General features: G+C 37.2%; 4 protein-coding genes across 6 annotated transcripts; 2 read left to right on the forward strand and 2 right to left on the reverse strand.

Moving 5' to 3' along the window:
- The first annotated feature begins 25,735 nt into the window (after positions 1 to 25,735).
- LOC145053785 (subtilisin-like protease SBT6.1) lies at positions 25,736 to 30,111 on the forward strand. Of its 2 annotated transcripts, XM_079001884.1 has the most exons (9): positions 25,736 to 26,488; positions 26,599 to 26,727; positions 26,818 to 26,970; positions 27,107 to 27,223; positions 27,323 to 27,507; positions 27,594 to 27,857; positions 28,094 to 29,648; positions 29,730 to 29,790; positions 29,880 to 30,111. In XM_079001884.1, exons 1-9 carry the CDS (start codon positions 25,889 to 25,891, stop codon positions 29,978 to 29,980), a joined length of 3,165 nt encoding a protein of 1,054 aa, XP_078858010.1. In that variant the 5' UTR covers positions 25,736 to 25,888; the 3' UTR covers positions 29,981 to 30,111. The 2 variants fall into 2 exon arrangements, with proteins under 2 accessions (XP_078858010.1, XP_078858011.1); XM_079001885.1 differs by lacking the exon at positions 25,736 to 26,488 and having other exon boundaries at positions 27,097 to 27,223.
- A 243-nt stretch (positions 30,112 to 30,354) lies between these two features.
- LOC145053786 (proteinaceous RNase P 1, chloroplastic/mitochondrial-like) lies at positions 30,355 to 33,731 on the reverse strand. Its single transcript, XM_079001886.1, has 6 exons — positions 32,197 to 33,731; positions 31,838 to 31,927; positions 31,568 to 31,749; positions 31,384 to 31,504; positions 31,141 to 31,209; positions 30,355 to 30,802 (listed from the first exon to the last, which is right to left on the reverse strand). The coding sequence occupies exons 1-6, from the start codon at positions 33,691 to 33,693 to the stop codon at positions 30,515 to 30,517; spliced, it is 2,247 nt and encodes a 748-aa protein (XP_078858012.1). The 5' UTR covers positions 33,694 to 33,731; the 3' UTR covers positions 30,355 to 30,514.
- A 4,186-nt stretch (positions 33,732 to 37,917) lies between these two features.
- Positions 37,918 to 39,040, reverse strand: LOC145051506 (uncharacterized). The gene is made up of 3 exons (XM_078999454.1): positions 38,810 to 39,040; positions 38,536 to 38,654; positions 37,918 to 38,111 (listed from the first exon to the last, which is right to left on the reverse strand). Exons 1-3 carry the CDS (start codon positions 38,974 to 38,976, stop codon positions 38,092 to 38,094), a joined length of 306 nt encoding a protein of 101 aa, XP_078855580.1. The 5' UTR covers positions 38,977 to 39,040; the 3' UTR covers positions 37,918 to 38,091.
- A 6,906-nt stretch (positions 39,041 to 45,946) lies between these two features.
- Positions 45,947 to 48,642, forward strand: LOC145053787 (uncharacterized). 2 transcript variants are annotated; one of them, XM_079001887.1, is made up of 2 exons: positions 45,947 to 46,176; positions 47,151 to 48,642. In XM_079001887.1, exon 2 carries the CDS (start codon positions 47,191 to 47,193, stop codon positions 48,364 to 48,366), a length of 1,176 nt encoding a protein of 391 aa, XP_078858013.1. In that variant the 5' UTR covers positions 45,947 to 46,176; positions 47,151 to 47,190; the 3' UTR covers positions 48,367 to 48,642. The 2 variants fall into 2 exon arrangements, with proteins under 2 accessions (XP_078858013.1, XP_078858014.1); XM_079001888.1 differs by having other exon boundaries at positions 45,947 to 46,113.
- The last annotated feature ends 23,447 nt before the right edge of the window (positions 48,643 to 72,089 follow it).

The following is a 72,089-nucleotide window of genomic DNA, read 5'->3' on the forward strand; positions in this document are numbered from 1 at the left end:
CTGACCCACTCAGTTTTATGTATTACAGGTAGTGGCGCATGAGCATAGGTGTGATGTTTTGGACGAGGGATTACGGATATAGGCCTGTAGATATGAAATAATGTAGTAAGGCTTATATTGTACTGTTTATGCTTTTGATCTGTACAAACATGACATCCCAAGTCTTTTAATGAAATACATTTCTATGGAAATGCTTTTGATAAATCTTTATCATATTTTGTTTTGGGACAAATTCCGCAACACTTTCATTTAAAATGTAACTTTGATTTTTAAACAAAGCATAAACAAACCGGTCTTTTCTGGCCGTGATTTTGGGGGTGTCACAGTTGGTATCAGAGCATTAGTTTAAGCGAACTAGGAATTTGTAGGATTTCTAGACTTAAACTTAGAATGCTAAGCGATGATTGTGAGGTTTGAGCACTAGCTTATTTTAGGAATTGTGCCTAAAATGCTTTTATGTGCTAAATGCTTTGTGCATAATATGTTGTTAATTGTTCGGATCTATGGTCTGTTGCCGACCGGATCTGGAAACCTTATGTGTTTAGGATTCTAAACGTACGACTACGATATTAGAACTAGCATGTAAACGTTTCGGAGTGATAAGGACGATTTAAACGTCTATCCTAAATAAAGATCTAAATTCACCTTATTCGGTGTATAGATTAAGATGGCAAGGACTCGTACCGGAAATGTGAACGCGAATGGAGATAGGAACCAACCCCCAGTGGTTCAACAAATACCTGTTGCACCTGAGCCAGTCACGATGGCCGGAGTGCAAGCGATGATCCAGGCTATGTTGGATCGTCAAATGGAGGAAACTAGACGTTTGCTCCAGCAAAATCGAGAGGAAGGCACTATTCGGATCGAACAGCCCGAGTTGAACGAAGGGCAGACTGAGGAAGGAGACTACAGTGGAACTGTTGGTCAAGTCAACCAACCAATAGTTCAAGAAAATGACGGATTCGAGAGAAATGGATGCAAGTACAAGGATTTTCAGACTTGCAAGCCATCGACTTTCACGGGAAAGGAAGATCCAATCGGAGTCATGGATTGGATCTCGGAGATGGAGTTAGCTTTCATGACATGCGGTTGCAGAGGGAAGCTACAGACCACGTTTGCAGTGCGTCAGTTTCGAGGAGGCGCTGTACGTTGGTGGAATACTTTGGGGAAGACTTTAAGCCCCAACAAACCCCTGGAACTGACATGGGCAGAATTTCTGGTACAATTCAAACGAAAGTACTGCTCAGCTCAAAACCTGCTCGAGCTAGAGAACCGGTTTCTAACCCTAAAGACGGGGAGCATGTCAATCGATGAATACACGAACAACTTCACAGAAAAGATGGAATTTGCCTTGCGTCTTGTTCCGGACGAGCTGACGAAAATTGATAAGTACGCAAAAGGATTACCATGGGAGTACGCGGTGCCAGTGCGTCAGGCACCTACTTTGGAGGCAGCTATCTGGGCTGCCAAGTCTGTGGAGGATATGATTAAGGGAAGAGCTGCCAGCAAAGTCGAGGTTGGCGAGAAAAGGAAATTTGACGGATCCTCAAGGTCCGGTAAGAAGGGTAGATTCTCGAAGTTTGGTTCGAGAGGAGGAGGATCAGAAGCGAAGTGGTGTGACAAGTGCAAGAAAAAGCACTCTGGGAAGTGTGACGGAGGGGTCACTTGTTACAAATGCGGAAAGCCTGGGCACTATGCCAATGAATGCACGTTCACTAAGAAGGTCTGTTATGAGTGCAACGAGGAGGGGCACATTTCAAGGGATTGCCCGAAGAAGAAGGAGACGGGAAGACCCAACATACCACCGAAGCCGAAGGCAAGAGCCTTCCAGATGACGCTCGAGGCTGCAAAGGAGGCAGCAGACGTCGCTTCAGGTACCTTTCTTGTAAATGGTTTGCCTGCAAATATACTATTTGATTCCGGAGCCAACTACTCCTTTGTGTCGCATAAATTTGGTGGGAAATTAGCATTGCCTGTAGAAAAACTAGATAATACCCTGATTGTAGAAGTTGCCAGTGGCAAATTCGTACCTGTTAGTAATCATATTAGGAACATCGTCATTGACCTAAACGGAAACGAATTCCACGAAGAGCTATTACCCATAGAGTTAAACGGTTTCGACATCGTTTTGGGTATGGATTGGCTTAGCGCTAACGATGCTGAGATTCAATGCCGAAAGAAGATAGTAAAGGTAAACCCACCCGGAAAAGAATCATTTATGGTGTACGGGGACAAATGCAGAGTGAATTCTGGAATCATCTCCCTGATGAAAGCCAGGAAATGTTTGTCAAAGGGATGTGCATCATACTTGGCATTAGTAATCGATGCCAAGAAGGAGAAGAAAGAGGTGCAGAATATACCGGTTGTGTGTGATTATCCGGAAGTCTTTCCCGAAGATCTTCCCGGATTACCACCTGATAGACAAGTGGAGTTTCGTATAGACTTGTTACCAGGAACAACACCAATAGCAAAGGCACCTTACCGATTAGCACCGACGGAGATGAAGGAGCTCATGACGCAACTTCAGGAGCTGTTGGACAACGGTTTTATTCGACCTAGTTCATCACCCTGGGGAGTTCCGGTGTTATTCGTAAAGAAGAAGGACGGAAGCATGAGGATGTGCATAGACTACCGAGAGCTGAATAAGGCAACGGTAAAGAACAAGTATCCATTGCCGAGGATTGATGACCTATTCGATCAGCTGCAAGGTTCGAGCTACTTCTCAAAGATCGATCTTAGGTCAGGATATCATCAGCTAAAGGTGAGAAAGCAGGATATTGAGAAGACTGCATTCAGAACGAGATATGGACACTACGAATTCTTGGTTATGTCATTCGGACTAACCAATGCTCCCGCAGCATTCATGGATTTGATGAATAGGGTTTGTAAACCATTCCTCGATAAATCTGTGATAGTGTTCATCGACGACATTCTCATCTACTCGAAAAGCCAAGAGGAGCATGGCAAGCATCTACGGGAAGTATTAGAAGTGTTGAAGAAGGAGAAGCTTTTTGCAAAGTTCTCCAAATGCGACTTTTGGATACGGGAAGTCCAATTCTTGGGTCATGTTGTTAACCAGGAGGGAATAATGGTTGACCCCGCAAAGATCGAGGCTGTAATGAAGTGGGAACGTCCAAAGAGTCCCACGGAGATTCGAAGCTTTCTAGGATTAGCAGGATATTATCGACGATTTATCCAAGGCTTTTCTTCGATAGCTGCTCCATTAACAGCTTTGACTCATAAAGGAGCTACGTATACGTGGAGTGAGAAACACGATGAGGCATTCGAGAAGCTAAAGAAGAAGTTATGTGAAGCACCGATACTTTCTCTACCCGATGGAGTCGAAGATTTCGCGGTTTATAGTGACGCTTCTGGAGTCGGGTTGGATTGTGTTCTGACCCAAAGAGAAAAGGTGATAGCATACGCATCTCGACAATTGAAAGAGCACGAAAAGAACTACCCTACTCATGATCTGGAGTTGGCAGCGGTAGTTTTTGCCTTAAAGATATGGAGGCATTACCTCTACGGCACGAAGTGCAAGCTCTTCACTGATCATAAGAGTCTCCAGTATCTCTTTAATCAGAAGGAGTTGAACATGAGGCAACGACGCTGGCTAGAACTTCTCAAGGACTACGACTGTGAGATACTTTACCACCCAGGTACAGCAAATATTGTTGCTGATGCTCTCAGTCGGAAAGTCAATCTGGAAAGGAAAAGGCCAAGAGCGTTAAGAATTGAAGTCGTTTCGACGATTGTCGAAAGTATCAGGAAAGCTCAAGAAGAAGCTTTAGAGAAAAATGACCGAAAGGAAGAACGTTTGGGAAGAACGTTAGTGTTCGGAACAAACAGTCGAGGACTGAAGGTATTCCAAGATCGAATTTGGGTACCTAAGACGGGAGGAATAAGAGATCTTCTGATGGAAGAAGCACACAAGACCATGTACTCGATTCATCCCGGTAGCACTAAAATGTATAGGGACCTAAAACCCTACTACTGGTGGCCGACGATGAAGCTCGATGTTGCGAGGTATGTGGCCGAGTGCGTAACATGTGCGAGGGTTAAGGCACAACATCAGAAACCGTATGGGAGTTTAGAAACTTTACCTGTACCCATGGGTAAATGGGAAGACATCACCATGGATTTTGTGACTAAACTGCCCAGGACGAAGAACGGTCACGACATGATTTGGGTAGTCGTGGATCGTTTCACCAAGAGTGCACACTTCATTGCAGTCAACGAGAAGTGGTCTATGGATAAGCTCGCAAATGCTTACGTGAAGGAAATTGTAAGACTTCACGGTGTCCCTCTTACGATTGTATCAGATCGTGATAGTCGTTTCACGTCAAGGTTTTGGAGGAGTCTACAAGAGGAGTTAGGTACAAAGTTGTGTTTGAGTACTGCTTATCATCCGCAAACTGATGGTCAGAGCGAAAGAACGATTCAGACGCTGGAAGATATGCTGAGAGCATGTACCCTCGAATTCCAAGGGAATTGGGACGAGCACTTACCTCTGGTAGAATTCTCCTACAACAATAGTTTTCACTCGAGCATCAAGATGGCACCTTACCAAGCCTTGTATGGACAAAAGTGTCGTACGCCGTCTTGTTGGCTTGAAGCCGGAGAGAAGCAGTTTATGGGCCCCGAGATAGTCCATGAGACTGCCGAGAAGTTGAAGGTGATTAGGGAAAGAATGTTAGCAGCTCAAGATCGTCAGAAGAGCTATGCTGACAAGAAAAGACGACCGATAACCTTCGAGGTTGGGGATTCCGTTCTGCTTAAAGTCTCACCACGGAAGGGACTTATACGATTTGGGAAACGAGGAAAGTTGAGTCCAAGGTTTATTGGACCGTTCAAAGTTCTTCAGAAGATTGGGAACCAAGCTTACAAGTTGGAATTGCCCGAAGAACTCAATGGTATTCATAACACTTTCCATGTGTGTTATTTGAGGAAATTCACGGGAGATGTTCCCGACATAATTCCAATCTCAGAGTTAAGGATGGATGAGAATAAAAGGCTGATCGAAGAGCCTGAGGCAATTGTTGACCGTAAGACTAAGAAGTTACGACGCAAGATGGTCGACTTGGTGCTGGTCCGATGGAAACATTCGAATGGGCCGAATCTCACTTGGGAAACAGAGGATGACATGATGAGTCGCTATCCACATCTGTTTGCTGATGCATGATTCCGGGACGGAATCATCCTAAGGGGGAGAGAATTGTAACGCCCGGGTTTCAGGGCTAAGCATTTTTGTCAATGTAATAGTCTAGGTCAACTCTTGTAACTCTTTTTGAAGTAATAAAGATGAAATATTTGAGTATTATGTGAATTATGTGTATTTATGTGCTTATAATTTAATTATAAATGTATAATTAATAAATAATAAAAATAAGCGTCAAAATTAAAGTATAAGATAATCCCGATATCTCTACATAAAGTTGTAGAATATGTCTCAAGGTTTCCGTACATATAAAGAATGCCGAAATCCGAGTTATAACGAAGAAGTTATGACCCGTCGAAGTTTTACGGTAAAACCGGCACGGCACCGGGAAGCGTAAATAGTGAATTTACGATAGAGCAAGATTTAGCCTTAGCAATCTAAACGAAAGTCGTAGAATATGTTAAAATAAGAACATCGATAAAAAGAACGCCCAAATCTGACTTCGTATGAAGAAGTTATGATTTTTCGAAGTTTCGGAATAGCAGTGTACAGCCCGAAATTCGAATATTAGATCGAGCGGTTTTTAGCCGACACGACCTGAACGAGAATCGAAGATCTCGTTAAGGGTAGCGTAACGAGAAAAAGATGGGTGAAAACGGATGTCGGATGAAGAAGTTATGAGGATTTAACGGACCAATCATGTCCCGGCCCGTTAATAATATAAAATTTAAAATCAAACCAAAATTAGCCGACGAAGTCTAAACGAAAGTTGTAGAGTACGTTCTCACCTTCGCGTGGATATAAAGAACGTCGAAAACAGAGGTCGTACGCGAAAGTTACGAATTTTTAAAGTTTGTACTCGTTTTTGCGAGGTCTGATACGAATTCGCTGACGTGGCGCTTTCCCAGCCGTCCGATGATGATCGCTGAAGTCGCCTCGGATGAGTGACGCGTCGCCCCTCGCTACGCCCAGCGTTCGGTCTCGTACGCGCCGCATTCGCTTAGCCGTTCTCGGTCCAGAAGAAGCCACGTCGCACCACCGAGCCTTCGCCACCTGGAGGTCTGATCCGAAGCTACGCCCCGCGTCCGAGGACCTGTACGCCCAGCGTACGTCCGAGGACCAGGCTATAAAAGGGGACCGAGGCTGCCCACATTTTCACACCAAAAATAACTTCTCTCTCTAGTTTCTTTCTCTCTCTAGAGTTCCAAACCCCCCCCCCCCCTAAGCCCTAGGTAAAACCCTTAGCACCCTAGGAAAGCCCCGAGGCTCCCGGAATCCCGAGAAAAAGGAGTTTTTCGGTTTCGAAACGTTGCTCCAATCAAGTCCCGGTTCTCGATAAAATTCGCTGTAAGTGTGCTACGCTTACGCAATTTTTAATATAGCTTTCAAATAATTATAGGAATGTTATTAGGTCCTTAAAATAATTATTTGGGCTATTATTATGAGTTATATCGAGTATTATTAACGCTTAATAATACTCGGACTAATTAATTTGTCGCGGTTATCGTTAAACTAAACCCTAGTGGTATCGATACTAGGTTTTATCGAAGGAATATCGTTTTGAGAGTATCGAAGCGCTGTCCGAGTGCTGAGTCACCACCTAATCAGGTGAATGCATAGTTACTTTCAGCTTACACATAGATATGAAGTATTTTATATAAATTATGTGCTATGTGTGCATATTATCTGAATACTTGCTATCTATGCTGGATGAACATTGTTATACATGTTTTCAATAATTTAAACTGTATATGTATTTTATATCTACGAAAATGTTGGGGTAAAACATGGGTAGATGTAATAGGTGATGTGTGATAAAATGATGAGAGGCCTCGATGTTGATGTTGTTGTTTCTGTCATCTAGCGGAGTATGGATGACGACCACGGACTCTTCTAGACAGTCCAGTGGAACGCTAGCAGGCTCGCAACCTGTAGGTGTTTGTGAACGACGTGTTCACCGGTGTACTCCATCCCCCACATGGTTGCCTTTAGTACATTTATTGCTGAGGAATCCCCTTAGTAGTAGTGTCCGTCCCGATGATGATCCTTAGGCTAGGTCCCTTATGATAGGTGTTTAGGGACGTAAAGTGAGGATAACGGGAACGGGTAATCGGGTTATTGTTGATTGATGAAATTAATAAACTTATTTATTGTGGGTTGAAAACCCTATGTGCTCACCAGGCTCCCAAGCCTGACCCACTCAGTTTTATGTATTACAGGTAGTGGCGCATGAGCATAGGTGTGATGTTTTGGACGAGGGATTACGGATATAGGCCTGTAGATATGAAATAATGTAGTAAGGCTTATATTGTACTGTTTATGCTTTTGATCTGTACAAACATGACATCCCAAGTCTTTTAATGAAATACATTTCTATGGAAATGCTTTTGATAAATCTTTATCATATTTTGTTTTGGGACAAATTCCGCAACACTTTCATTTAAAATGTAACTCTGATTTTTAAACAAAGCATAAACAAACCGGTCTTTTCTGGCCGTGATTTTGGGGGTGTCACAGTTGGTATCAGAGCATTAGTTTAAGCGAACTAGGAATTTGTAGGATTTCTAGACTTAAACTTAGAATGCTAAGCGATGATTGTGAGGTTTGAGCACTAGCTTATTTTAGGAATTGTGCCTAAAATGCTTTTATGTGCTAAATGCTTTGTGCATAATATGCTGTTAATTGTTCGGATCTATGGTCTGTTGCCGACCGGATCTGGAAACCTTATGTGTTTAGGATTCTAAACGTACGACTACGATATTAGAACTAGCATGTAAACATTTCGGAGTGATAAGGACGATTTAAACGTCTATCCTAAATAAAGATCTAAATTCACCTTATTCGGTGTATAGATTAAGATGGCAAGGACTCGTACCGGAAATGTGAACGCGAATGGAGATAGGAACCAACCCCCAGTGGTTCAACAAATACCTGTTGCACCTGAGCCAGTCACGATGGCCGGAGTGCAAGCGATGATCCAGGCTATGTTGGATCGTCAAATGGAGGAAACTAGACGTTTGCTCCAGCAAAATCGAGAGGAAGGCACTATTCGGATCGAACAGCCCGAGTTGAACGAAGGGCAGACTGAGGAAGGAGACTACAGTGGAACTGTTGGTCAAGTCAACCAACCAATAGTTCAAGAAAATGACGGATTCGAGAGAAATGGATGCAAGTACAAGGATTTTCAGACTTGCAAGCCATCGACTTTCACGGGAAAGGAAGATCCAATCGGAGTCATGGATTGGATCTCGGAGATGGAGTTAGCTTTCATGACATGCGGTTGCAGAGGGAAGCTACAGACCACGTTTGCAGTGCGTCAGTTTCGAGGAGGCGCTGTACGTTGGTGGAATACTTTGGGGAAGACTTTAAGCCCCAACAAAACCCTGGAACTGACATGGGCAGAATTTCTGGTACAATTCAAACGAAAGTACTGCTCAGCTCAAAACCTGCTCGAGCTAGAGAACCGGTTTCTAACCCTAAAGAAGGGGAGCATGTCAATCGATGAATACACGAACAACTTCACAGAAAAGATGGAATTTGCCTTGCGTCTTGTTCCGGACGAGCTGACGAAAATTGATAAGTACGCAAAAGGATTACCATGGGAGTACGCGGTGCCAGTGCGTCAGGCACCTACTTTGGAGGCAGCTATCTGGGCTGCCAAGTCTGTGGAGGATATGATTAAGGGAAGAGCTGCCAGCAAAGTCGAGGTTGGCGAGAAAAGGAAATTTGACGGATCCTCAAGGTCCGGTAAGAAGGGTAGATTCTCGAAGTTTGGTTCGAGAGGAGGAGGATCAGAAGCGAAGTGGTGTGACAAGTGCAAGAAAAAGCACTCTGGGAAGTGTGACGGAGGGGTCACTTGTTACAAATGCGGAAAGCCTGGGCACTATGCCAATGAATGCACGTTCACTAAGAAGGTCTGTTATGAGTGCAACGAGGAGGGGCACATTTCAAGGGATTGCCCGAAGAAGAAGGAGACGGGAAGACCCAACATACCACCGAAGCCGAAGGCAAGAGCCTTCCAGATGACGCTCGAGGCTGCAAAGGAGGCAGCAGACGTCGCTTCAGGTACCTTTCTTGTAAATGGTTTGCCTGCAAATATACTATTTGATTCCGGAGCCAACTACTCCTTTGTGTCGCATAAATTTGGTGGGAAATTAGCATTGCCTGTAGAAAAACTAGATAATACCCTGATTGTAGAAGTTGCCAGTGGCAAATTCGTACCTGTTAGTAATCATATTAGGAACATCGTCATTGACCTAAACGGAAACGAATTCCACGAAGAGCTATTACCCATAGAGTTAAACGGTTTCGACATCGTTTTGGGTATGGATTGGCTTAGCGCTAACGATGCTGAGATTCAATGCCGAAAGAAGATAGTAAAGGTAAACCCACCCGGAAAAGAATCATTTATGGTGTACGGGGACAAATGCAGAGTGAATTCTGGAATCATCTCCCTAATGAAAGCCAGGAAATGTTTGTCAAAGGGATGTGCATCATACTTGGCATTCGTAATCGATGCCAAGAAGGAGAAGAAAGAGGTGCAGAATATACCGGTTGTGTGTGATTATCCGGAAGTCTTTCCCGAAGATCTTCCCGGATTACCACCTGATAGACAAGTGGAGTTTCGTATAGACTTGTTACCAGGAACAACACCAATAGCAAAGGCACCTTACCGATTAGCACCGACGGAGATGAAGGAGCTCATGACGCAACTTCAGGAGCTGTTGGACAACGGTTTTATTCGACCTAGTTCATCACCCTGGGGAGTTCCGGTGTTATTCGTAAAGAAGAAGGACGGAAGCATGAGGATGTGCATAGACTACCGAGAGCTGAATAAGGCAACGGTAAAGAACAAGTATCCATTGCCGAGGATTGATGACCTATTCGATCAGCTGCAAGGTTCGAGCTACTTCTCAAAGATCGATCTTAGGTCAGGATATCATCAGCTAAAGGTGAGAAAGCAGGATATTGAGAAGACTGCATTCAGAACGAGATATGGACACTACGAATTCTTGGTTATGTCATTCGGACTAACCAATGCTCCCGCAGCATTCATGGATTTGATGAATAGGGTTTGTAAACCATTCCTCGATAAATCTGTGATAGTGTTCATCGACGACATTCTCATCTACTCGAAAAGCCAAGAGGAGCATGGCAAGCATCTACGGGAAGTATTAGAAGTGTTGAAGAAGGAGAAGCTTTTTGCAAAGTTCTCCAAATGCGACTTTTGGATACGGGAAGTCCAATTCTTGGGTCATGTTGTTAACCAGGAGGGAATAATGGTTGACCCCGCAAAGATCGAGGCTGTAATGAAGTGGGAACGTCCAAAGAGTCCCACGGAGATTCGAAGCTTTCTAGGATTAGCAGGATATTATCGACGATTTATCCAAGGCTTTTCTTCGATAGCTGCTCCATTAACAGCTTTGACTCATAAAGGAGCTACGTATACGTGGAGTGAGAAACACGATGAGGCATTCGAGAAGCTAAAGAAGAAGTTATGTGAAGCACCGATACTTTCTCTACCCGATGGAGTCGAAGATTTCGCGGTTTATAGTGACGCTTCTGGAGTCGGGTTGGATTGTGTTCTGACCCAAAGAGAAAAGGTGATAGCATACGCATCTCGACAATTGAAAGAGCACGAAAAGAACTACCCTACTCATGATCTGGAGTTGGCAGCGGTAGTTTTTGCCTTAAAGATATGGAGGCATTACCTCTACGGCACGAAGTGCAAGCTCTTCACTGATCATAAGAGTCTCCAGTATCTCTTTAATCAGAAGGAGTTGAACATGAGGCAACGACGCTGGCTAGAACTTCTCAAGGACTACGACTGTGAGATACTTTACCACCCAGGTAAAGCAAATATTGTTGCTGATGCTCTCAGTCGGAAAGTCAATCTGGAAAGGAAAAGGCCAAGAGCGTTAAGAATTGAAGTCGTTTCGACGATTGTCGAAAGTATCAGGAAAGCTCAAGAAGAAGCTTTAGAGAAAAATGACCGAAAGGAAGAACGTTTGGGAAGAACGTTAGTGTTCGGAACAAACAGTCGAGGACTGAAGGTATTCCAAGATCGAATTTGGGTACCTAAGACGGGAGGAATAAGAGATCTTCTGATGGAAGAAGCACACAAGACCATGTACTCGATTCATCCCGGTAGCACTAAAATGTATAGGGACCTAAAACCCTACTACTGGTGGCCGACGATGAAGCTCGATGTTGCGAGGTATGTGGCCGAGTGCGTAACATGTGCGAGGGTTAAGGCACAACATCAGAAACCGTATGGGAGTTTAGAACCTTTACCTGTACCCATGGGTAAATGGGAAGACATCACCATGGATTTTGTGACTAAACTGCCCAGGACGAAGAACGGTCACGACATGATTTGGGTAGTCGTGGATCGTTTCACCAAGAGTGCACACTTCATAGCAGCCAACGAGAAGTGGTCTATGGATAAGCTCGCAAATGCTTACGTGAAGGAAATTGTAAGACTTCACGGTGTCCCTCTTACGATTGTATCAGATCGTGATAGTCGTTTCACGTCAAGGTTTTGGAGGAGTCTACAAGAGGAGTTAGGTACAAAGTTGTGTTTGAGTACTGCTTATCATCCGCAAACTGATGGTCAGAGCGAAAGAACGATTCAGACACTGGAAGATATGCTGAGAGCATGTACCCTCGAATTCCAAGGGAATTGGGACGAGCACTTACCTCTGGTAGAATTCTCCTACAACAATAGTTTTCACTCGAGCATCAAGATGGCACCTTACCAAGCCTTGTATGGGCAAAAGTGTCGTACGCCGTCTTGTTGGCTTGAAGCCGGAGAGAAGCAGTTTATGGGCCCCGAGATAGTCCATGAGACTGCCGAGAAGTTGAAGGTGATTAGGGAAAGAATGTTAGCAGCTCAAGATCGTCAGAAGAGCTATGCTGACAAGAAAAGACGACCGATAACCTTCGAGGTTGGGGATTCCGTTCTGCTTAAAGTCTCACCACGGAAGGGACTTATACGATTTGGGAAACGAGGAAAGTTGAGTCCAAGGTTTATTGGACCGTTCAAAGTTCTTCAGAAGATTGGGAACCAAGCTTACAAGTTGGAATTGCCCGAAGAACTCAATGGTATTCATAACACTTTCCATGTGTGTTATTTGAGGAAATTCACGGGAGATGTTCCCGACATAATTCCAATCTCAGAGTTAAGGATGGATGAGAATAAAAGGCTGATCGAAGAGCCTGAGGCAATTGTTGACCGTAAGACTAAGAAGTTACGACGCAAGATGGTCGACTTGGTGCTGGTCCGATGGAAACATTCGAATGGGCCGAATCTCACTTGGGAAACAGAGGATGACATGATGAGTCGCTATCCACATCTGTTTGCTGATGCATGATTCCGGGACGGAATCATCCTAAGGGGGAGAGAATTGTAACGCCCGGGTTTCAGGGCTAAGCATTTTTGTCAATGTAATAGTCTAGGTCAACTCTTGTAACTCTTTTTGAAGTAATAAAGATGAAATATTTGAGTATTATGTGAATTATGTGTATTTATGTGCTTATAATTTAATTATAAATGTATAATTAATAAATAATAAAAATAAGCGTCAAAATTAAAGTATAAGATAATCCCGATATCTCTACATAAAGTTGTAGAATATGTCTCAAGGTTTCCGTACATATAAAGAATGCCGAAATCCGAGTTATAACGAAGAAGTTATGACCCGTCGAAGTTTTACGGTAAAACCGGCACGGCACCGGGAAGCGTAAATAGTGAATTTACGATAGAGCAAGATTTAGCCTTAGCGATCTAAACGAAAGTCGTAGAATATGTTAAAATAAGAACATCGATAAAAAGAACGCCCAAATCTGACTTCGTATGAAGAAGTTATGATTTTTCGAAGTTTCGGAATAGCAGTGTACAGCCCGAAATTCGAATATTAGATCGAGCGGTTTTTAGCCGACACGACCTGAACAAGAATCGAAGATCTCGTTAAGGGTAGCGTAACGAGAAAAAGATGGGTGAAAACGGATGTCGGATGAAGAAGTTATGAGGATTTAACGGACCAATCATGTCCCGGCCCGTTAATAATATAAAATTTAAAATCAAGCCAAAATTAGCCGACGAAGTCTAAACGAAAGTTGTAGAGTACGTTCTCACCTTCGCGTGGATATAAAGAACGTCGAAAACAGAGGTCGTACGCGAAAGTTACGAATTTTTAAAGTTTGTACTCGTTTTTGCGAGGTCTGATACGAATTCGCTGACGTGGCGCTTTCCCAGCCGTCCGATGATGATCGCTGAAATCGCCTCGGATGAGTGACGCGTCGCCCCTCGCTACGCCCAGCGTTCGGTCTCGTACGCGCCGCGTTCGCTTAGCCGTTCTCGGTCTAGAAGAAGCCACGTCGCACCACCGAGCCTTCGCCCCCTGGAGGTCTGATCCGAAGCTACGCCCCGCGTCCGAGGACCTGTACGCCCAGCGTACGTCCGAGGACCAGGCTATAAAAGGGGACCGAGGCTGCCCACATTTTCACACCAAAAATAACTTCTCTCTCTAGTTTCTTTCTCTCTCTAGAGTTCCAAACCCCCCCCCCCCCCCTAAGCCCTAGGTAAAACCCTTAGCACCCTAGGAAAGCCCCGAGGCTCCCGGAATCCCGAGAAAAAGGAGTTTTTCGGTTTCGAAACGTTGCTCCAATCAAGTCCCGGTTCTCGATAAAATTCGCTGTAAGTGTGCTACGCTTACGCAATTTTTAATATAGCTTTCAAATAATTATAGGAATGTTATTAGGTCCTTAAAATAATTATTTGGGCTATTATTATGAGTTATATCGAGTATTATTAACGCTTAATAATACTCGGACTAATTAATTTGTCGCGGTTATCGTTAAACTAAACCCTAGTGGTATCAATACTAGGTTTTATCGAAGGAATATCGTTTTGAGAGTATCGAAGCGCTGTCCGAGTGCTGAGTCACCACCTAATCAGGTGAGTGCATAGTTACTTTCAGCTTACACATAGATATGAAGTATTTTATATAAATTATGTGCTATGTGTGCATATTATCTGAATACTTGCTATCTATGCTGGATGAACATTGTTATACATGTTTTCAATAATTTAAACTGTATATGTATTTTATATCTACGAAAATGTTGGGGTAAAACATGGGTAGATGTAATAGGTGATGTGTGATAAAATGATGAGAGGCCTCGATGTTGATGTTGTTGTTTCTGTCATCTAGCGGAGTATGGATGACGACCACGGACTCTTCTAGACAGTCCAGTGGAACGCTAGCAGGCTCGCAACCTGTAGGTGTTTGTGAACGACGTGTTCACCGGTGTACTCCATCCCCCACATGGTTGCCTTTAGGACATTTATTGCTGAGGAATCCCCTTAGTAGTAGTGTCCGTCCCGATGATGATCCTTAGGCTAGGTCCCTTATGATAGGTGTTTAGGGACGTAAAGTGAGGATAACGGGAACGGGTAATCGGGTTATTGTTGATTGATGAAATTAATAAACTTATTTATTGTGGGTTGAAAACCCTATGTGCTCACCAGGCTCCCAAGCCTGACCCACTCAGTTTTATGTATTACAGGTAGTGGCGCATGAGCATAGGTGTGATGTTTTGGACGAGGGATTACGGATATAGGCCTGTAGATATGAAATAATGTAGTAAGGCTTATATTGTACTGTTTATGCTTTTGATCTGTACAAACATGACATCCCAAGTCTTTTAATGAAATACATTTCTATGGAAATGCTTTTGATAAATCTTTATCATATTTTGTTTTGGGACAAATTCCGCAACACTTTCATTTAAAATGTAACTCTGATTTTTAAACAAAGCATAAACAAACCGGTCTTTTCTGGCCGTGATTTTGGGGGTGTCACAGTTGGTATCAGAGCATTAGTTTAAGCGAACTAGGAATTTGTAGGATTTCTAGACTTAAACTTAGAATGCTAAGCGATGATTGTGAGGTTTGAGCACTAGCTTATTTTAGGAATTGTGCCTAAAATGCTTTTATGTGCTAAATGCTTTGTGCATAATATGCTGTTAATTGTTCGGATCTATGGTCTGTTGCCGACCGGATCTGGAAACCTTATGTGTTTAGGATTCTAAACGTACGACTACGATATTAGAACTAGCATGTAAACGTTTCGGAGTGATAAGGACGATTTAAACGTCTATCCTAAATAAAGATCTAAATTCACCTTATTCGGTGTATAGATTAAGATGGCAAGGACTCGTACCGGAAATGTGAACGCGAATGGAGATAGGAACCAACCCCCAGTGGTTCAACAAATACCTGTTGCACCTGAGCCAGTCACGATGGCCGGAGTGCAAGCGATGATCCAGGCTATGTTGGATCGTCAAATGGAGGAAACTAGACGTTTGCTCCAGCAAAATCGAGAGGAAGGCACTATTCGGATCGAACAGCCCGAGTTGAACGAAGGGCAGACTGAGGAAGGAGACTACAGTGGAACTGTTGGTCAAGTCAACCAACCAATAGTTCAAGAAAATGACGGATTCGAGAGAAATGGATGCAAGTACAAGGATTTTCAGACTTGCAAGCCATCGACTTTCACGGGAAAGGAAGATCCAATCGGAGTCATGGATTGGATCTCGGAGATGGAGTTAGCTTTCATGACATGCGGTTGCAGAGGGAAGCTACAGACCACGTTTGCAGTGCGTCAGTTTCGAGGAGGCGCTGTACGTTGGTGGAATACTTTGGGGAAGACTTTAAGCCCCAACAAAACCCTGGAACTGACATGGGCAGAATTTCTGGTACAATTCAAACGAAAGTACTGCTCAGCTCAAAACCTGCTCGAGCTAGAGAACCGGTTTCTAACCCTAAAGAAGGGGAGCATGTCAATCGATGAATACACGAACAACTTCACAGAAAAGATGGAATTTGCCTTGCGTCTTGTTCCGGACGAGCTGACGAAAATTGATAAGTACGCAAAAGGATTACCATGGGAGTACGCGGTGCCAGTGCGTCAGGCACCTACTTTGGAGGCAGCTATCTGGGCTGCCAAGTCTATGGAGGATATGATTAAGGGAAGAGCTGCCAGCAAAGTCGAGGTTGGCGAGAAAAGGAAATTTGACGGATCCTCAAGGTCCGGTAAGAAGGGTAGATTCTCGAAGTTTGGTTCGAGAGGAGGAGGATCAGAAGCGAAGTGGTGTGACAAGTGCAAGAAAAAGCACTCTGGGAAGTGTGACGGAGGGGTCACTTGTTACAAATGCGGAAAGCCTGGGCACTATGCCAATGAATGCACGTTCACTAAGAAGGTCTGTTATGAGTGCAACGAGGAGGGGCACATTTCAAGGGATTGCCCGAAGAAGAAGGAGACGGGAAGACCCAACATACCACCGAAGCCGAAGGCAAGAGCCTTCCAGATGACGCTCGAGGCTGCAAAGGAGGCAGCAGACGTCGCTTCAGGTACCTTTCTTGTAAATGGTTTGCCTGCAAATATACTATTTGATTCCGGAGCCAACTACTCCTTTGTGTCGCATAAATTTGGTGGGAAATTAGCATTGCCTGTAGAAAAACTAGATAATACCCTGATTGTAGAAGTTGCCAGTGGCAAATTCGTACCTGTTAGTAATCATATTAGGAACATCGTCATTGACCTAAACGGAAACGAATTCCACGAAGAGCTATTACCCATAGAGTTAAACGGTTTCGACATCGTTTTGGGTATGGATTGGCTTAGCGCTAACGATGCTGAGATTCAATGCCGAAAGAAGATAGTAAAGGTAAACCCACCCGGAAAAGAATCATTTATGGTGTACGGGGACAAATGCAGAGTGAATTCTGGAATCATCTCCCTAATGAAAGCCAGGAAATGTTTGTCAAAGGGATGTGCATCATACTTGGCATTCGTAATCGATGCCAAGAAGGAGAAGAAAGAGGTGCAGAATATACCGGTTGTGTGTGATTATCCGGAAGTCTTTCCCGAAGATCTTCCCGGATTACCACCTGATAGACAAGTGGAGTTTCGTATAGACTTGTTACCAGGAACAACACCAATAGCAAAGGCACCTTACCGATTAGCACCGACGGAGATGAAGGAGCTCATGACGCAACTTCAGGAGCTGTTGGACAACGGTTTTATTCGACCTAGTTCATCACCCTGGGGAGTTCCGGTGTTATTCGTAAAGAAGAAGGACGGAAGCATGAGGATGTGCATAGACTACCGAGAGCTGAATAAGGCAACGGTAAAGAACAAGTATCCATTGCCGAGGATTGATGACCTATTCGATCAGCTGCAAGGTTCGAGCTACTTCTCAAAGATCGATCTTAGGTCAGGATATCATCAGCTAAAGGTGAGAAAGCAGGATATTGAGAAGACTGCATTCAGAACGAGATATGGACACTACGAATTCTTGGTTATGTCATTCGGACTAACCAATGCTCCCGCAGCATTCATGGATTTGATGAATAGGGTTTGTAAACCATTCCTCGATAAATCTGTGATAGTGTTCATCGACGACATTCTCATCTACTCGAAAAGCCAAGAGGAGCATGGCAAGCATCTACGGGAAGTATTAGAAGTGTTGAAGAAGGAGAAGCTTTTTGCAAAGTTCTCCAAATGCGACTTTTGGATACGGGAAGTCCAATTCTTGGGTCATGTTGTTAACCAGGAGGGAATAATGGTTGACCCCGCAAAGATCGAGGCTGTAATGAAGTGGGAACGTCCAAAGAGTCCCACGGAGATTCGAAGCTTTCTAGGATTAGCAGGATATTATCGACGATTTATCCAAGGCTTTTCTTCGATAGCTGCTCCATTAACAGCTTTGACTCATAAAGGAGCTACGTATACGTGGAGTGAGAAACACGATGAGGCATTCGAGAAGCTAAAGAAGAAGTTATGTGAAGCACCGATACTTTCTCTACCCGATGGAGTCGAAGATTTCGCGGTTTATAGTGACGCTTCTGGAGTCGGGTTGGATTGTGTTCTGACCCAAAGAGAAAAGGTGATAGCATACGCATCTCGACAATTGAAAGAGCACGAAAAGAACTACCCTACTCATGATCTGGAGTTGGCAGCGGTAGTTTTTGCCTTAAAGATATGGAGGCATTACCTCTACGGCACGAAGTGCAAGCTCTTCACTGATCATAAGAGTCTCCAGTATCTCTTTAATCAGAAGGAGTTGAACATGAGGCAACGACGCTGGCTAGAACTTCTCAAGGACTACGACTGTGAGATACTTTACCACCCAGGTAAAGCAAATATTGTTGCTGATGCTCTCAGTCGGAAAGTCAATCTGGAAAGGAAAAGGCCAAGAGCGTTAAGAATTGAAGTCGTTTCGACGATTGTCGAAAGTATCAGGAAAGCTCAAGAAGAAGCTTTAGAGAAAAATGACCGAAAGGAAGAACGTTTGGGAAGAACGTTAGTGTTCGGAACAAACAGTCGAGGACTGAAGGTATTCCAAGATCGAATTTGGGTACCTAAGACGGGAGGAATAAGAGATCTTCTGATGGAAGAAGCACACAAGACCATGTACTCGATTCATCCCGGTAGCACTAAAATGTATAGGGACCTAAAACCCTACTACTGGTGGCCGACGATGAAGCTCGATGTTGCGAGGTATGTGGCCGAGTGCGTAACATGTGCGAGGGTTAAGGCACAACATCAGAAACCGTATGGGAGTTTAGAACCTTTACCTGTACCCATGGGTAAATGGGAAGACATCACCATGGATTTTGTGACTAAACTGCCCAGGACGAAGAACGGTCACGACATGATTTGGGTAGTCGTGGATCGTTTCACCAAGAGTGCACACTTCATAGCAGCCAACGAATTCGCTGACGTGGCGCTTTCCCAGCCGTCCGATGATGATCGCTGAAGTCGCCTCGGATGAGTGACGCGTCGCCCCTCGCTACGCCCAGCGTTCGGTCTCGTACGCGCCGCGTTCGCTTAGCCGTTCTCGGTCCAGAAGAAGCCACGTCGCACCACCGAGCCTTCGCCACCTGGAGGTCTGATCCGAAGCTACGCCCCGCGTCCGAGGACCTGTACGCCCAGCGTACGTCCGAGGACCAGGCTATAAAAGGGGACCGAGGCTGCCCACATTTTCACACCAAAAATAACTTCTCTCTCTAGTTTCTTTCTCTCTCTAGAGTTCCAAACCCCCCCTCCCCTAAGCCCTAGGTAAAACCCTTAGCACCCTAGGAAAGCCCCGAGGCTCCCGGAATCCCGAGAAAAAGGAGTTTTTCGGTTTCGAAACGTTGCTCCAATCAAGTCCCGGTTCTCGATAAAATTCGCTGTAAGTGTGCTACGCTTACGCAATTTTTAATATAGCTTTCAAATAATTATAGGAATGTTATTAGGTCCTTAAAATAATTATTTGGGCTATTATTATGAGTTATATCGAGTATTATTAACGCTTAATAATACTCGGACTAATTAATTTGTCGCGGTTATCGTTAAACTAAACCCTAGTGGTATCGATACTAGGTTTTATCGAAGGAATATCGTTTTGAGAGTATCGAAGCGCTGTCCGAGTGCTGAGTCACCACCTAATCAGGTGAATGCATAGTTACTTTCAGCTTACACATAGATATGAAGTATTTTATATAAATTATGTGCTATGTGTGCATATTATCTGAATACTTGCTATCTATGCTGGATGAACATTGTTATACATGTTTTCAATAATTTAAACTGTATATGTATTTTATATCTACGAAAATGTTGGGGTAAAACATGGGTAGATGTAATAGGTGATGTGTGATAAAATGATGAGAGGCCTCGATGTTGATGTTGTTGTTTCTGTCATCTAGCGGAGTATGGATGACGACCACGGACTCTTCTAGACAGTCCAGTGGAACGCTAGCAGGCTCGCAACCTGTAGGTGTTTGTGAACGACGTGTTCACCGGTGTACTCCATCCCCCACATGGTTGCCTTTAGGACATTTATTGCTGAGGAATCCCCTTAGTAGTAGTGTCCGTCCCGATGATGATCCTTAGGCTAGGTCCCTTATGATAGGTGTTTAGGGACGTAAAGTGAGGATAACGGGAACGGGTAATCGGGTTATTGTTGATTGATGAAATTAATAAACTTATTTATTGTGGGTTGAAAACCCTATGTGCTCACCAGGCTCCCAAGCCTGACCCACTCAGTTTTATGTATTACAGGTAGTGGCGCATGAGCATAGGTGTGATGTTTTGGACGAGGGATTACGGATATAGGCCTGTAGATATGAAATAATGTAGTAAGGCTTATATTGTACTGTTTATGCTTTTGATCTGTACAAACATGACATCCCAAGTCTTTTAATGAAATACATTTCTATGGAAATGCTTTTGATAAATCTTTATCATATTTTGTTTTGGGACAAATTCCGCAACACTTTCATTTAAAATGTAACTCTGATTTTTAAACAAAGCATAAACAAACCGGTCTTTTCTGGCCGTGATTTTGGGGATGTCACAGATGTATTAGTTGTTGTGTGATAAAATGAAATAATGAGAGGCCTCGTTATAGATGTTATTGATGATCCAGTCATCTAGTGGAGTATAGATGACGACCACAGACTATTCTAGACAGTCCAGTGGAACACTAGCAGGCTCACAACCTGTAGGTGTTTATTTGAACTGTGTGTTTATTTGAACTATGTGCTCACCAGGTGTACTCCATCCCCCACATGGTTGCCTTAAGGATATTTATTGCTGAGGAATCCCCTTAGCAGTAGTGTCCATCCCGATGATAGTCCTTAGACTAGGTCCCTTGTGTTAGATGTTTTAGGGACGTAAAGTGAGGATAACGGGAACGGGTAATCGGGTTTGTTTGGTTTGATAAAGCTAATAACTTATTTATTGTGGGTTGAAAACCCTATGTGCTCACCAGGCTCCCAAGCCTGACCCACTCAGTTTCTTGTATTACAGGTAGTGGCGCATGAGCATAGATGTGATGTCTTGGGATGAGAGATAATGAATTTTAGGCCTGTAAATACGGAATAATGTAGTAAGGCCTATGTTGTATTGTTTATGCTTACGATATGTATCGAACATGACATCCCGAGTCTTTTTAATGAAATACATTTCTATGGAAATGCTTTTGATAAATCTTTATCATATTTTGTTTTGGGACAAATTCCGCAACACTTTTATTTAAAATATTACTCTGATTTTTTAAACGAAGCATAAACAAAATCGGTCTTTTCTGGCCGTGAAAATGGAGATGTCACATGATGCATCTCCAAAGATCTTCATCTATTTCATTAAGACAGTCCTCCATTCTGTCGAGCCACTGCTCGTAGTATTTAGGAATGAGCATTGGAATCTTCATAGATGATCCAAGCAAGTGCGAGAAACTCGACATCGTGTTCATGTTAAAGTTCGCCATTGTTGTGCGAACAAATGATATTTTAGATTCAAAAACAGATATGAAAGGATAATCAAATAGAAACTGACCAGATCACCTGATCTAACAAATAGAGTGCGGAATCGAAACAAAACAATCAAATGAAACAAGTTTTCTGATTCGGTATTGTGGAAAACTTTGAATCGGAAAGAGTGATTCAAAAAAATATGAAAAAACATGAGAAAACTGAAACTGCTTGAATGAAGCATGCTCTGATACTAATTGATGAGAGTTAGATTCAAGTAACAAATACTTAATCAATCAAAGAAAGCAAGAAGAACACATCAAGTAAATAAGATTTGATTGGCTCGTATTAGTCTGTAAAGAGTACAAGGAGTTTGAGAGTGTTTTACAAACTAAAGAGCACCAAAAGTTACTCTCGACTCAAGTACCTACCTTATTTATATGATAGAACAGACTCAGCAAAAAATACAAGGACTATACATTCTAGCATCGAAAATGAAATGTGCCTTGTAAATACATATAGAGTCCAAATCAGTTGGATTTGGAACCTTTATAGACTCAATGCATTTTGACTCCTTACTATCCACGTTTCGACCCCTACAAAAACAATACCCCAAGATGATTTTGTTAAAGTAACCCATATCTGAAATGATTTTGTGGGTTTCGAGTTGGGGATTTCAGGAAGCACCAAAACATGATTTTCATTTGATGAACACGATTTTCAAATGAACTTCTATTCAGTTGTATGAAAGAAAAAAAAATTGTTTTGGAGAAAGAGAAATCTGATTTCAACTCACCGACAAAGTGATGATTGACCGGAGAAGAGAAGAAGACTGAAAAAAATGGTCAGAAAACTCACATTTGACCGGAGAAGATAAGAGGAGATGTCATCGGAGGTAACGGACGCTGGAAATGTCACCAGAGGTACCCCAAAACATGTTTTACCTATTATTGTAGGTAATAATGGTACAATTTTAACAAAAATACAAGTTTAAAGGGTTAACAGTACACCAAAAAAAATTAAGTGACCAAATATATACAAAGTGTATAGTTGGTTACCCTCTCAAGTCGTTATCCCCAAAATAAAAGTTGGTGTTTGTTAATGATGTGTATCTTAGGCTACATTTGGTTGATAGGAAATGATTGAAATTCGAGGGAAAAGGATTCCAATTCTCTCGAATTCCTGCGGTTGATTCAACTTTAAGGAAGGAAAGGGAATCATAAATGAGAAAAACATTCCTTCATACGTTGGAAACTACTTTCCTTCAACAAACTGATGGAAATAATTCCATACCATCAAGAAAGTGAAACATTACCATTATACCCATTTTATTTTAACAAAACCATTCTAAAAACCAAAACTCTATCTCATGTATTCCTCAAAATCAGACTGCAGCCGACATCACACTCAACTCATCTTTTATATTTCTTCATCAAAATCGAATTGTAGGCTTCATCAAAATCAACTCGTTCTCCATCTCTTTGTCAGGTATTTGTATCGCTATAGTTCGACCTAATCTCGATTTCTCTCGATGTCTCTCTCTGGCGCTCTTACTTCCTCATCGCAAAACACTGTCAAAGTTGATGGTTTTCACTTTTCTGCTTATTCTACCCTGTTTCTTGTTGTGAAAAGCCGATTTCAGGAAAATCTGTAACGCCCCATTTTTTCATGTAATTTAAATAAGTATTTTCAATTCTGAAGGGGTACTCGACGAGTCTATAGCCCGACTCGTCGAGTAGAGACGGGATGATTACGCAAATGGAGTTGGCTACTCGACGAGTCCATATGCTGGGACTCGGCGAGTCCGCCTGTCTGGATGAAGCCCTAATTTTAAGGGTCTGCACCCTATTTAAACATATTTATGTGCCCCAACCTCGCCTCCATCACCCTCAGAACATTTCTTATCAAACCTTAGCCTCCTTAGAGAGTGTGTGAGTGATTTTTGCCTTGTGAAGGAACTTTTGGTGCATTTTGGAGCAAGTAGAAGAAGGAGAAGGTTGAAGAGTTCAAGGAAGAAGAAGTAGATCCGGAACACACTCCTTTGTGGTCATCTTTTCTGGTAATAAAGTCTCCATCTTGCTTATTGATCTAATAGATCTATTTTTGTCCCCAAATTGTTGATATTAAGCTCAAAAACCCCAAATCCTTTGTAATAAAGCCTTATGATCGAGTTATACTTCAGATGTAGCCTCTCTTGAACTCCAGGAGCTCATTATAGCCACCTTTATGCAATCTTGGCCTTGTTCCAAACCCTAAGTGCTTAGTATTTGATGAGTTTGGGTATTTTAGCCTCATACCCTTGTGCATGCACATAAAGTTGGAAACTTTACGTGTAAAACCAGTCCTAGAAGCTCAGATCTATGTTTTGGAAGCACTAAAATCGATTAGAATCGATTGTATAGTAATAGCATGCTTGGGACTCGACGAGTTGTTCTTCAGACTCGACGAGTTGTTCATACGACTCGACGAGTCACAAACTGGACGTGTTCATATGTTGAAGGAGAACTCGACGAGTTGTTCATACAAATCGACGAGTCGGATGAAGTTAGACTCGATGTTAGCATCGAGGAAGAACTCGTCGAGTCTTTGCCAAACTCGACGGGTAGAAGTGGGTAGAGGACTAGAATGGATGATAGGGACTCGGCGAGTTGACGACCCAACTCAGCGAGTTCGGTGAACAGGAAGTTGACTTTGACCATGAGGTTGGCTTTAACTTGCTCAGGGGTAAATAGTCATTTTACCCTGAGATTAGTTATTAGTATTTAATTTAGTGTTTGTGGGATTTGTAGCCGGGGAGTTCCGAAACAGCGGTCAGGCAGTTTCAGATTTAGCATCTCGGCAGCCAGCGTTACGAGGTGAGTTTCCTTCCAGTATGAACGGGTCTACGACCACAATGCCAGCACGTTTAGTTAGCAGTAGTTCCGGTCTTTGGTCCGATGCAGTAGTTCAGTGTGCTTGATGTCTTTGTGATTCACGCATGTCTTTGTGTTATGTGTTCCGGACTTCGGTCCGATGCAGTATGCAATATATGTGCTTATGCTAGTTGATATGTTTATGCTATGCTACGTTATGCTCAGTCAGTTTCCGGACTTCGGTCCGATGCAGGGGACACGGTCCCGGTCAGTTCTGGATTTCGGTCTGATGCAGTTAGTTCCGGACTTCAGTCCGATGCAGGGGACATGGTCCCAGTCAGTTCCGGACTTTGGTCTGATGCAGAGGGCAAAGCCCTGGTTAGTTCCAGACTTCGGTCTGATGCAGTGGGCAAGGCCGAATAGTTGTTTATGTGTTATTCTATGGTATGTGGTAGTTTGGGGAAGCTCACTAAGCTTCGTGCTTACAGTTTCAGTTTTGGTTTAGGGTACTTCTGCTAGAAAAGGGAAGAGCTCGGGTTAATGACATCGCACCCACCACAGCTTCAGTTTTATCCTAGGAGTTTTATTCAGACATTGTGTTATGATGGATACCGTTTTGTTTTGACACAGTTACTATGACTTTTGAGTACTCATTCCATGGTTCTTGTTATATATGACATTGGATGACGTGGTTTTTAGTAACATTATAACAAAAAAATTTGGGTCGTATTTTGGGTTGTTACAAAATCGATTATCTAGTTTTATTCAACGAAAATCAATTTATTAAAACATGTATCTAGTTGTTTCCTGGAAATCAATTATCTGGTTTTCTGCCGATTCTACACTCAACTCGTCTTCTCGATTTCCTGAAAATCGAATTTGTTCTTTTTTAATTTTATTCAGTAATATCGATTATCTAGTTGTTTTTGTGAAGATCTATGCTTATTCGAAAGTGTTGTTTCTGTGAAAACCATGTTGTTTATTTTCCTAAAAATCAAAGTGCATTTAATTAATCAATTAGAATAGGTTGTAACAACAACAAATGTGAAAATCAAATTGTTCATTTGTTAGAAAACAAAGCAAAATTAAGCAAATTAATAAAATTGCAATTCTGTCATTTTACGTGAATTTTAATCATTTTACGTGAATTTCAATTATGTGAATTTCAATTACTATCTCCTGTAAACCAAACAAAATCTAGAATTAATTTCAATTCTATTTCCTACCAATCAAACATCACACGAAATTGGATTCAAATTCATGATAGATTCATTTTTCAATTTCAATTCAAAATCCTTCGTCAACGTTATGCCAACATTATAGATCATTCATTTGGAACAAAAATTCTTAAAATTTTATTTGAAAGTAAATTTAGCAAATAAAGAAAATATAAATGGGAGTTTTAAGGAGACAGGCAATTCAATTTCAAAGGTTCGTTTTTCATCCCAGTAAACCCCAAAAAGCACCGTATCGGAGATTCATCTGCATTCTCCAAAATCCAAATCAATACCTCTTGCCGATTCCGATGAGGGATCGTTCCGACCAATTCCAGTAAACGTCGGCGACATAATGATGAAGACGATTTCACACAGATTGAAAACCTCCATTTTCAATCTCTCTATCATCGTCCTCATTCTATCAATTTCCCTTTTTCGCTTCAGCAAACCCCCTCAGAACCAAACCCTAACCCCCGAAATATCACCAAAATCACAAGAACAAGAAGGGACACTAGCTCGGAGAAACTACATAGTAAGATTTATCGAGTACAAGAAAGCGGAACATCACAAGGAGTATCTCGAGCACAGCACGAAGGAGAAATTAAATGGCTCTTCGTCTTGGGAATGGATTAACAGAAATAATCCTGCTTCTAAATTCCCTACTGATTTCGGAGTCGTGGCGATCGACGATGAAGCGGCAAGTTCGATCATCGGGGAGTTTGAGAGGCTGAAAATGGTGAAAGATGTTACGGTTGATTCAAGCTATCAGTTAAGGAACTTGCTTGGTGGAGATAAGAACGAAAAGCACGAGAAAGTCGGAGCGTTTTCGGATGGTAGAAAGAGGCCTGGGAAGATCTTCACTTCCATGTCATTTGGTGATGGCGGTGATAATGTGGCTGCGGCGGCGACTAGTAACCAAACAATCGATTGGGCCAGGCATCTTCTTTCACAGGTAAGTTCGAATAGACATTGGTGATTGGTTGCAACGTCTCGTTAGATGCGCATTAATAGTCAAATCTTGAGGACATTCTACGCATAGTAATTTCTCCATCTTCCCTGCAGAGATCTCAAGTTACATCCCTGTTTGGAGCAGATGCACTTTGGTCAAAAGGGTACACCGGAGCAAAAGTTAAGATGGCTATATTTGATACCGGAATTCGTTCAGATCATCCCCATTTCCGCAATATCAAGGTTTTTCATCAAACCATACTATAAGTAATAAGATCAGTTGAATTGCAAAAAATTGGTAACAATCTAACTTCCATTTCCTTCCAATACTAGGAACGCACTAATTGGACCAATGAAGATACCTTAAATGACAATCTTGGACATGGCACATTTGTTGCTGGAGTGATTGCTGGTGAAGATGCAGAATGCCTTGGCTTTGCACCAGACACAGAGATTTATGCTTTCCGTGTGTTTACAGACGCACAGGTAATGCATATCATACATTCTTTTATCACCTTTTTTATTCATATTCCCCCACAACATGTCTCAACCTTTCAAATCCTATTTCTTTTTTGTATCTTCATTTAAACTATATGATAAGTTTCTATTCAGCTTATTGCAGGTGTCATACACGTCATGGTTTTTAGATGCATTTAATTATGCAATCGCGAGCAATATGGATGTTCTAAACTTGAGCATTGGTGGCCCTGATTACTTGGATCTTCCATTTGTAGAGAAGGTAAGAGATTCTATATTTCTGTTCCATATATGATATACCCCTTGGAATCGGAATGCCTTATTCCCAAGTCCTAACCTATATCTGAAAATCGCATACAAGGTCCTGGAATTGACAGCAAGTAACATCATAATGGTGTCAGCAATTGGAAACGATGGCCCACTTTATGGCACACTAAACAATCCTGCAGATCAAAGTGATGTGATTGGTGTTGGTGGCATAGATTACAACGATCACATTGCTTCATTTTCATCACGTGGCATGAGTACTTGGGAACTCCCTCATGGGTAAATAGTAAATATAATCATCTAATTCATTCAAACCCAAGGATATAATTGTCTTTTTAACTCATACAAAACTTTACATCCAACAGATATGGGCGAGTAAAACCAGATGTTGTTGCATACGGGAGAGAAATCATGGGGTCTAAAATTAGCACAGGGTGTAAACCCTTATCAGGAACCAGTGTTGCAAGTCCTGTGGTGGCTGGTGTTGTGTGTCTCCTTGTCAGTGTAATCCCTGATTCCGACCGGAAACAGATATTGAACCCTGCAAGCATGAAACAAGCCCTAGTTGAAGGTGCTGCAAAGCTCTCCGGTCCTAATATGTTTGAACAGGGTGCTGGACGTGTTGATTTGTAAGTATATTAATCACACAATTCCTTGTTTTGCAAAAAATTACGAAAATGCCATTCCTCTTTTAGGTCGTTTAGTCATTTTTTGCATGAATTCAGCCATTGTTAGAAAAGTTCAAAAATGGCAATGGATTTCATGCAAAAAAAAGGGTTTTCACGTAAAGGATCCGAAAAGCCATAAAGCAATGGCTTTTTTGTAAATAAACCAAAATTGACATCTTTTTTTTTTGTGTTATCAGGTTAGAATCATATGAAATCTTGAAAAGCTACAAGCCACGAGCAAGTATTTTCCCGAGTGTTCTTGATTACACAGACTGCCCTTATTCATGGCCATTTTGTCAGCAACCACTTTATGCAGATGCAATGCCGGTTCTTTTCAACACCACAATACTAAACGGAATGGGAGTAATTGGATACGTGAAAAGTCAACCGGTTTGGAATCCTGATTCCGAAGAAGGAAATCTCCTAAGTATTCATTTCACTTATTCCGATGTTATTTGGCCATGGACAGGGTATCTAGCACTCCATATGCAAATAAAAGAAGAAGGATCTCAATTCTCCGGCGAGATCTCCGGCAATGTGACTGTCAAAGTCTACAGCCCTCCGGCGACCGGAGAAAAGTCATTCCGGTATAGCACATGTGTACTCCGGTTGAAACTAAAAGTGATTCCTACTCCGGAAAGATCAGTCCGGATTTTATGGGATCAATTCCATAGTATCAAATACCCTCCCGGTTACATTCCAAGGGATTCCCTAGATGTCCGGAATGACATTCTTGATTGGCATGGCGATCATTTACATACTAATTTCCATATAATGTTTAACATGTTACGAGACGCGGGATTCTACATTGAAACACTCGGGTCTCCTCTCACATGCTTTGATGCGCGAAATTATGGGACTCTCCTTTTAGTGGATCTTGAAGATGAGTATTTCGAAGAAGAGATACAAAAACTGAGGGACGATGTGGTAAATTCCGGGCTAAGTTTGGTTGTTTTTGCGGATTGGTATAACGTTGATACGATGGTGAAAATGCGGTTTTTTGACGATAATACCCGGAGCTGGTGGACTCCGGTGACCGGAGGCGCGAATATTCCGGCGATGAATGATCTTTTGGCGCCCTTCGGAATCGCGTTTGGTGACCGGATTTTAAATGGGGATTTCACTTTAAATGATGAGTTGATTCGATACGCTTCTGGGACAAATATCGTGAAATTCCCGGGAAATGGATACGTTCATAGCTTCTCGTTTTATGATAGTTCGGAGAGCGGGGCGACGCATAGTTTTCTCGCCTCCGGAATTGGCAATTCCGATTCCGCTGTTCTTGGGTTGGTGGAAGTTGGCGGGAGTCGGATTGCGGTGTACGGGGATTCCAACTGTTTGGATAGTAGTCATATGGTGACGAACTGTTATTGGCTTTTAAGGAAATTACTTGATTTCACAGGAAAGAATATTAAAGATCCCGTGCTTTTTTCAAATTCAGTGAAGTTAAAAGCACCATTGCATCAGGATGAGGATCAGTTGCCTTCACGGAGAACGGATTTGAATTTCTCGTTGTATTCCGGAGTTGTCGGAAAGGAATTGACATGCCGGAGTGATTCGAGATTTGATGTGTGGGGAACGAAGGGGTATGGGTTACAGGTGAGAGGACGGAATCGGCGATTACCGGGGTATAAAGCGATTGATCTTGGGCGGGGGTTGAATTCTTCTTCAGTGGATATTTCCATGTTGAAGGGGGGACCCAAAGATAATTCTTCAGGGAATAGATTTCTTGGGTTGCTGTATAGAGATGATGTAAGTAAAAATTGCTATTTAGTATTTAATATTTTTTAGTTTCTATAAATTTGATTATATTTTGTTTGTGTTTTTTTGTAGCTTGAGACGCCGGTTGTGTTTCCGAGTCACTGGCTTGTACCTGGTGTTATTGCTGTTTTAGGTAAGTAATATTGGTATTGTTTGTAATTAGGGTTTTTAAGATAAGTGAAGTGGTTGTTGATATGTTAGTTTTTTTTTTTTTGTTGTCAGGGATTTTGGTGTTGATAAATTTCTGTAGAATCAGACAAAAGAGGCGTCGAAGAAGGAAAGGATCAGGATCTTCGGCGTCTGGTCGTTACACCAATTTGTAGGTGGGTGGGTGTAATGTAATAATATAATAGTTAAAAGGTGATAAATAGTTGCATAAATAGTAATAGTAAGATTTTTATATAAATGCAAACTATATGAAAATGAAATTTTGGGGTAATGTTTGTGTGCTTTCTTTTCTGGTGTTGCCTAATGCATAACCAGATTAACAAGTCAAAAGAAAAAGAAGCATAAACTACACAAATAAACACCACTTTTCAAATAATTAAAGGGCGTGTTTGGCATCACTTCTGAAAAAAATCGTGACCGGTTTTGAAAATAAAAATTAGGTTATCTGCTAAAAAGATCGGAACGAAAACATTGAAAAAGGTGTGGGTTTATCAACATAAAAATCAAATATTATGTTTAAACAGAAAAGTTCAAAAATAAATGCTCTTTTATAATATTAACCAAAACGAAAAAACAACCAAATTACAATACTGCCTAGACATGGACCTTTACAAAAAAAAGTGCCTTCGGAAATTTAATGACAAATCTTCCATTGCAATGTCTGACAAAGTTAAACTCATCATATGACATCATATATGAAAATCTAGTATACAGTCTCCAAGCTTCTCTGCTTCAGTAATTTGTCTCAAAATTGTAATTCCTTTTACAGGAACAGACGACAAAACACTTTCTTTTAGAGTTTCACATACTTCTTGATTCTTTAACATTAATGGTGTATGTGTAGTTAACCGAGCTTCCTTTCCAGAATCCAACCTCTCAAGTCTCTTTCCTTCACGTGTCACACACATCCACTCTCTCTCCTCTTCAGACTCTTGTTCTGAAGCAATAGGAATATGCCAATGTCCTTTTCTTGATTCCTGACAAGTATATCAAAAACATATCATATCTTTCATTCTACCCAAAGATTTATACAATTCTCTCGTCTTTCTGTAAAATGTTTTTTCTTCCACCAACCCTGAGTTAGCCCACACTGTCTGCCGATAAGCATCATGTGAGACACAGTGTAGGGCCCATGTTGGCCACTATCTGGTTGATATAAATCAGCATCATGTGATATGTAAATCAGATACACATTGACCCACTAATTTGCTCATACATAAAGCCGGTGCCCATATGGGAAATAAAACTTTATTACTATGACTGCTAAGACTCGAACCCTTGTTGTTTCTTCAAAAAAAAAAAAAAAAAAACTAACCTGAATGACAACTGAACATGGAGGTGGCATGTGGTACACGGGACCCATCTCAGAAAAATGGAATCGCACCTTTCATTAGAAAAAAATGTTACGAAATGAGCTTTAAAAGTTGAAATTTCTAGAAAAATCACAATCTTGGAGTGATCGAACTACTACAAGAATGACATATTTAGAAAGAAAAATCAGTTCTTTGATGTTTCCTAGAAACACACTTATATGGAATGAATGAAAGTTATTACTGACCTGATGTCTTTCTTTCCATTTTGGGAAGAAATCATTCCCCAAGAGTTGAAACAAATGATCTCTCATCTCATCATTAGTCACAAGTAAGCACTTAAATTTTATAGCTGCATACAACCAGTACCTGATAAAAAGAACATATAAATGCCAAAAAAAAACAAGAAGAGTATAATGAAAACAAGATTACCAATCATCATTTGATCCTGTAGGTGTTGCATAGAGTGCATCAGCATTTTTCCACTTTTCAAATAGTGCCTTGTTAATCCCTTCATCCATTTTATTATCATATATACGTTTATTATGCAAGATAATCAATGGCCATTTCTTGGAAGGAAGCATCTGTCTAATTCCATTTGAAATGGTATTGACCTAAAAATATATATCAAGAAAGAATATAAATCTTTAATTTGTATGATTAAAGAATATAATAAATGGTATTGATCGTAAAATGACTTGCCTTAGATGGTTTGAATCTTCTTTGACTAAAAAGACCAACATTTGCTCCATCTACAACTGCTTCATATGGTCCATAGTAATCAAGCCATTTCTACAAATGAACAAAATGTACATATATAAGAAAGAGCTTTTTTCATTTTCATATCACTAAATGTGATAAATCTTTAACTTATTTAGATGGATTTCATGCAAAATGAAAAAAATAATGTATACGCTTTCTATTTTCGAAACAATTTTACGTCAAAATATGCATAAACACATTGTCTTTCGCTTACCTAAGAGATAATGTATGTATCTCATATACAAAAAAGCAAATGGTAATAAGCAATCTTTAAATGAAAGGTAGGTAGATTTTCATACTTGAAATTTCTCAAAGCTCGAATTCCTCTCTCTTTCCCTAGCTATTTTAGCAACCGATTCAGCAAAGAGTTCGGTTTCTATAGGATCAAGATCAATAGTTGCCAATTTTTCACCACAACATTTACACAATCCATCTTTTCCAACAACCGATCTCACAACATTCCATTTCCCACTACCCAACCACCCTACCCCATGCCACCCTCCACCACCATTTTCAACCGCTTCATCAATCAAACGTTGATCCCATTTTCTTTTCCCAATTCTTGAAGCACTCTTACTTTTGAACCACTTCTCAATCACATCCGCAGTAGAACGCGACACTTTTCTGACACTTTTTCTTAATTTATGCAACAAGTAATAAACCTTATCACTTCTAGAAGCTTCTATACTCACCCTCAAAAGTGCTTCAAGTTCGGGTTCCTCAGGGTACACACCATGACATAACATATGTTCTTCAACCTCAAAAGCCTTTTCAAGATTTCCATTATTACAAAAAACAGATAAAGCAGGACCATATGAACGTAATCTAGGGTTTATCCCCAAATCTTTCATTTGTTTTACCAAATCAAACGCCATTTGCCCATCATTTCTAGACATTGCCATTCTAGCTAAAGATGTTAAGATTGCTTCATTCATTTCGACTTCATCAGAAACCATCTGTTTATAAATTTCAAAACCCCTTTTGAGTGCATATTCTTTCAAATTTTCGCTTACTTTAATTCCGGTTCTAGTGGTTGAACCCTTGTGATCGTTTATCAAGTGGATTAAATCATCTAGGGTTTGAAATCCTTCAAAATTTTCAGGATTATAGTTTGATAATTCTGGGTTATTTGCATTCGTATCTGATCTACCACTTTTTGCAGGCTGAACGACCCCTATAGAAGCTGAAGAACAAAGATATAAGATTATAGCGTAATGATATTTGTCTAAATTTATACCTTCTCTTTTTGCTAAATCGAAAATTGCAATCGCACCCATTACATCGCCTAATTTCGAACAAATCTCTAAACTGAGACGCAGGATCAGTAATGGTGATTCAAGTTTGCCCTTTTTAGGCTTTTTAAACCTTTTTCCAGTTCCTGAATCACCTGTATTTTTCGAAACCTTTTCGTTTGAATCGTTATGTCTCGCTTTTTTAGAAACAACCCTGTTTCTCGAATTCTTATCTTTCTCTTTTACGACCCTTTTTTCGTTGTCTACTGGTTTTTTCTCTACCCTTTCCTCTTTAGACTCGAATGATGAAAACCCTTGTTGAATTTTGTCGATAATTCTTCGACTGATTGTGGGTTTTGAGTGTTCTTGCTGTTGCTGTGGGGTGATGTGTGCTTGAAGAAGAAAAGGTGAGAACTTTGAGTGTTTGTTTGGTGATAAAATGCGAAACCCATGTGAGAAATTGTTGAGGTTGGGAGAAAGAGTAGATGGACACTTACAGAGAGTGAAGGAACGAAGTTGATTATGGGGGTGGAGCTGTTTCAAAGTGGAGAAGGTGAAGGCCATTTGTGGCCGTTTTTTTACAGAAAAGTTAGCAATCACTTTCGGATTGGGCTATATTTGGATGAGGTCAATTTATATTTTATGTCCTTCAAGTTTTCATTATTTCCGGTTTCACCCCTTTCATGCAATATGCAACCACGAATGCACAAATAGGGTGGCAATCCCAACCTAACCCACCAATCCAACTAGGCATGTTGAAAATACCCAATACCCGGTTATCCGACCTGATCCGTTTTGAATTCGGGTTGATCGGGTCGGGTAAATCGGGTTTCGGGTTTGAAAGTTCGGGTAACTTGGTATTTAAATAGGTCGGGTATTGGGTAGGTTAAAAAAAACCCGAATACCCGATTTAGAAAAAAAAACCAATTGATATACTAGTTATAATAACTATTAAAGTTGTATCATTATTTTACATAATTAGTGTTCCTTATAGTTTAAATCAAATGTTATATGGCTTCGTTTTTGAACGGTGTATAATAAATACAAAAGAAATTGTTGAAAATGAAATGAAGTTTTGAACAAAATGTTACAACAAATATAATGAAAATGAATAAGATATTAGAATCTCCTTCATTTTCTTTGTGCACTAGGGATTTGTTTCTTTTTTTCAACTATGCACATTTTCTTCTTTGTAAATTGAATTATAGCTATATAAATGGTTACTGCAATTTAGATAACATGCTAAATTTTTTATTTATAGCTTTTATGCACTCACCTTTTGCATTAAATCATGTAACATGTTTGGTTAATCCAAATTTGATCAAACATTGATCATGTACTTCATAAACTGTTTTTTTTTTATCAAAATTTGAAATGGAATACAAAAATCACATAATATATTATAATGACTTGTATTGTTATCATATATGTACTTGTTAATTGTATGAAATATTTTGTTACCCAATATTTTATTTAAACAACCGAAATGCAAAAAAGAATTAAAAAAAATCAATAAGTGACACTTAAGTGATTTTCGGGTATACCCGAAATTACCCGACCCGACCTAAAACCGGAATACCCGAATTCCAATATAGGTCGGGTATCAGGTATTATTATTTTAAGGAAATATCCGAACTACCCGACCCATTCTACCCAAAACCTGAAAATTTTACCCGATCAACACCCCTAAATCCAACCTATTAATTAGGTGAACTCATTTAATTAAATGGGTCAACCCGTCTAAACCGTTTAATTAAATGAATTGAGTTGGGGTTGAAATTTCTAACTCGTTTACAACCCGTCAACCCGTTTTAAATTTTTAAATATTTTTTAATTTATACTTATTTAGTATTATTATTTAGTTGATATTTATATTTTGTTTATTTTTATTTATCAAAAGCCATGGGTTAATAGCCGTTACTAGAATTCGAGTTGGTAAAAATAATAGTCGAGTTGCATAGAATTTAAAAATTAAACAGTTATAATGTTTTATGGTTGTAAACACTTATTTATGTTTGTGTTACGGCCTATAAAGTTATTGTTGTATAATTTTCAAACTTGAATAATTATTATAGCTTTTAAATTGTATGTAATTTATTTTGATGGATTATTTGATTTTAAGAGGATTTTTTCATGAGAATTTAAACAAGTCAACCCAGGTTTAACTTGTTTAGTAAATAAGTTGGATTGGAAAAAAAAAAAAAAAAAGTCAACCCGATTTCTACCCATGTACTAAAAAGGTTAGGTTGGGTTGGAAATTCTCAACCCATTTACTTAAACAAGCTGGGTTTAATAGAGTATTCAATGCATTTAATTAAATAGGTCAACTTGTTTATGACCTAACCAACCCCGTTTGTCACCCCTATGCACGATTGTACATCTCTTTTAAAAAAAGGCTATTTGTCTCTTAACTAGGGGTGTTCGTTTGGATGGATCGGTTTGATCTGATCCAATTAAGTGAATCCAAATTGATTTCGGTTTTCAAAATATGGATCCGAATAGTCCAAACTAAAATCAAATCCAATCTATTCCGATTCAATTACAATTCGGTTGGATCGATTTTTTTATTCGATTTTCCAAAAACCATAGCATTTTAAAGAAGAAGTAAAAACAAACTATTTAGTTGTGATTTAAAATTCATAAACAATTACTAATAATGTATATTATAGGTTAACATTTAATAGATAAAAAAAACTTTTGAGAGAAAGTTCATATTAATGTTTTTTATTAGGTGAAACTTTTTGAACTTATTTTAAAAATAAAATTAATAAATAATTATAGATATATTAAAAATAAATAAATAATAAATTATTGTTCAGTTGTTTTGGACTATTCGGTTCTTATTTTATAATCCAAAAACAATCTAAAATCCAAAATAATAATTTGGTTTTGTTGTAAACCAAATTCAAAAATCCGAATATCTGAACCAAATAGTCCAATCCAAATTATTCAATTGGACTATTCGGTTTTATCCACATAGTGAATAACTCTATTCTTAACCATTCAATTAAAATAAAATTGTCTTTTAATCATAAGTTTAGTTTAGTACTTTTTTGACACCGTTTCTATGATTATAATTTTTTGTATGGTTATGTAATTAGTTTATAACATTTCTAATATTTTTTATATTTTCATTTATTTATAATTTATATTAGTATTTATTAGAAATCCCCACCCACTTCTTTTCCCGTCTTCAGCTCTTCTGCCACCACCACCACCGATTTCAATTTTCAAACATCGAAACCATTGGAGAACCCCGATCAACCATGCTTGAGAACCATAATTTCATCAAACAGATTATCTAATTATCTAATGTGATTCTTGGAATTTGACTAAAGAAAATACTATATACTTGTACAAATTTACTACTTCATACAACATGCATAAAAAAAATTCAAAATCATTATTTGGGTTGTTAAAAAGGAAAATCTTCGAAAAAATCTTAAAATTTTACCTTAATTTACAAAAAAGTCCAAAACTAAAATTTGTTTACGAAAATAATGGATTATAGGTAAAAATGACGATTTGATCTCTTTTCCCGATTTACCGGTTTCATTACTTACCTGTTCCATTAAAGTTTCATCATTTTATCCTAATTTACGAATAAGTCCCAAATTAAAATTTAGTGATGATTTGACATTTTTCTCCACATAACATATATTTTATCGTTTTTATTGTTGATTTGGACAGCTAGACAACTACTGTAAAATTTGATACACATCTCATCGGTTCATTTATGACTATGTATCTAAGTCAACAATGAAACTAATAAATGTGTGTTTCTAGGAAAAAAAAACACCAAAAAATGAGTTGATGTTTGATGAGATGAATATATTGGATTGCATAAGTTTAAAAAGGGGATTTGAAATTTCTTATAAACATAAAAATGATGACGTTGTTGCTAGTTTATGTAATTCTTGCAGTCTTTGTTGGATGCATTTTATATTCCAAAAATATACAATGCATCAGGATATCAAGTTTTATGGTAAACATAACATTATATAACCCAACATATCCATCTCATCATCTCATTTAATGACTAGACGTCTAGGTTAACAATGAAACCGATAAAATGTTTGTTACATGGAGAAAATGATCAAATCATCACTAAATTTTAATTTGGGACTTATTCGTAAATTATGGTAAAATAATAGGATTTTAATGAAACCAGATAAGTAATGAAATTGGTAAACCAAAAAAAATGGTCAAATCTTCATTTTTATCGGTAATTCATGTTTTTTCGTAAACAAATTTTAGTTTTAGATTTTTTCATAAATTATGGTAAAATTTTAGGACTTTTTCAAAAATTTCCCTATTAAAAAAATCTACCTACATTGGTTTTAGTTTTTATGGAATTTGACTAAAAAAATTACTACATAGTTGTACAAATTTACTTCATACAACATGCATAAAAAAGTACAAACTAATTGTATTTTACCATTATATGTAAATACTACAAAAAATCATAAATCAACTCCCCGTTGTATAATATGTATTTAAGCTTCTCTTTTGAGTTTTCTATTAGTCTTTCTTCCTAAGTTCGTATCTCTTGTTAAAAAACATGACTTCAAATATTAGTAAATTGCCCTAATAATTGGAGTAGTTTTTCCCTTTATCAAAATCCTTTAAAACTTGGTTTACATTCTTTTGGGTAAAATTATGGTTTCTATTGTTCGAAAAAAAATACATCGCGTATTTTGGTTGTATTTGAATATTTAGTGTTTACATTTTCCATGTATGTTTTCAAAAACAAAAATGTGACAAGATCAAGAAAATTCAACATGATGCTTTCTACAACTTCATGTTTTATTTTTCAAGAAAGAAACAACAACGAACAACCAATTCAAATTGATGGAAAACACTAAATAGAAAATTTGAAAACTTATGAAAATTGATCTTGTATTACATGTCAAAAGAAGGAACTTCCTTCTCCTACAGACCCAAAGAAGCCACAAACTTGTCTCATAAAGGCATTGACTTGCCTGAAATATCAACCATGAAAACCGTTAGAGCCAAATAATCGATTATAAAAACACCGAGTTAAATGCAAGAAATAACAATATACTTTCATTCAATATTCTGTTGATACAATTAATGACTTAACAAAGGAGATAATGATTAAAGCACTAACATCTCATAGAGATGCACATAAATACCTTAATCCGTTTGATAAAAGGGATTGAAGCTATTTTCATTAAGAACTACATTTAAGTACCTTAATCTATTCGATAGCATAATAATTTGTTGAAAATTTGGTAAAAGACTAAGAGTTATTTCTCATCTAAACCTCAAATCAATCAATACTCTTCTAATGCCAATAAATTGATTATTCATCCGCTTACAGTTTGAGTCAAGAATTCAAAATTAAACACTATCAGATGATAAATACAGGCAAAAAAAACAAACCTTGAGGGACTAATCCCCAGCTTTCAGACTCTATCAACAAGCCCGATTTTAAGCAAGCTGATGCAATGGCACTATGCAATGGCATCATTGTTATCAAAGCGCTCAACTCAAGTGGTAACCTAACACAAGATAGCGAAGGTAATGAACAAATTTGGAATTGCCAACTCAATTGATTGCATTGTAATGTTACATAATACAGAAAGTTTGAAATTGAAACCTGGTAGTACATCAACTCAATTTACTAAAAGAAATGTCGATTGTCGATATAACAAACCTTGAAGTACGTCGATGAGAAGAAGAAGAAGAAACTTGAGGCTTGCAGGTTGACTTGGGGAAAGATGATGAATCAGGTGAAAGAGGAACGGAGCGCTTGGTGGTGAATTTGGGAGATAGAGATTGGAGACGAGTGCAGATCCTAGATACAGCTCTGGAGTACGCCATGAAAATGGAACCCTAATTAAACCCTGGGTTAAAAGACTCGAAACAAGAACAATTGGTACATTGGTTGCGACAGTTGATGGCTATCGGGTCGGATAAAAGCCCATTTGTCCGTGTACATTGATAAATTGATTTTGAATTTTCGTTTAGATATTTTAAAGAAAACCTCGTCTTAATAATATTTATTTTTTCAACAAAAAGATTTTGATTATCTAATTTCATACAATAATTGTATTTTTCAGTTGAAAAAATAATGATTGTTTCATTAATTTTGGCAAAATATAAAATAATCGAGATTTTTTTATTTAAAAAATAAAAATTGAGATTAAACCGTAAACCGATCAAAAATATTATGATTTTATTGAAGATTTCTAAATTTTAACAGCAAAATTATTAAATATTATTAATAGTTTAGAACAGTAATTTAAATGTTTTAAAATATTTTTCTTTATAACTAATTCAATTGAGCATCGAACAGGTTTATAATTTTTATTATGTAATAATCGATATAAATCTAGATATATCACTAATATTAGGCCCGTTGAAAATAATTGACACCTTAACTAACGGGTCAGGTTAATCAGATTTCAAGTAATGAAACTTAAATGATCGGTATGCTCGATCTTATCACGATTCACGGTTCAAATATGTAATTATATAATCGGATAAACCTGAATACCCGATTATATTTTAAAAAGATCATCCTGTTGTTGACCCTTGAGCCTAATTCCTTACATTCAGCTAGTTGCTTAGACTCCTCCCAATGGTGACTAATTATTTTAGTTGGTTGGGCTAAAAATTAAAAAAAAATTAAAAAATGCAAACAAAAAGCTTAAAACAACCATCAGTTGTCATTTTCTTTTCTTTTTTTTCTTTTTTATTTGTTTATAATTCTTTTTAGTTAAACATTATTTTGTAACTTATTTTGTTTTACTTTTATTTAAAAAATTAACAAAATATACTAAAATACATAAAATAATTTTATCTACAAATATAGACCAATATTGATATATTTTAAGAATTTTTTAATTATTTATTTATATTGACTATATAATCTTAAATATAATATCAAAATTAGGTTATAAATTTAATAAAACATAATATGTAGCTAGTATAATTTAATAAAAAAACATCATAATTAATATAATAGTTTGGTTTGGGTTCGTTTGCTAATGGGTGTGAAAAATTGGGTTTAGTTTGGTTGTATAGGTGGAAGAGAGATAAATTAATTTTTTAATAGATAGTTGGGTTGGTTTTGGTTGTGAATGAGAATAGTCTTATGCCCCTTAGGTATTGGCCTAAATTTACATGAACTTAGTTTGTTAAACACATAAAGTTTTTTTTTCTTTTATTTTTTATTTTTTTATTTTAAAGGCTTGTACACGCATCTACTAACCTTACTTTTAAACTTATATTTTTTTTTTTCGGTCAAGACTTTGAACCTATCATCAATCTTTACTTAGGGACACATTACACATACCAAATCCTAATACCGTTAAGTAAAAAACTATTTAATTTTAACTAGTAGGATACCCCGGGCTTCGCCCGGGTCAATGTGTGCTTTTTTTGCGTGTCATTCTGAAATGTGTCTATGTTTCACATGGTTCGACTGCTTCAAATTTTTCCTATTATAGGATTGCATTTGGGAAAACATACAAAGACAAATAAAAAATAGATTTGGGGTTAAGCAATGCTAACAAAGTAACCCCATCATCTTTCAAATTAAAAAAAATTGATGAATTGGTCTTTCATTTTAAACATAAGAGTGTACTACAATAAATTCAAACAAAAAAAAAGAACCGGGGAAATATATCTCTTGTGGTACAGATTGAATCCACAGAGCTTTTCTAAAACATGAAACAAAGAAACGGAATTAGTTTTATCACTCTAATTCCATCCAACAAAAAACAATTTTTTTTTTATTTCATTCCAATGGAATGAATGATTCCATTCCATACCTTGACCTTCTTTTTGGGTTCCTTCTCAGCAACTTCTTTCACATTACTGCATGGTAGTTTAACACTAAGTTCCAAATTTTCAATAATAAAAACTTCTTGGATGTAAGGCTGCCTTTAGTGTAACAACTCGTATCCCTACAAAAAAAATGGTCATAAAATTGAATTCTTATATTAATCCACAGATTTGGATGCTCCAAAAACTAAACGATAGATATGAAGGAAAGTCATCCATAACTGTTCCATTTAACTGATATGAAATCGAAATGGAACCCATAATTCCATATTCACCGGACCATCTTGCTTCTCCGACTGTATAAGCAGTCCACCACCACTAAATCCTGCATCACTGCTATAAATCAATGTTAGGTTAAATAAATTTGAGTAATTCCAGGGAAAAAATGTACCGCCATAATTCATATATGAACCAATAATAACATGTCTATTTCTAAGTTGATGTGGACAACCTGCAGGGATGAAAACAGCTTGACAAAGGTATTGTTCAAGTGTCTATGGCTCCAACGTCATTTGATTTGTTCCAAATCAATGGGATTTTTAATATATATATATATATATATATATTATATATATATATATATATATATATATATATTTAAAAAAGACCTTTTAAATATGTAAACATAATTTTGATAATTGACAAGTAGGGTGTTGTGAACAAATTTAGTCAGAGGGCAACCAAAAGTAAATATGATTAAACCCAAGTCAATAGTAGATCGTTTACACAAATAGTCTAAGTTAAGTTGATACAATGTAATCTAAAAGAATATATAACAAAAAATCTGTTTTTATTTTTTAAAAACAAATCATCTTCATAAATTTTTTACCCTTATAATTTGCCACATCTGGGAAATGCATGCATACTACAGTATAACAGTTAATTTACAAATAATTAGAGAGTGAGCTTGCAGTGATAAAGAACATGGCAATTTGTTTTCTTAATGTGAAATAATTAACCAGGGGTATGCTGGGATTCGCGAAGAGTGAAAATAATCCTAGACATGAAAGTACAAGATTTTGGTTTGGTTTTACGTGGGATTGGTGCAGTAGAATTGATAAAGGGCAATTTCGTCTTTTGTAGTTTAAAGATGGATATTACTATTTCAATCAAGTTAACATCTATCGGGAAGGTTTCTGTTGGAATAAGAAAACCAAAATAAGAATAAATAGAGGGTTTTTAAAGGGTTCTCCACTATACAGGTTAATAATGTTGCAGCAGGGGCACTTTTGTCGTTAAGCAATAGATGCAAAGGAAGGCGATGAAGATTCCATTTTCAAAAGATTGATGTCATCATGCTTAACCCCTTAAAAACAGGCCTTGTGGGGTATCAAAACAACATCAATGAAATAGCTTAGAGCATCCTTGAAATACAGTAAAAACTATATTTTTAATAAATTTTTTTATAAAACAACCTGACCATACCTAAATGTAAATGTCGATGTCTATAACTGTATAAACCACTGAAACACACACTTGTGTCCACCTTGTACTGCAGTCTGCATATTTCATAAAAACAAAGAATACCAATATGTATAAGTAGAAATAAGTACAAATCGAAGCATCAAAGAGAAAAAATGAACAAAGGGCTTTATAATCGAAACGTATGTTATGATTTGTCATCGCATTAATGGCTCAATGACTGTTGATGGACTGATGAAACCTAAAGTCAAATAACAATGCATAAAGTCAACATGCGCTATCAATCAAACTCATATGGAATTAGGGCTCGTTTGCGAAAACATACCGTAGAAGCGGTGGTTCTAGGGTTAGGCAGAATGAAATCGATTTGAGGTACCTGAGGTAGATCCAAAGTGGAGCGGAAGGGCTTCGGGTCTGGTGGCGATTATAGCCATGAACGGTGGTGATATGGGGAACACCTTTGAAGATGACGGAACTGAAGCATAACGCCTTCGGGACCCAAACCTGAACTAAACATCAGGAAGCTTTGAAACTGCAACGTGCGCATCATCGGTTCCTATTCGGATGAAGAAAAATAAGAAGAATCGAGAAGATATGGAGGAAGTAAACTAACCCTGGTGGAGGATTAAGATGAACGAAAGCTAGAAACGAATCCGGGAAAAGCGACGGAGTGGTGAGAATAAGAAAGATATGAGCTGGTTTTTGGTGAATCAAGAATGCATCGAATAGAAGATAGAGAAGGAATAAATTTGGAGTTGACACGTACAACCGAGAATACCAATAAAGATCAACTGTTAGCCACGTTGAAAGCGGAGGAAACATATTACAAAACACCCCCTGTAAATAAATTAGAAAGTCCACAAAAATTGTAACAACATTACAAGGACCAAAGTTGGATAAATTTTCAACAGTTTAATTTTAATAGTTAAATATAATAACTTTTATTAAAATAACTTAGAAAGACAGTGTCATCAATAGATTGTAAAACTAGTGACCATTTGTATTAAGACAAAACTAATGGTTGTTAATGATAGTTAATATTTTTTTTAAGGAAGAACCCCACCACAGTCGAGTTAGGTGACACTTTTAGTTTAGTATGTTAACAATTTGAATGCTGTTGCAATAAACAAAACTAACAAGTAACAAAAAATGAGTTATTTAGTTGGTAATGAAGACCCCCCCCCCCCTCCCCCAACTAGAGTCATGTTAGTTTACACTTTGGGGACATTTGGTTCACAAAATGTTTTTGGAAGGAATAAAATCTATCAAATGAATTGGAATTTAAAGGAATTCTAATTTGAATGTATTAGAAGTTGCAATGCGTTTGGTTGACATGTAATGTAATATGTTTTCTATTTGGTTTGTTGATTTCATAAAGGAATTGGAAAATAAATTTTATAATAAGACAAAAATACCCTTAATGATTTATGTAACTAATTATATTTTTTAATAAACACGATAAAATTTATTTAATTACAACATTTTTTATTGAACTCTTCTACAAAATTTGAATTAAAAAAATAACTACCATGAGTTTTAAATAATTTATGGACTTTTGTCTCATCTTTTTCAAGAAAATAAACATAAGAGGTAAAAAGATGGGACACAAAAAAATTCATCATAGGCAAAAAAAGAAAAAAAAATCAACAATAAAGGCAAAAGTCACGTTAAATGGTAATCTACTTTTATAATGCATAGTGGAAGAATTATATTTCTTTCAAACGATGAATTAAATAGTAATTATGGAATTCTAATTCCGTTTCTTTGGTAACCCAAACACAATTTCCCATAGATTTTAATTTTCAATTCCTTCTAATTCCTTAGGAATTATGTGAAACAAACACACCTTTAGTTTATTGTGTTAAGAATTTGAACACCCTTAGTTTATTGTGTTAAGAATTTGAATGCTATTGCAATAAACAAAATAACAAAAATTAATTATTTATTTGGTAATGAAAAACCCCACCAACTAGATTTAAATTGAGTGTCACTTTTAGTTTAGTGTGTTAAGAATTTGAATGTTACTACAATAAATATGGGCGAGCAAAACAAAATTTGGAAACCGAAAAACTGAAAAAAACCAATAAAATCGAAACTAAAAAACAGAAACCAAATCATAATCGTCTGTTTTGGGTTAATATTTATTAGAATTGATAAAAATTCTTAACTAAACCATATATATATATATATATATATATATATATATATATATATATATATATATATATATATATATATATATATATATATTCATTACGTGTGATAAAAACATAAGTAGAAGCTGGTCCACTTAACATGTTTGGTCCTCCAACCTTCATGTCCCATGTTTGCATCCTATTCCTCTCATATGTCTTAGCTTTTATTTTAAACGTGTCTCACAACAGATTTCTTTAAACTTTCACTTAGGTTCTGTTTGATAGTTTCTGTCTGGGAAAATGATGTTCGGTAAAGTGCTGTCTGAGAAAGTTTTCTAACTGAGAAATAAACTATGCTGTTTGATTGTGCATCTGATTGACTGTACTGAATGATGAAAAAAAAATAAAAATAAAAATTAAATTAAAAAAAAAGTTATTTAAAAAATATTAATATTCCAAGAAAGAAAGAAAGAGACAGGGTTTGGTGCATAATTGTCTTTCCAGCTCATTCAGCCAGAAAGATGATTTTGGGGTTTTCTGGGAAAGACATATCTTACCGGGAAAGACATTTTTTTGTGCAAATAAAAAAGTCTTTCCGGTCCATTCAGCTAGAAAGATCTGTATGAACCTGAAAAGATGCGTATCAAACGGGACCTTAGTCGATTCCCACATCACTCATAGGAGAGTCCTACGTTGAAGCTTGGCTCAAACTCAAACACACACACACACACACACACACACACACATATATATATATATATATATATATATATATATATATATATATATATATATATATATATATATATAATGAACTCAATGGTATTGGCTTAGCCCAAACCAAAACCCATAAATCAATTAGTCTGGTTTAAACCCAAAACCAAACTACGAAAAATCAAAAACCAAGAAACCAAACTCGTTGGTTTTGGCTTGAGTTTAATTTTTTGAAACCAAAGTTCGTCGGTTTGGAGTTGGTTTTAAGTTAAAACCAATCTAAATCGATTTATGTTCATCCCTAGTAATAAACAAAACTAACAAAGAAAAAAAAATCAAGGTTTATCTAAAAAGCTTTATAGTTAAATTGAGAATTTAAAAGAATAAAATCTTCTACGTTTATGTTTTTTTTATCAAGTTAAATATAAAAAGTTAACTTGCAAAAATGTTTACAAAGATGGACATTTGTTATTTGATTTGTAAACCTACTAAAACGGAAACCAAACCAAATAAAAATCAAATGCAGATAAAATGAGATTTTAATTTAGGTTTTTAATCAAGTTTGAAATCAAACCGAATTATAAATTCAATTTATAATTTGAGTTTTGGTGTAATTACCAAATTTAAATAGGTAATTAATTAATTAATTAATTAATTACTTTATATTTTAATATTTTAAAAATTAAATTAAAAATTTGAAAACATATTTTTAATTCAGCCGTGATACCGCGACTTCTCCAAGCGGCAAAGCGAAATCCCAAAAGTTCCTTCTCTTCTGTTCTGTTCAAGAAGCCTCTAGGGCACAGCCGATTGACCGCCGGCCACTGCACCTCCACCCACTCACCCCTCCCTTGGCTGTCGATGCCCCATCCCCCCCGCCTGACGTCCGAACTCTGAAGTATGAAATCTAAACTAGCTTACGATTGTGAAATCTGAATTCTGTTTCTCACTTTATTTCTAGGTAAGTTATATTTTTTGTATTTTGTGAATAATCTCTGTATGCTATATTCTCCAATGGCTAATTACATTGATTGCTTAATGCCTTCGTCCATACGGAGTTCTTCCCTATTTATCAATTGATTATAGAATCCTAACACGAATTGATAGACGATAGGAGTGAAACAGCCATATACACGTTTTATATCGATACCATTGCAAAATGTTTAATTTTTTTTTTCTCGTTATCTATAACAGATTTAATTAGATATAAAGAGTTTATCCATACAACAAATCCAAAATGAATCAGGCCCTTTATGTTTAACAAATCTTTGTGTTTTCTATAGGTTAATTATCTTTTGCCTTGAGACACACATCTAGAGAAAATTTCTGCCCACATTCTTGAAATCAAAATAAAACATAATTAACAAAATTCTTTAACTTTGTCTGTTCAACTTTTCGTGTTATCGCCTTTGTTTGGAACTATACATATGTTTCTATGATGGCATTTAGTCATTATGAACATTTTGCTTTTGGTTATAGTTATATTTCAATATAGTTTCATTTCCCCAGATCTGCTAAGAAAGTCTTACAAATGGGACAAAAGTTGCATTTTTTATTTGTCCACCTGGGATAGAGATTGGATCTTGCTCTGTTGCCTGTTTAAAAGACATGAATACCCTCCTTCATCCTCATTATCAGAAAGCCAACTCACTAGCCAAGTTGACTTGGTAATAAGATAGGGTGTTAAGAAATTTCTTTCTGATTTTTCTATAAAAGGACTACAGATAAGGTATTTGTACATTATTTTGGTTTAACCAAACTGCTGAATATTTCAGTCTGCTGTTTTTTCACTGCAGTTGATTTCCTTTAGGGCCTAAAACAAAAATGTTATTTTGAGCTAAAATTACCAAATTGTACCTGTGCTTCCTATCTTTATTTTCAGTGTTAATATATAAATCCTAAAAGGTACTTGTTACTGGTTTTTATTTTTTGCAGGAGGTAGTAAAAAAGGCTGCTATAAACTAGAAAGTTACAAATGGACAAATCAGAAAGAAAGGATGACGTTGAGCCTTTGGAGATAGAAAAAGAAACAAACGAGGCTCGACATGAGAAGGGCGATATGGGAATTGAATCTCTAAATGAGAAGGGTAATATGGGAAATGACAGTAATTCACGGAAGAAGGATAAGAAGAAGAAGAGGAAAAAAGATTCTACCGAAGATGATCCGGAATCAAGAAAAGATAAGAAAAAGAAACACAAATCCAAGAAAGTCACATTTTCTGATAAAGTAGACGTTTTTCCAAATTCGGATAAAGATAAAGAGAATACAAACGCTAAAACAGACAACTTACTTCGAGGCAAGTGGTTTACTCCAGAAGAAGACAAAATACTAAAAGAATCGGTTTTGGATTACATAAAGTCACACGATCTTGGTGGAGAAGAAGAAGGTTTAAAAAAGATTCTAAATTGTCGATCTCACCCCGGATTGAAAAACTGTTGGAAACAAATTGGGGCCCGCATCCCCTATCGCCCACACTCCGCCATATACTATCGTGCCCATATTCTATTCGAACAAGGTGAAAAAGGCAAATGGACCAAAGAAGAAACCGAATTTCTACGAAAATCTTACAAAAAACACGGAAGTGATTGGAAAAAGGTGGCCGAAGAACTCGGAAAAAATCGGATTCATGTTAAGGATAAATGGCGAAGAATTAAGTTTGATAACAAAAAGGGAGGGAGATGGAGTCAAGAAGAGTATCAAGGGTTATATGATTTGGTGAATTTGGATTTACAAATGAAAGTGGTTTTGGAAGAGAAGAAGTCGAAACATGGAATGTTGAGGGATAATATTCCTTGGACTGCGATTAGTGAGAAGTTATCGACTCGAAATGATTCGACTTGTTGTAAGAAATGGTACTCACAATTGACATCTTCTCTTGTGGAGGAAGGGAAATGGAGTAATGTTGATGATTATAGGTTGATTAGGGCTCTTTATGATCTTGATGCTTCATGTGTGGAAGATGTGGAGTGGGATAGGGTTCTTGAGCATAGGTCGGGTGATGTTTGTAGAAAAAGATGGGAGCAAATGGTTCGTCATATTGGTCATCATGGAAGCAAGCCGTTTTCTGAACAAGTGGAGATTTTGTCACAACGATATTGCCCCGATTTAGAGGAAGTAAGGGAGGATTGGGACAATAAACCTTCCGTGTAATGAATGATCGTGTAATGAATGATGTTGCGAAAAAAGTATGAATATTGTTTCAATTGGTGTGAAGTTTTGGTATGTTTGTGTGAGTGGTTACTATGATGTTTAATAAGGAGATTTATGGAAGTGGGGTATAAACGTTATGTTTTGTTAGAAGTGTTGGAGGGTTAAGGTTATGTCCAGGTAAAACTTGGTAAAATTAGCTGGAAGCTTGAAGTCGAAACTGTGATTGTTAATTATGTAAAAGTATTTGGCAAAAGTAGTTAGTAAGATTTTTTTATACATTGTTGATGTCTTAGTAACATAACCTTAGTTGAATGTGTTTACCTTACATTGATGAATATTAGTATTGAAGCCAACACATCTATCTAATTTAATTTAAAAGATAAATATCAAGAAATAGCAAAATATTCTCGATCTTTTTAGTAAATCTTATTTTTAAAACAATAATAACCTATTTATGCTTCTAAGTTTCTTTACTTGTAGTAGTGCATATCTAATGTTAGCAACAGGTTACTTGAAACTTGCAAAATTTATTTTATATTTTTAAATAAATAACAATGTACGTAGTGTTTTTTTACATAAATCATGTCTACGCCAATAAATAAAATAAATAGGATGTTTGGCATAGAGTTACCATAAAATACATACAAGATGCAAAATGATGAGTCGAAGCTACATACATGGGGTGTTGGGGGTACGACAACATCCTTAAAAAATTGTTTTATGTCTATAAATTTTTTATTCGTAAACATGTACAAACCCCCGGCTAAAAAGATTGTACAATGTTTTTTAATCTCTAAGATAGGATACCTACATAAAATATATATTAATAACGTTTGTATCCCGTATCAAAATTCTTGGCTTCGCCACTGAAAATGATAATTAATTCTTCTTAAAAGAATCACTTGAACTCACTTGTTTAACAAGATATACGTGAAGTGTAATTATTATCGAATAACAAATGTTCATGAATAGTGGTGTAAACGAGCCAATTTGCCTGTAAGCTACTCGATATTGGTTCATTGAAAGCTCGATTCGAAACCAATTTTAAATGAGCCCGAGCCAAGCTCGAGCTTAATATTAAGCTCGTTTATTAAACGAGCTCGAGCTCAAGCCTATGTTACTAAGTTTTATTAGACTTGCGAACCTAAATGAACTTATTTGTAATATAACTTATTATTATTTTTATATATTAAAATATTTTTCTAGGGGGAATTATGAATTTAGGGTATTAATAAACGAGCTCGAACCAAGTTTGAACTTATTTAGGCACATTACATAAAAAACGAGCTGAGCTTGTATAACTTTTTACGAGATCAAGAAGAGCTCAGTAAAATAAAAATCGAATCGAGTCGAGCTCAAGCTCGAGCTCGAGCCCCGTATAACTTAAATGAGTCCGATCCGCGATCCGCGCCTAGCCAGGCTCATACTAGGGCTTGGCTTGGCTCATTTGCACCCTATTCATGAAGTTTGGTAACATGTACAAATAAGCATCTACAAATATATTTGCATCTTAAAAGGTCAAAAGTAACAATATCAAAGTGTATTTTTATTATCTATATAAATATTTGATTGGATTATGTTATTTGTTATATAATTCATCGATGGTTGATGTCATTTAATTTAGACTAAATTTCTAGAATTGTCCTTTTGGTTAGATTTTTTCCCTTCAAATCGTCGTTATAATTTATTATTATTATTATTTTGCATCAATGGTTCATTCTGATATGATGTAACCCGAAATTCGTCGCGAGGCTAATCGAGTCGAGATCTCGGATATGTGTTTCGATGCCGCTAGCGAGCTCCAATGTGATTCTTGTTACATTCATAAATGAGATCGTTAGATTCGCCCCAGGACTTGCGTCCCGAGAGCGGCCTCCGGCAATCAAGTTAGTGTCGATACGAAATGAGGTCGAGTCCTTCGAGTGGAACAAACCCGATTGCATGAAGAGAGAGAGAGAGAGAGAGAGAGAGAGAGAGAGTTGGAGCTTACCAGTTGTGTGTGTTGAGAGGTCTATTTATACATAGTTGGATGTATCTTCTTGGAGAAGAAGCTCAACAGCTGGCCATGAGAAGACTAGTGTACTTTTCGCCTTGGGAAGGAGCAAAACGAAATGCCCGAACCATAGGAAAAATGGTTGAACTGTCGAGAAATGGCTGAACCGTCGGGAATGACCAAACCATAAGGAAACAACCAAACTGTCCGGAAAATGGCCGAACCATCCGGAAATGGCCGAACATAGGGAAACAACCGAACCATAAGGAAATGACCGAACCATCCGGAAAATGGTCGAACCATCCGGAAATAGCCGAACATAGGGAAACGACTGAACCGTCCGGGAGCGGTCGAACTACTGAGAAATGGCTGAATAATTTCTAAAAGGTTGACGAGGTATACATATCAACATGACAAAAGCTGGCACACCAATTATCCTTATGTATAATGTAGAAAAGTTAAGTCCCCATAATGACCATTTGTGAAAGTCTATGAAACTTCACATAAGAAACATTTGTGAATTTTTCTAAAATTTGGCATGAATACCATTTATGAAATTTTAAAAAATATTTATTCAATTTTATATTAGTTACTATAAATCAAACTAAAAAGACAAATAAATATTAAAACATAGAAAATGTAATATTTATGTAATTTTTTTTACTAATTTTAATTAACATGCAAATATATTTTATTTAAAATAATTTTTGTTATCTAAACTCTATCGTAAATATTTAAACTGCATAATATAATTAAGTGTTTTTATTTTTTATTTTTTATCTAAAAATATTTGAAGTATGAAAAATCATTTTACCTATTTTTAATTTCTACATGATATAACTGTAATATATTTTAAGATTTTTATATATTTTTTTCATATATAAATACATTTGTTTTTATAAAAAATATGATACGCTATTATAAAAATAATACTATATTGCTATTTTATTTTATATAAATATCATATTTTTTATGTTATAAATCTTTGCATTTTTATTTGATTTATGATAATTAATACAAAAACTAATAGACTTTTAAAAAAATTTTGAAATTGTCCTTATCCAATGTTTTAGAAAAGTTCATAAATAGACCATATGCGAAATTTCGTAAATATTCAGTAATGATCGTTATGGGGATTTAACGTTTCTCTCTAATGTACATTATACATAAGGATCATTGGCATGCCAACTTTTGACGAAAGGGACCATTAATACAAAAAAGAAAAAAGAAAGTTATAAGGACCGTTTGAGGGAAATTTTTTAAACCTAAAGGACCATTCGTGAAAATTTGTCTATAATTTTGAATTAAACCATATCTATATATGGTATGGTTCTACCAAAGGATTTCTAGCCCACCAATGTTCTCTCCCTCCTTGAGGTTGAGGGTTCAAGTCTCGTTGTAGATATAAATGTAATTACGAAGTAGTTTACCAGTAGATTAGATTTGTCGTTAAAAAAACAACCGATATGGTTCTAAGAGCACAGGTACATAACTACATATCTATCTAAAATATCAATAAAGTAACCATGATTTTGATCCATTTTGACATTCTGAACTCTTAAGCGACATTGTTCACGATTTTTCGGGTGGTTCAAATGAATATTGCTAAGGTGTGGGTGTCCATCACTGCTAGGCGTTGATATTTGGACCGGATCAGAATTGGTTCTAGAACTGGATGGTGTGGGAGGATTTTAGGGACCGGGGACTGGACCGACCGAGGCATACCGGTACCGATGTCGGCTTTCCAAATTTTAGACCGCTACAACATTCATTGTGTATGGTACAAGTCGTTGAAGTAGAGCGAAAGGTATTTTTTTAGAGAGATTATTATTATTATTATGAGGCTTAAAAAAATACATATTTAGGTACTCTATTGTGACATCCCAAATTTCAAAGCCAGAAAAGACCGATTTATTTATACTTATCTAAAATCAGAGTATCCTTTTTGATGAATAAATATATCAGAATTTGTTCCCAAAAACTTGATAATGATATTATCAAAGTATTTCCGAAGAAATATATTTTATTTATATTAAAAAAATTGAGATGTCATTGTTAATACAATACATAAGCATAAACGGAAATAATACAATACTTGCATATATCTACTATTCTACTGACCTATAATCCATAAATCTCTCATCTGATCATCACACCTATGCTCTCGTGCCATTACCTGTAATACGATAAACTGAGTGTGTTAGGCTTGGGAGCATGGCGAGCACATAGAGTTTTCAACCCACAGTAATTAAATTCTTTTAATTAGATATTTTCATCAAAACATTCAACCTAATTACCTATTCTCGGTATCCTCACTTTATGTCCCTAAAACATCTAATTCAGGGGACCTATCCTAAGCATCATCTTTTGGGATAGATAATAATGCTTAGGGGATTCCTTATTAGTATATTTTAATAAGGTAACCATGAGTGGGGGGGGGGGGGGTAGAGTACACCTGGTGAACACTTAGTTCAAAACACCTACAGGTTGCGAGTCTGCTAGCGTTCCACTGAACTGTCTAAAATAGTATGTGGTCTTCATTTATACTCCGCTAGATGAATATATCATATTTAAGTCAAGGCCTCTCATCATAAATTTCATCTTTCATCTCTCATCATCTATATCATCTTTTATTTACCCATCTCTACCCAATATATTTATAGGTATAAAAATACATATATAGTTTAAATCAAGTAAAACATGTATAAATCGTTCATCTAGAATAGATATTAGGAACACAAATAATTGACACATATAACATGTAATTATCTTAAATACTTCATATCTATGTGTAAGATAAAAGTAACTATGCACTCACTTGTTAAGGTGATGACTCGAAACTTGGACAACGCTTCGCTTCTAGTAACTGACTTTTCCTTTGACGTAACCTAGTATCATTATCACTAAGCCTTAGCCTAATATTCTATGTAACTGAAAAAAGTCTAGACCTATCAATCATTCCAATGAATACTGATAGTTCTATCAAATAAGGATCAACCAGGTAGGACAGTTGGGATGCATGAGCATTTCGGCATAATATATTTTCTGAAATCCAACAACCAAGCCAAAATGACCATTCTAGATACCTCTCACGTAAGTAGATCAAACAATATTATAACTTGGAAATACTGATATTTCTTATTTATAAATTCATAACAACGACTATGAATTTAAATATAAATTACACTAAATAAAATAGAGTGTAATTTAACTTATAGGGATTTCCTAGACAAAAATCTGGAAATTGTGCTGACAGAATTCCGGCCTACTAGCAACTTAGATACCGGGCTTTAAGGGATCTCATGGTTTCGCTAGATACTTAAAACTAAGGAAATTTTGGAATTTCGGCCTTAGTTATCGAGAGGAAAGGTGTAGGAGGTGTGGGGGATGAAATGGGGCATTGCAACCTATTTATAGCCAAATCTGGGGTGCATAATGTGCAAATGAGGTGCACGTCATGCATTTTAAGATGATATATCCTCAGCCGCTTTGTGCCACGTGTCGGCCTCTCTGTGGTCCATGTTTTCACCTTACAGAAACACGTGGCGCAAAACACATATTTTGTAAATTCTGCAATTTCTTTATACAAGCCCCATTTTTTACGTTCTTTATATCCCCGGAAAGTTTTCGACAAAATCTACAACTTTCTTTTAGACTCCATCGGCTAATTCTGACTTTATTTTTCATCCCTATTTTTATATGATTAAATGATTTTGCTAAAATCATAACTCTCACGTACGGAATCCGTTTTTGACATTCTTTTTCTCAAAATTACTATCTTAAAGAGTACTTCCTTTTGGTGACTTTAGCTAAAAGTCAACCATTCTATTTATAGCTTTTTACGTCACACTTTCCTTGTGTGCGGCTAACTTTTATATCTTATAAAAATCATATCTAATTAATACGGAGTTGGATTTTTATGAAATTTATATTTTCGGGATCGGGACGACGTGTACTTTATGTGTGTGTGTGTATATGTAACACCCATAATCAGAAACACCAAGAAAGGAAAAGAAAACCCTAAGTCAAAGGGGTCAACTCGTCGAGTCCAGGGTGGAACTCGACGAGTCCGAGTGGGATCCGGGTCGAAGAGTAAGTGACCGACTCGACGAGTCGGAGAGTAGACTCGGCGAGTCCAGTCTGGATTGGGAAACCCTAAGTTCGGGACTTGGTGCCCTATTTAAACGTCTCATTCTCTTCCCTAGGGTTCCTATACAGTCTCTCTCACCCAGAATACCGAACCCTAGCCACCATATCCATTTTGAGCAAGATTTAGCCTTGGTGAAATGATTTGAAGCTTGGAAGAGAAGGAGGTTCATAGTGGTGCAAGAGGAAGCCTTGGATACAGAGTTGGTGTGGCTTTTCAGATCCTTTGAGGTAATAAGCTGACCTTATTGCATTAAGATCTATCTTATGATTGAGATTTGGGCATTTTGAGTATGGAGGAGGTTTGTTTCGAGTTTGGAGTAGATCTGAGGTTGCTACCTCAGATCTAGGCAATTAAGGATCCAGAAAGCCATAAAGTTTGTGCCAATAAGTTATTGGTGAAACCCCTTTGTCACAAGCCCTAGCTCAAGAGTGTTTTAAGCCTATAGCTCCTTGGTTTCACGTAAAGTTTGCAACTTTACGTGAGGAATGGACTTTGGAAGAGTGGATCTACAAGATGGAGCCCCTGCATGGCTCGAAAAGCCACTGTATGGATTAAGAATTGAAGCTACTCAGCGAGTCACATGGGTGGACTCGGTGAGTTGGATGAAGATAGGCAGGAACTCGACGAGTTGGAAGAACAACTCAGCAAGTCTTTTGAATATTACCATAGACGCGGCGAGTCTGTTCTTGGAATCGACGAGCTGGATCGCAGAACCTCATCCTTTTCTGGTTAAGACTTAGATCGGTGAGTTGAGTGGTGACTCAGTGAGTTGGACAGGATGGAACTCAGAGATTGTTGAACTCGACGAGTCGGGAGGTGACTCGGCGAATTGAGGTGTATTATGAGAGTTTCATAGCATAAGGACTCCGCGAGTGGAGTCAGTCAAGAAGTTTGACTTTGACCAAGACTTTGACTTTGACAAGAGTGAACTTAGTTGGCTTCTTGTAACGTCCCAAAATTCAAGACTAAAAATTTCTTTTATAGAACATTACTTAAAACATAATTATCAATCCATAACATAATCAAAGTATTAATTTCCAAAACATATGTTCATTATCAGAGTAAAACATCCCAGGCGGTCTAATCTATGGTGTGTGCCATGTGATCACCCCGAGCTCTTTCCTCCGCTACCGGAAGTACCTGAAACCAAAACTGAAAACCGTAAGCACGAAGCTTAGTGAGTTCCCTAACCTACCACATACCATGCATAACCACATACTGCACATACTGGGCCATGCCCGCTATTCTAGGCCTCGCCCCCTACCTCGGGCCTCGCCCACTACAACGGCCCCGCCTGGCTTCGAGCCCCGCTCGGACACAGATCTGTTTCGCTTAGGCCTCGCCTGTCACTGGGCCTCGCCTGCCAACATATACTAACACATAACATATCACAACATATAAACTAAACATATACTACCGAATCCTGTTCTAAAGGCCTCACATATCTTGGGCCTCGCCCATGTCCTACAACTGATGAGTCATGGAACCCCGTCCATGCTCCTACTGATAGTAAGATATGGGCCCAGCCCACACTCACTCTTTCCCTAACCTGGGCCTCGCCCTTACTCTGCTGCTAATGAGATATGGAACACTGTCCATACTCTGTTGCTGGTGAGATACGGGACCTTGCCTACACTCACCTTCCTACCAGGCACATACATGCATCACACAGACAACAAGTATAACTATCATGCAAACCATTCCTTGGGCACCCGCCCGCTACACTGGACCTCGTCCTGAATATCATACTAGCATACAGTGCCTAGGGCTAACCTCCTGGTCTTCCTACTCATAACTACATGGGCCGGCATTGTGGCCGTAGACCCATTCACACAAAGGAAACTCACCTGCACTTGCTGAACTTGCTGATAACCCCTCTAGCTGCTTCCCAACAACTCTCTGAACTCCTGCTTCACTAGCTCCCCGAGCTACCAATATCAATGCAACACTTAGTCTAACAGTCCCCCGAAAGTCAACTAAGTCAACTCTAGTCAAAGTCAAAGTCCTGGTCAAAGTCAACCTTCCAGGTCAACCCTACTCGCCGAGTTTGCCTACTGACTCGCCGAGTTCATATGCTCAGAGTCCTTCCATTCGCGACTCGACTCGTCGAGTCAGCCCATGACTCGCCGAGTCCACCGATTTCTGAGTCCTGTCCTGTCCAACTCACTGAGTCTCCACCTGACTCACTGATTCGAGTCTTACCTCGAAGGGTTCGGGGTTTCGCGACCTGACTCGCCGAGTCCAAGGCAAACTTCAACAGACTCGCCATCCAACTCGTCGAGTTCCTCATCCAACTCGTCGAGTTCCTCCTAATCTTCATGCTACTCGCAAGTTCACTCGAAGGACTCGTCGAGTCCATTCAGTCCTTCATACATTCAGAAGCTTGTTGAGTCATGCAGGGACTCCAAACTTTAGATCCACTCTTCCAAGGCCTATTCCTGACGTAAAGTTGCAAACTTTACGTGTAGTAAAGGAGATCTAGGCTCAAAACACTCCATACTCGGGTTTAAGACAACCATGCTTCACCTACACCCTCAAGACTGATAGTTTATGACTCTCTAGGCCAGAATACACTTAGATCTGAAGTAGAAACTTTAGATCTGGACTTCTAACTCCAACTGGATCTAGAACATGGCATAAAAGCCCCAAATCTCATGACAAAAAGGAAACTATGAGCAAAGGAGTAAAGGTAATGACTTCTTACCTTCAAATGCTCTGAAAATCCACACCAACTCTGGATCCAAGGCTTCCTCTTGCACCACTATGAACTTCCTTCTCTTCCAAGCTTCAAATCACAACTCCAAGGCTAGATCTTTACTCAAGAATGCATATGGCGGCTAGAGTTCGATGTTCTGGATGAGAGGAGTTGTAAAGGAACCCCAAGGAAAAGAATGTGGTGCTTAAATAGTGCACAAAGTCCTGGGTTTAGGGTTTCCCTCTTCAGACTGGAACTCGCCGAGTCCATACTCCAACTCGCCGAGTCGGTCACTTACTCCTCGACCCGGATCCCGCTCGGACTCATCGAGTTCTGATGGGTTTTAGCAATAAGAACATCCTATGTGCTCATACAAACCCTAATGCTTGGATCTAGGTATCTCTATTGTACATGCAAGTTATCCAAGACTATAAACCCTAGATCTAGAATATGATAATCAATATAACATATAATTAGGGTTTAGATCATACCTTGATTGTTATGTAGCAATAACAATCTCAAATCCTTCTTGTATTGACTTTAGAAAGCTTAGAGTCACAAATGTCACTCCTCTAATGGTTCACAAACACCAAGAGCAAGAGAATGAAGAGGAGAAGAGAAGGAGGCTACCCAAAACATGTGGAAACCCTAGAAGTAAGTTTGTCCATGTTTTTGGGGCATAAGGGCTCTATATATAGTGAGGCTATTAGGGTTATCTAACAAGGAAACCCTAATTTGGATGCTTAAGCCCTAAGCAACCCATGGACTCCTTTCCTTAAAGGCCTTGGACGATTTCTAATGGGTTTCCCCATAGAATTCGTCCACTCCTTAATATAAGACAATCCATAGCCCAAATTGCAATTATCTTATAATTACAATTCCAGTCCCTTAAGTTTAATTAATCTCTTTTAGTCACAAACTAAATTCTTATTAATTCTTGACTAATATTAATTAAACAATATGATTTCTCCTTTAATATATTATTCTCATAATATATTAATAAATCATATTTAATCCTTTCTCTCCATAATTCATCCTATCAAGTTGCTTTGGTGAAGACAACCCAAAAGGACCATGCACCATCGGGTCAAGTACATACCAAAATAGTTATGGACTTAGACACTAATCCAATAGTCTCCCACTTGGATAAGTCTAATAACTATTATGCGTATGACTTCAGATCCTGATCTGCAATCGTAGCTTTCCAAAGCCGCTGTCAACTCTGATCCTATCAGATACGCGTGTCCTTTAGATAAGGGATCATATATTCCTCCATTCTAGATATCGTAAGACATGATTTCTAATCATTCTCTCTGTACTATTTCTCGACTTCTGATTTATGACGACTGACTAATTGAACAAATCAAATTAGCCCTAGCCCAGTCGAGCATTCATGTTTGTTATCACTAAATCATCGAGGGGCCCAAAGATATCGCTTTTATCCTACTTTGGATAAAAGGAACGGATAAACTTTGATTCAATGCTTGTTTGCACTTACTCACCGAATCACACACAACAATATGTTTTATAACACCAATTTACTGGTGCGTTTACATATTATCAATGTGCAACCAATTTGCAAGATACAACTCACACATCTCGGTTTCAAGAATATAAGATGTTATCGTCTCACTAATCACTCGGGATACAATTCATGGATTGATCCAAGTGAGCATGGGTTTAATCCAATGCTCAAATCATATTCATAAGCACTCATGAACGTTGCAGCAAACATCTGCTTATGTCTAATACTCTTTAGACAATCCACACACCAATTCACGACGGTCTTCATTCATACCTACTTCCAACATATGAACGACTGTGGCCCGTTCGAATAATTTGATTGTTCTAAACCAATTAAATTATTCAGGAAGTCAAAACATGCAAAGTGAAACACAAGAATAATACTAATCCTATATGGCCTCAAACCTTTGAGCATAAATAAAACACCTTTTATTTATCACCATATCGATTACTCATTATTTGTTGTTTCGGGTAATCAACTTTTTACTTGAATTATTACACTTGTCCCATGCTCCTAGCATGCACACAATGTTTACCTATGGTTCTTACTTTGTGAAATAGATCAAATGAACACATTTCCAATCATACTCATTTCACAACTCCCAATCCTTTTCACAAGTGAAATAATATCAAATTCTTGTTACTTATGGAATATGCTAGATTCTAACATTTTATGCAATGATCCTTTTGTAATATCACTTCACTAAAGTCACAATGACTATTGCCAATGAAATTACAAAGTCCTCTATCGGAGATTGTTTCAAGACAATTCCTTAGATATGATGTCTCTCACTCAAAGTACATTCCTTTGAACATCCTATTGCATAAAAGTTTCTAATCTAGACATAGATTTTCAATATTCAATTCCCAATATGGAAAACTTTCCATACTTACCATATGACAACTCATTCTCAATAGAATCTTATCTATTCATAATAATGTCGATATGGTCTATCCAATACTATACTTCCAACTACTCACAAGCGACCAATCCTAGGCGAACTTTGGATTGTCCTTTGATAGTTTTTTTAATTATCTTAGTCAAAACCGATTCTTGTCCTTTTTCCCTCTAAATGCGCTAGACATTTGAAAAAATTTTAGAATGGTCAAATATTATAGCATTTGCAATCGATCCTAAACCCGAAGCGTATGGGACACGATGCATAATGTCTTACATAAAGATTTGATACTTTATCAATCTTCTGTCATAATATTTTATGTGCTACGTTCTCAAAATTCGAACTATGAAGAGGAATGCCGTAATCATAATCGAAAATTGTGAACACACTATGTTTCCTTGACTAAATTATTAACATGCCACAACCTAAGCCTTTAGATTTGAACTGAAGCATAATATTCTCTCCCTTAATTATAGCAAAACAACTTTTCAACTCTTGCAACTTTGCAAAGTATGACTATTGTTTTCTATAATTAATATTGCTAACTTGCAATACTTTCCATAATAATCATACAATCATAACATTTATGCTCCCACTATCATGATTATTATTATAAAACATAACACTTATGCTCCCACTAGCTTTGACATGTATTCAGAAACCAGCTTAACTTCTAGAAAAACAATACTTATTGAATTTCTTAAGTTCATGTTTCTAATACCTAATGCTTTGATAATCCTTTATCTAATCTTATACAACTTTCCCTTAGATATCTCATATGTGTGTCTAAACAATTCAGACTAATTGTCAAATCTCACAATTCGAATCATGGAAAGGGATACCGTAACCATAATCGAATTTGAGAATACAATTTTCACAATCACTATCCTTTTAAAATGTCTCTTAGTGAAAGCATTTCCTCACAGTCATTTTCATGAAGGAGGGAATCTTATGACACTTAGATTTTAATGGTGTATGTGTTCCTATCCATGTGAATTTGTCAAAACCAAAGTTTACGACAAATTCAAACTCATATGGACTGAACTTTTTTAATCTTGACTTCTTGCCTTATGGTAACACAGCTGCCCACCATGTCTTCCAAGTAGTTAAGCAGCTCACCCTTTCCTATCAATGTACTTTCCATTGATCAAGGTGCATGCCTTTTATGCGTTCAAATGAGAACTCACAGAACTCACATGCATAATTAACTCAATTTGAATGGCACAGAAACAAAATAGTGTCAACACGATAGGTTGTAAACCTCAACTCGTGTGCTAGTGATGATCGATAAGGTTTATTTTGATTTGTTCTTGAAACCTTTCAAGACCATTAAGACTCCCACTGACTCCTTGACATATAAGATTCTCTTGTCAATAAACATTTCTTGACAAACAAAGATTCAAGAGTTAGTGTAGTTTTTATCAAAACACTTCATAAATTGGTCCTAGTTGGTAATTGTCTTATCCAAGACATCACAACTTTCCACATTTGATGAATGTCATAAACCTTCTTAATACTTATCACTCAATTTCACAATCTTAACTCTAAGACTTGTTTTGGAACGAAGCATGATTGACTTCTTGATTTAAACCATGTCTTCAATTCTTGATTCCTCTTCTTAGACATACAATTGTACTAAGACTCACTTAGAGGATCAATTGAGATATGGTTCTTAATCATTAAGACTTATCATAAAGCATAAAAGGTACTCTCCCTTCTTCTTAGAATGGAGAAACTTTTATCTTTCTGCCTACTTGATTCTTCTTATTCGTTCTGCTATTGATTTAAACCTTTTCAATCAATTCAGAATTACACTTAATCTTATAAGTATAATCATATTTAGTAAACCTTTAGTAAATCATGACGAATATCTTTGTTACTCTTATGGTGGACTTGATCAACACGCAACTTTGTGTACTCGATCTCCTAGTCCTTCACTTGACACTTTGTCAATGAATTAGTCTAATTTCCAAATATGAAATTTCTCATTCATCGTGCAACCAAGTTGCATGATTCCAAGTTTCTGTCCAATTGAAGCTTGGGCGATGAGAAACTCTCCCTATTTGGTAAATTCTCGACATTTACACAAACAACATAATTAAGAATCAAATCCATTATTGCTAATATTAGAAACCTTCAAAACATCAATTTTCATGCATGCCATTGCAAGGATAAATAAATAATATAAAATCAAAATTTATTTTATTGCGGAAAAAAATTGTCCTTACAATGCAATTCATTGAAAAACTATGCTAATACATATTTCTAATTCTAACTCTAAGTAGTAGCTCAAGAATCTAATCTTCAAGTAATGCGATCGAAATCCATTTCTTCACGGTTAGATTCTGCTCACTTCTTCCCTTAAGCTTCCTCTCTTTTCTTTGATCCTACAAAACATCAATTGTAATCTTATCACATTATGTATTAAGAATCTAGAATAGGAGCTTAAAAGAGTTAGTCAATGGATTTTACCTAAAGCAGAGCCCTACGTTTTGACTCTCCCATCTCTTAGATCTCTTAGGTAAATTGGACAGCTTCGTCTCCAATGCCCCTTATCTTGGCAATAAAAGCAAATTGACTCTTTTGGAACAGGACATGGAACTAGTTCAGACATTGCCTTTCTCTTATGATCAAACTTTTAGATCATAGCATGTATTTCGTTGTCATTGTCTATATTCATAGAGGTCTTGAAGGCAGATTCACCAATCAACTTTGCTTTTCTATTGCGCCAAACCATTGTTGATTCAGCAGCAATAAGCATATAGGTGAGATCTATAAGGGTCACGTCACAGTTCATCATATAGTACTCTCTTACGAACTCACTATATGAGTTAGGAAGTGATTGAAGAACCCAATCAACAGCCATCTCCTCGCAGACAACGGATCCCAACATTCTTAACCTATCAATGTGTGACTTCATCCCTAGGACGTGTGCACACACCGACTTTCCTTCTTTATGTTTACTTGCCAAAAGGGCTTAAGTGAGCTTGAACTTTTCAAGCCTTCGAACTTGTGGGTTAGGGAGAATAATTGGAGGAGGAGGAGGAAGTGAAACATGATCTCTTGTTCCTCGATCGCATCGTGGAATATCATCTTCATGTGGAATGCTTGTTCCATGGGATTTGGGAAGACCATAGTTGTCGAACTTTCACATCTACAAAACGGGAGAAAACTAATTCAAGTTAGTTGATCGATTGAGTCCTTAGTAAATCACCCAAATGAGATACTAAGGCTAGGACCCAACACAATACGCTACAACCTAGAAAATGGATGTCGTAATCTAGTTTCAGAATATTTGAAGGTAAGTGAATGACGATTCACTAATTTCCACCATGAAAAACGAAAAAGAAATTTAAGTTTTAAATCTATGAAAACTCCTAGATCCTTTGAGATTCATTGAACTTTTCAATGGCATGTTTAAATCTCGATATGCCCCTTTAGTTTGTGACTGGGATGCCGAGGATCACAAAGCGGGTGTGAATAACCATGCAAACTTACATGGTACCCTCACATGTTACAGTCATCTATTCGATGTGCCGGTAAACCACACACGCTCCACCGAACTATGACAAACATTGAGTCACCCTTTGCTACCTTTGCTTAGAACCATTTAGTGTGCCGGTTAACCACACATGCTCCACTAACGTCTTCACAAGGGCACAAAGTGTAATTTCATGGAATTGCATCAATTCACTTTTGCCTAAGTAACTAAGATTGGGAATTTGTAAAACATTTAGTTACTTTTGTACTTCATTATACTTATAATGGAAGGTTTTGTCCTATCCTACATGTTCGGCTAACGACCCTCCACTAGTCAAGAGTGCGGTGGGTAAGAGTGGATACCCATTCAATCGCCATTTTATAGGCAATTTCCTTAAACACCCCTTATAGACCAGCTTCGTGAATGAGGCCTACTAACGGTAAGACTGACTTTTACTCATACGTATATATAATGTTAGACTTTTAATGTTATATATAGTATAGGGTGTATTTTATACTTTTAAAATACTAGGAGGTCAAATTTAACAATTATACTTTTAATTCAATTAAATTGTAAACCTAAACTTTTATGGATTTATTAAACCTCTTTTAATTATACACCTTAATTAATTAATAAAACCATAAGGGTGTGATTTGAACTTTTCAAAACAATACTAGGGTTTTAGAATTTAACATTCCTAAATTAAACTTTTAATCAACTTTTAAATTCCAAAACTTGAGGGTAAGTTTTGAAACATTTCAAAACATTAGGGTTTAGAATTTAAATATACATCAAAATTAAACTTTTAATCAAAGGCTCTTTCACTTTTGGGATATAAAGTGAAGTCATATGCCAGATTTGCGAAATCATCAGTCTGAGTTGGTTTTACTCAAAATCTCAAGGATTTCGTGTGTGCATTGTGTCAACAAAATAAGATGAGAAACAAAAAAATATTTGGAATGTTGTGATGTCAAAAATTTAATTTGACATGAATGCAGTAAAACCCCAGGCAAAGGTTGCTTCGTTAATTATCAAGAGAGATAATCAACAGCTTGTGTAGTTTCCCGTGATTTACAATCAAATACTTGTAGAGAAGTATCGAAGGGCTTCTTTTAAAAGACATTGTGGATTGGTTTGAAATTTCATTACATATCAGCCTTAACATAAGGTGAGAAATTGTAAATGAAGTTACTTGTTTGACCAGTGTAGTCAGTGACAAGTTGGCTTGTGAAAATATTTATCATGACAAGGATTTGCGAATGAAACTTACACTGAAATCATATTCAAAAGAAAATTTGTTCTGGATCTTGTTGGGTAACAAACATTCTTGGTTGTGAACTTTTGATCAAGACCACACATGCGAATTGATATGATTTGAAGTTTCGAAATTTTTGATACTGAAACAAAGGTTTCGTAAAAATCTGGAACAAAGTTCCCCGTCAATTCCTTAAGGTTTATGATTTTTGGGTTTCACTTCCATCACAAACTCATGATGTTAGATGATAAACACAGACTTGTGATTTGTCTAGGTTTTGATTGGTTTGATCAAAGACCTCAAGGACAAATCCCTTCAAAAATTTGGAGTGTAAGAATGGTTTGGTATAAAAAGATTGGATAAGAATCGAAGTGTAACTCTGTGATTATGGACAAAACAGAAAACTCTTAACTCATTTGAGAAGAGTAAGGTAGCTCTGTTGACTTATGCGAATATAAGCCTTTTTGGGAAGAAATTTTCATGTGATAATTTCATTAAGGATTTCTTCACACACATAGAGTCATGTTGAGGCTTTTGGTCTACATACAGCAACATGCTTCTAGGGACATCCTAACTAGTTTTTAAAAGAAATTTGATACCTTTCCATAGAAACACATAAGTATGGCCTCTTCGCATTTTAGCCCTGTATTAAATTCTCAGCCCACAAAGTTTAAAGAACAAAGAAAACAAAAATATTTTTGTGATTTTTGAATTTTTCAAAATTAAAGAACATAACAACAAAAAAATCTTTTTGGATTTTTAATTTTTCAAAATGAAAAACATAACAAAATAAAATCTTTTTGGATTTTTGATGTTTCAAAAGTTAAAAAAAATTAGTCGTAAACCTTACCTTAGTTGTTATGATCTCAAATGCGAAAAGATGTGGATGCGAAGCCATGCGAAGCCTCTGAATGAACAGTAACCTCTGAACAAATTTGACTCATAACTGTTGAACAAGACTTTTAGGCATGAGTTGTTGAAATTGAATTCGCATTAATCATCCCCAAACCTGCTAAAATTCTAACAAATGATTTTTCATCAAGAGGTTTTGTAAAAATATCAGCAAGTTGTTCAGTTGTTTTAACAAAATGAATTTCAATATTCCCATCTTCCACAGGATCTTTGATAAACTGATATCGAAAAGCAATGTGTTTTGTCTTTGAATGTTGTACTGGATTATGACAAATGCAAAAATTGCACTTTGCGAATCACAATACAAAGGAATCTTTTTCATGTTTATTGCATAGTCACGAAGTTGACTCTGAATCCAAATAACTTGCGAGGTGCAAGCAGCAACAGCTATGTATTCTGCCTCAACGGTTGATATAGCCACACAAGTCTGTTTCTTTGATTGCCAACTCACCAACTTCCCATCCAATAGTTGACATCCACCACTCGTACTTTTCCTATCCAAAGTACACCCTCCTAGATCAGAATCTGAAAAAGCTTGAATGAAAAACCCCGTTTTCGCAGGATACCAAAGTCCTAAAGAAACGGTTCCCTTTAGATAGCAAATTTTTTTTCACTGCAATCAGATGAGGTTCTCTGGGATTAGCTTGATATCTAGCACAATTGCAAACCGAAAACATAATATCAGGTCTACTTGCAGTTAAGTACAATAAAGACCCTATCATGCTTCGATAAAGTGTTAAATCAACAGCAGGAGCATCTAACGAAGGAGTTAGTCTTGTTCCTACTGTCATTGGTACTCTGAGTTTTGTGCTATTAGTCATTCCAAACTTTTCAAGCAAGTTCTTCGTATATTTTTCTTGATTGATTAAGATTCCATCCCTGTTCTGTCTTATGTTTAAACCAAGAAAATTATTAATTTTTCCCATCATGCTCATTTCAAACTGACTTTTCATTAAATTTTCAAATTCAATTGACAATGCTGGATCAGTTGAGCCAAAGATAATATCATCAACATAAATTTGAACAAGCATTAGATGACACCCAACTTTCTTGCGAAATAATGTGGGGTCAACTGATCATTGTTTAAATTTAGATTGTTTCAAGAAATTTGTAAGCGTTGCGTACCAGGATCTTGGTGCATGTTTTAATCCATATACAACTTTGTCTAGGATATAAACATGATTAGGATGTTCATTGCTTATAAATCCTGGTGGTTGTTCAACATACACTGTTTCTTCTAGTTCTCCATTTAAGAATGCACATTTAACATCCATTTGATAAACATCAAAGTCTTTGTGAGCTGCATAGGCTAAAAATATGCGAACTGCTTCAAGTCTTGCAACAGGTGCAAATGTTTCTTCATAGTCTATGCCTTCTTGTTGCGAATAACCTTCAACCACTAGTCTAGCTTTATTTTGAATAATATTGCCATCTTTATCGGTTTTGTTTTTAAAAATCCATTTTAATCCGACAATTGAAACATCAGAAGGTTTAGAAATTAATCTCCAAACCTTGTTTCGTTCAAATTCAGCCAGTTCAGATTGCATAGCAACAACCCAATCTGAGTGTTCCATAGCATCCTTTACTGTCTTTGGCTCTATTTTCGAAATAAATACATTAAACATACAAAGTTCTTGGTTCGCATTCAGTACTTCATTTTTCGCACGAATTTGATCTCTAGTCAACACACCTTCTTGTAGATTACCAATTACCTGTTCTTTTGGATGATTTCTTGTCCATTTCTCAAGTGGTGGAAAATTAAGATCAAATTCTAATGGTGCATCTTCATACATATCTTCATTTTCAGATCCTGCAACAGAAAAGTTATCATTTAGTTCATGAAACTCATCATTTTCATCAAGATTAATTGTCTCTGTTTCATCATGCTCCCCCTCAACATGATCTTCATCTTGATGCTCCCCCTCAAAATGATGTTCATGTTGATTCTGCGAATGCTCCCCCTCAACTTGATGATTCATAATTTCAATCTCCCCCTCGAAAGTTGGCTGATTATCTTCATGAATACTCTTATGTTCCTCCTCCACACGAATATCAGACGTACTTTCACAATTTATTCTCGAATCATCAGTATGTTTTGAGGATTCTGATGTTTGATTATCAGGAGCATTATTTCCTGCATCAATTGCCCTGTCAGGAATGCCGAAAATTAAGTCATAATCAAAATCATTTATTTCAGAATTATTAATTGGAGTATTTGAATCCACAAGTATTGATTTATTTTCAAATTTAATATCCATTTGTTTAAGATAGTAATCATCAAATGTTAAATTGAAAGTTTCTTCAACTTTTCTTGTTCTTTTATTAAGCACTCTGTATGCAACTGAATTCTGTGAATATCCTAAGAATATGGCTTCATCAACTTTAGCTTGGAACTTGGACAAATTATCTTTGAGATTCATGATAAAACACCTGCAACCAAAAACATGAAAGAATTTTACATTAGGTTTCCGATTATTGATTATTTCATATGGAGTAACATTGAATCTTCGATGAATGAATGATCGATTCTGAGTAAAACATGCAGTGGACACTACTTCTGCCCAAAGATATTGAGGTAGATTCGCATATGTTAACATGGTCCTGGCTGCTTCGCATAGAGATCGATTTCTTCTTTCAACAACTCCATTTTGTTGTGGAGTATATGGTGATGAGAAATTATGCGAAATGCCTTTGCTTGTGAGAAAAATATCAAGAGTTTGATTTTTAAACTCAGAGCCATTATCACTTTTAATTTTTCGTACATTCTTCTTCAGACTGAGTTCAATCTTTTTGATAAAATCTATCATCGTCTGAGCAACTTCAGATTTCAACCTGAGAAAAAACACCCATGTGAATCGAGAGAAATCATCTACAACAACTAAAATATACCGCTTTTTATTGATTGTTGCAACAGTCGATGGTCCACATAAGTCAATGTGAAGAAGTTCCAATGGTTCTACGAATTTTGAATCTATCACAATCGGATGACCTTTTCGATGTTGTTTTCCTTGTTCGCAAGCTGCACACAAAGAATCATTGTCAAATTTTAGTACTGGTAACGCTCGAACTAAATCTTCAGTTACAAGTTTATTAATATTTCGAAAGTTCAAGTGTGACAATCTTCTATGCCAAAGCCAGCTGAGATCATTAGATGCTTTTGATAGTAAACACACAGCAGGTTTTCCCACAATTGGTTTGATGTCCAGTGTAAACATATCACCATATCTTTTGGATTTGAGAAGTATTTCATTTGACTTCGCATTTGAAATGATACTTCCTTCTTCATTAAATACAACTTGATTTCCAGTACCAACAACAAGTTGTGACACACTTATCAAATTATGTTGAAGTCCTTCAACATAAGCAACTCTGTTTACAGTGAAGTTTCCATTTGTGACTTTGCCATAGCCTTTCACTTGACACTTGTGATTATTTCCAAATTTGACTACTCCAGCATTTTCCAAGCTTCTATAATCTCGCAAGTTTTCCTTTCTTCCAGTCATATGACGAGAGCAACCACTATCAATATACCATTTCGTATCATATTGCTCGTCACACATCACCTGCATTTATTGAAAGAATTTAGGAACCCAAGACTTGTTGGGTCCATCATTAGTAGTCAGAAACAAATTCTTGGAATTTAAAAACCATGTTTTCACTTTGTTTGTAACAGAATCCATTATATCAACATCATCAGATCTAGATATTGAGATATAGTCATTCAATAGTTTTGGATTTCCATTAATTGTAATCTTATCCTTCACAACATTCGCATTTTTGATAACTGGTTTCCATTTTTGAACTGGAACTTGCGAATTATGAGATGTTGAACTAGCAGTTGAAGAGTTATTTGCGAACTTATCAAATGCATTCTTGATTTGTTCCTCTGAAAACTTCCCACTTTGATATTTTCTTCCTTTCCCTTCAAACCAACGATTGATCGTACTTATATCAGATTTTCCATTTGTATATGAAACATTGGTTGGTTTTGAGACTGAAGGATTTGGAAAATTTGGTTGTTTTGGTGAAAATTTCACTTTGGCTTGAGTTGAGTTTTTCAAACTTGATGAAGTATTCGTGAATTTTCCAACATTTTGAAACTTTTGATTATTTGCAAATTTTTGCAAATTCTCAAATTTTTTATTGTTGTCATATTTGCGAATATATGGAACTTTGTCAACAGAGTTTATTGGTTTATGAATACTTGAATCTGTTTGTTTATTTTTGTTTTGAAATTTTGATGATGTTTTTGAAATTTGTTCTTTTTCAACTCTTGGTTTGTCATTAGACACAACTTGCCAGAAAATTGTTTTTCTTGCTTTTCTTTTTGAAACATTATTTTCTGTTGAATAATTTCCAACCATCAATTTGAATTCATGTGAATTTAGTTTCACTTCAGACTTTGATTTTTCAACTTTTTCAAAAAATTTGTTTGATTTTTCACCTTTAGCCACCCATTTTTGTAATGATTTTTGTTTTTGAAACACATAAGGATTTTGAGTTAAATTGTTTTCTTCTGTGTTTTGATTTGCGAAAAAACCTTATGTCGTTGACTTTAGATTATCTTTTTCAATCATTTTGTTGAATTCAGGATGAACTTTCTCAGCATTTCCAGTAGTGACAAAAACTTGATTTGGAAAAATGGTTTTATCAGTACATATAAAATTTGGATATACCACTGTATTGGTTTCCAAATAATGTGCACCTTTGTCATTTAAAATTTTGTCAAATTCTTTTGTATTTTCAAACACTTGATCAACCACAACTCGTTGAGGTGTTTCATTTGAATCTTTCTTTTCTTCTTTGTTCTCATTGGTATCATCAGATTTCCAGCTTTCAACTTCCACATTATCAAACTTATAATGTTGCGAAGTTGAAGATTTATGAATTTCATCCTCCACTATTGAATCAACTATTATTTCTTTACCTTTGATCTTAGATGTGACATTAATGATTGACATTTGAGAACAATCAACCTCTTCTTCCTCTTCTATCTCACTGATTTCACTCACATTATCTGAATTTTCATCAATATCAGCATAATTGAATTGTGATGCAAGAATTGAATTTTCGGTTTTCTTTATGATTTTCACTTGTTCACTCTTTGTCAAACTTTCATTGACAATGTTAACTAACTCATCAGCATTCAGAAATTCATCAATTTTGACAATACCGTATGAATATCTATCATCAGGTATTTTATCAAATTGAGCAATTGTACTTTCACAATCATAAGAAACAACATCAACTTTTTCACGTTCATACTCAAGAAAAGGTAAAAGTTTCCTATGTTGTTCTTTGCTAATGTCAGAAGAATGATGTAAAGCAGTTAATTTTGCATACAATCGTTTTGCAGAATTACAGTATATGTTTCTTTGTGCTAGCAACAACCTAACATCATTTGTAAGATTATTCCTATCACAATCTATATTTTTTATTTGCATTTCCAGTTTTTCTACTCTGCTCCTCTTTATTTCTAATTCTCTTCGTGTCTCACTTAGTTGCAAATTTAATTATTGAGCTTCAGTACTAGCAGACACAATCACAGAATCAAAATAAGCCACAGTATCATCAAATGAAACAATTTCAGCATCATAAGTAGATAAAGGAATATTAAAAGATTCAAGTATTGCACGTACCTTGGTTGTCATTGGTGATTTGTCAGTGGATTTAGATACGAAGCATCTCCTTGAAATGTTCTCTTCGCAATCTTCAAAACTTGCGAACATTGCTCCATGTGTGGGATGCCTCATTTCCTCATCATCAGATCCTGAAGACCATATCTGATACGTTCCACTTTCTTCATTAGCAAATTCACCCTTCGCAACTAAAGACACTCCTTTGGTCTTAGCACGTATCTCTTCAATCTTTTCAGAGTAGTATGCTTCATCTTTAACTTTTTCTTTCTTCTCTTCTTTCTTTCGCAGCATGCAATCACCTGCGAAGTGATTCACACCATTGCAGTAGTGACAGTAAATTCCTGAATCACCTTTCAACTTCTTCTCTTCTTTCGCATCTTTTTGTTTCTTATCTGCTTTCTCCAATTTCTTCCTCTCCTCCCCTCCAATTCTTGTGACTCCATTTTTCACATCACTAGTCTTTCCTTTTGGATTAAAAGGTTTTTGAAAAACTTTTTAACTCTGTTGTTTGAATAGAATGCCACAGCTTCATCATCAGAGTTCATCAAAAATCCTTCTTCATCTGACCATCTTTTTCATTAACATCAGTTTCTGATACCTTTGAAACAAGAGCCAAAGGACCTCCAATAACCTGTTTTGTTTCTTCATATATTTCTGAAACCTCATTTTCATGTGTTTTCAGTTGATTGTAGAGATCATTCAGTTTAGTTGTATCAAAACTCTGTTGATTCTTAATCATCATGCTCACAATTCGCCATTCCTTGCGAAGACCTATAATGAAAGTTAAATTGAACTCCATGAGAGACCTAGTGATTCCATACCTATTGCAGCGAAACATAAGCTCATTCAGACGATCATAGTAATTTTCAAGAGTTTCTGTATCCTTTTGTCTGAATTCCTTCAGTTCAACTAGACATTGCTTCACAGAGTTGATCTTCGTCTTTTCACTACCTTGATACTTCTCTTTCAGAGTGTTCCAGATATCCTTGGCTGTTTTACAACTACGGATGTAATTGTAAACCACAGGAGGTAGAGCACCTCTTAGTTCCTTCATGCACCTCTTTTCATTATTCTTCAATCGTTTTTCCTGATCAGCAACTTCAGTAGATGTTGTAGAAGGTCCAATAGGTTGAACATTAACAGGAGCTTGCACTGTTCCATCGATACAATTCCAA

Source organism: Lactuca serriola, chromosome 5 (assembly GCF_051521515.1).
Source record: "Lactuca serriola cultivar US96UC23 chromosome 5, Lser_US96UC23_V15, whole genome shotgun sequence".
Classification (NCBI taxonomy): Eukaryota; Viridiplantae; Streptophyta; class Magnoliopsida; order Asterales; family Asteraceae; genus Lactuca; species Lactuca serriola.

What these genes read in the sequence shown, in the direction of transcription:
- LOC145053785 (XM_079001884.1), top strand. Translation starts at nt 25,889, where the DNA reads ATGATGAAGACGATTTCACACAGATTGAAAACCTCCATTTTCAATCTC. An exon ending in ACTTGGGAACTCCCTCATGG is followed by an intron (nt 27,508 to 27,593) that starts GTAAATAGTAAA and finishes TACATCCAACAG; the next exon opens with ATATGGGCGAGTAAAACCAG. An exon ending in TGGTGTTATTGCTGTTTTAG is followed by an intron (nt 29,791 to 29,879) that starts GTAAGTAATATT and finishes TTTTGTTGTCAG; the next exon opens with GGATTTTGGTGTTGATAAAT.
- LOC145053786 (XM_079001886.1), bottom strand. Translation starts at nt 33,693, where the DNA reads ATGGCCTTCACCTTCTCCACTTTGAAACAGCTCCACCCCCATAATCAA. An exon ending in CGAGCTTTGAGAAATTTCAA is followed by an intron (nt 31,928 to 32,196) that starts GTATGAAAATCT and finishes GTTCATTTGTAG; the next exon opens with AAATGGCTTGATTACTATGG. An exon ending in AATGGAAAGAAAGACATCAG is followed by an intron (nt 31,210 to 31,383) that starts GTCAGTAATAAC and finishes TTCTAATGAAAG; the next exon opens with GTGCGATTCCATTTTTCTGA.
- LOC145051506 (XM_078999454.1), bottom strand. Translation starts at nt 38,976, where the DNA reads ATGGCGTACTCCAGAGCTGTATCTAGGATCTGCACTCGTCTCCAATCT. An exon ending in TCTCATCGACGTACTTCAAG is followed by an intron (nt 38,655 to 38,809) that starts GTTTGTTATATC and finishes ATCTTGTGTTAG; the next exon opens with GTTACCACTTGAGTTGAGCG. An exon ending in CTGGGGATTAGTCCCTCAAG is followed by an intron (nt 38,112 to 38,535) that starts GTTTGTTTTTTT and finishes TTGATATTTCAG; the next exon opens with GCAAGTCAATGCCTTTATGA.
- LOC145053787 (XM_079001887.1), top strand. Translation starts at nt 47,191, where the DNA reads ATGGACAAATCAGAAAGAAAGGATGACGTTGAGCCTTTGGAGATAGAA.